We start from the raw sequence: 72,089 nt of genomic DNA, 5'->3' as shown, positions 1-72,089 counted from the left end.
GCTGGGAGGTAATGAACCCAATAGTTAAAGAGTGTCACATCTGTGAAACTGAAGCAGAGGCGCCACTATTGCACTACTTACTGGAATGTGAAGCTACTGAACCCCTGCGCATCAAACTCAACATTAATCCAACGACAGCAGCTGCATTAGATGCACATTCCACCGCGACTACAATGATTAGAAAAGCTGTTGAGGAATGGGACTCATTAGTGAGCATTCTGCATCTACATCCGCCACCAAGATAATGTTAATAAAAAAAGATTAAAACCAGTGCACTAAAACAGAAGCGATAATTAAGCAGGGGAAAAAGGAGAAGTCCACTCCTCCATTTTAAACTTAGACCCAAATATCACAGGAAAAAGGTTATTATGTATAACCAAACTCAATTACGGGCTCACCATAGCCCGTGCTACATGGACACTTCGTCCTGAGTAGCTAAATCTTTAACAACAACAACAACAACAAACTCTGTTCAGTTATAGTTGTGTGTGTAAACTAAAGTCTTTGAAAATGTAATAAGTTTTACGAAACGCGCTCAAGTGTCGCATCAGACTAGAAATAAAAATGAATTTTGGAGAATTGATTTTTCAGTTACCATCAACAGTGAAAAAAATATAAGAAACATTGAGAAAATTCGTGTTAGAATTATTAATCTTACTTTTTCGGCCATATTTAATAATATATATATATATAAATAAATAAATATATATATATATATATATATATATATATATATATATATATATATATATATATATATATATATATATATATATATATATATATATATGTAAATACATATATATATATATAAATATATATATATATATATATATATATATATATATATATATATAAATATATATATATATATATATATATATACATATATATATATATATATATATATATATATGCATATATATATATATATATATATATATATATATATATATATATATATATATATATATATAACTGAAAACTCACACCCCAGAAGTGACTCGAACCCATACTCCCAGGTGCAACGCAACTGGTATGTACAAGATGCCTTAATCCACTTGACCATCACGACCGGACTAATGAGGTGATAGCCGAGGCTATTTGAACCACCCCACCGCCGGCACTCGGATAGTAATCTTGGGCATAGCATTTTACCAAATCACCTCATTCTTTGGGGCACACGTGAGGAACACAAATGCGAACAAGCCTGAATGGTCCCCAGGACAATATGCAACTGAAAACTAACACCCCAGAAGTGACTCGAACCCATACTCCCAGGTGCAACGCAACTGGTATGTACAAGACGCCTTAATCCACTTGACCATCACGACCGGACTAATGAGGTGATAGCCGAGGCTATTTGAACCACCCCACCGCCGGCACTCGGATAGTAATCTTGGGCATAGCATTCAGGCTTGATCGCATATATATATAAATATATATATATATATATATATATATATATGTATTTATATATATATATATATATATATATATATATATATATATATTTATTTATTTATATATATATATAAATATAAATACATATATATATATATATATATATATATATATATATATATATATATATATATATATATATATATATTGTGACGATAATCTCCTTCAAGAGATTGAGCCTGCTCTTCCCTCCAAAAATACGTCGATAGATCTATATAAAACTATGTGCAGTAAGAAGAAGATGTAAGAAGATGTGCAGTTTGTTTGTTGTTATAATGAATGGACAGTGCTTAAACTATATATAAGTATTGTATTTTATATAGCTTGTGTTATTGCAGGATGTAACTGTACAGTAATTATTTGATCAATAAAGTCACATGTCTGGCAACGCTTCTCCTTTTCCTCAGGTACACTACTACAAACAGGATTGACTGTTCACAGTCTTCCAAAACCAACTGGGTTCACTACTGTCTGGAGAGTGGTTATGAGGTCAACTACCAACTGTTGAATTGGTAAGAGGTCCACTACCACCTGTAGGATGGGTATGGAGTCCATTTTCAACTGTAGGATTGGTAAGGGGCCATTACCACCTGTAGGATCGGTATAGGTTCTACTACCACCTTTAAAATGGGTTTGAGATCCACTCACACCTGTAGGATAGGTATGGGTTGCACTACCACTTGTACGATGGGTATTTACTCCACTACTAACTGTAGGATGGAAATGGGGCCCACTACCGCCAACAGGATGCGTATGTGGTCCACTGCCGTCCACAGGATGGGTATGGGGTTCATGACTACCCACATGATGTGTATGGGGTCTACATGGGGTAGATAACTGTGAACCGGCTCACTTGAACTACCATAAGCTTGTTTCAGGCATTGGCATGATCCTGGAGCCGTCGCCAGGTGAGAGGATCTGACGGGCCCAGGGGAAAGTAGACTGGTGTACTCTGTCTAGACATCTGAGAATTTTTTTTTTTTTTTTTTTTTTTTTTTTTTATAAAAGAAATATACAAAGTATAGCACAATATATACATGACATGAACCTAAGAACAGAACATAACAACAAAAACATAATCATAAACAGGCATAGAAGAGAACATTGCATAATAAGACCCCAGAAACTCCAGGGACACAAGTCCGAATACAAATTAACATAGAAACGGACACACAACAAACGGACGCATACGGACATGGAAAGACACAACTAACATATAAAGAATTATATAAACCAGACACACATATAAATACACAATGCACACAAGTACAGAAATAACATAAAGTAAAAGCACATCGCACACAAACCATATAAGTAACATAAAAACAAACCATGGCCAAGGCCCAGGCACTACTATATGACAACCCCAAGAAAGAATCTGGGGCGAACAATGAAACACAGAGATACATGTACCCTAAACAAACACACTTCCAGGAAGAACAGCAATCAAACCAACAAAATGAGTAACAAAGCAGCCGCATGCAACTCACTCAAGGTACAAGCAACGGACCACGCAGGAGCCAACATAGAAGCAAACCCACACTCACACACAACCCCACACACCAAACCGAACACACAACCACAGGAGCAACCACACACACACCCAGCACAACTCCCCCGAGGAAGCCCACCGGAGGGCCGGGGATCTAGGATGAAAACAAAATACCACTCGCCCAAAAGCAACCCCACGCACATACCCACCCGTGAACCAACCACGGAACTCGCTCGGAAACGCACGCTGCACACACCACCACGTGAACCGCAAAAGACCCCTCAAAAACCCCAAAAACCTAGCAACCCCATAACCCTCCCTTTGACCCACCCACACACAATACACAAAGTCAGCAACAAGAAGACAAAGCGTATTACGAACACGGCGCGACCTCCGCGGAAAGGACAAAAACAAAAATCTCAAAAGGGCACCCCGACACTCAGGTCCACAAACTCCAACCAACACGTCCCGAAACCAATCAAGCAAACCCCGCAACCACCCGCAAAAATAAAAGACATGCAACTGCGTCTCAGGGAGACCACAGTGCACACACGCATCAGAGGCACGCAAACCCAGCATGCACAACCGTGCATTAGTCGCCAACGACAAATGCAAGAGCCGAAACAACAATTCCCGCTGTTGCGGAGCCAGAAACCGAGCCCCCAGCGCCGCCCACACATCCCCCCAATCCCAACACGGGAATAAACCCTCCACCCGCGGTGGAACACGACGAAACAAAACCCGATACACCGCCTTGACCGACAAGGACAGGAACCCCGGACAACGGCATACCTCCCGAAGAATCGCCACCGCCCAAGAGTAAACCGGGGGGGGGTACAGACCGCCGCCTCCCGACAAACACCAAAATCCACCAAATAGCTAAACCTAACAGAGCAATAATAAACACACAAACCATTGAGCCCCCCACCCAACTCTAACCCCTGACACAACGAGACCCAAAAGAGCGCCCGAGCCCTCGTGAACACATCAGGAATGCCCACCCCACCCTCCCGCACAGCCAACACCAACGTCGACCGGCGAACTGGGTGGTAACGACCACACCACACATAACGATAAACCTGGCGTTCCAACCCGAAAGCCAGCTTACGATCCAGGGGAAAAACCCGAGCCATGAACCAGACCCGGGACAAAACTTTGCAATTCACAAGCAACGCCCGCTGATAAAGCGTCAACGGGCGCACAGCCAGCAACCCAATCGCAACACCGACACTCCGGGAAACCATATCCCAATTGCAAGCCAAGGACCTCTCATAGGAAGCGAACCAGGTAAGCCCCAAAACCCGCATAGAAGTGACCCCGGAAACCATAACCCCACCCACACAAGGCGAGAGGACCACCCACCAAGACCCATAAGACCGGATTTAGCACGATTTACCTGCGCCCCAGTGGCCAACTCAAACCTCTCAACCACAACCTGGACCGCCCCAACCGACCCCTCCGAGGCCAGGAACAGGACGGTATCATCTGCATAACCGCAGATAGGCAACCGAAGACCCGACGGCAAACGGGGGGGGGGGGGGGGGGGGACGATCAACGGGCATCCCTTGATCGCCCGAAAAAACGGCTCCTGAAAGACGATATACAGGAGCATCGCTAGCGGACAACCCTGCTGCACCGAGCGACGCACAGGGAAAGAATCACTCAAAAACCCATTTACACAGACCCGACTACAACATTGATCGTACAACATACGCACCCAACGAACAAACAAGGGCGGAAATCACAGCCTCCCCAACACACGAAACACAAAATCGAGCGACACACGGTCGAAAGCCTTCGAACAATCCAGACAAAGCATCGCTGCCGACAAGCGAGAGTCGGACGCGAACAAGAGCACATTTCGAAACAATGCATTGCAATGCAACAAGGAACGACCCGGAACACCACAAAACTGCTCCACAGAGACAACAGACGCAACAACACTGCGACACCGACCAGCCAAGACCTTAGACAGGATCTTGTAGTCGACATTCAACAAAGTAATGGGCCGCCAGTTTGAGAATAACCGTAGATCGCCCGACTTCAGGAGAAGCCGCACAATCCCAACGCACTGAGACATAGGAAGAACACACTCCCGAAGACAAGACTGGACCACCTCCAGCAGAACATCCCCCAGCACATCCCAAAAGGCGACATAGAACTCAATAGGAAGACCATCGGAACCCGGCACCTTCCCGGAACGAAACGACCGCACCACCACAAGCAGCTCCGCCAAGGAGACCTCTTTCACCAGTCCAGCACACTCCGCAACCGACAACCCAGGAAGGCACCGACCCAAGAAATCCTCCGCAAGTGCGGCGTCCCCAGCCACCTCCGCATACAGCGCAGCCAACTCCTGCCGAACATAGTGCAACACCCCACCATTGCCCGAAACAACCGTCCCATCTGGCCGTTGCAAGGCCGTAAAAAGAACAGAGTCCCGCGCGGCCCGTACCTTACTTAAAAGAAATGGAGAAATCCGTTCCCCGTCTACCCTCTCACTTACACGAGCCCTCACACGCACACCCTCCGCCCACTCACTCCGCAACCCGCATATACGCGCCTTGCAGTCCACAATCTTATCAAAACAATCAACACCAGCATCGAACCTTACATACAACCTCGACAGCTGCGCCTGCAACAACCGCAGCAACCCAAAGCGCCCAGCAGCCTCGCGCTTAGCAACCACGCGAAAAAACAAACGACACTGCACTTTACACCACTCCCACCACTCCAAGACAGACAGAAACTCACAACACTTGGCTCGAATCCCGACCTACCAACACCGAAACTGACGACAAACACGCGGAGAACGCAACAACCCACAGTTTAGCTTCCACCATCCCGCACTGACCCGCACCTGACTGGGTACCCCAACCCGGACCACCACCAAACTGTGGTCGGAGAATGCAACCGGGACAGTGCGAAAATCATACACCGTACATTCCCCACCATTGACATACACCCTATCGATGCGCGAACGCACCCCACGTGCAGCAAAAGTAAACGACAACCCTCCACCAAAGAGCACAGCAGCGTCTCGGAAACCACATGAATGCACCACCTCCAGCAGCGCACCCGAGACATTCTGCGGACGAGCGCTACAACAATCCCGTGCACTCGTCACACAATTGAAGTCCCCTCCAAAAATCATGCCCCGCATATCATGGCGCAAGAAAGGAAGAAGCCCCACCCGAAAAAACTACTCCCTCTCCCGACGACGCGCTGCACCCGAGGGGGCGTACACCGTCAAGAACGGAATCACGACCCCCAAAAACTCCACCCGCACAAACAACACCCGCCCATCCTCGTCCAACTCCGTGTGAAGCACGGAAGAAGGAGGCCTTACGAGAGAATAACATAAGGGTCCCCCCGAAAGGCGTCCTCGGCGAGTTGAGCACCACATGATAATGCACACTTAGACACTGCAACACAGACACATCATGCACATTATGCTCCTGTATGAGAGCCACATCCACACGTTGCTCCTGCAAAACATCCAACAGGCCCAACTGGACCCCAAGAGCATTCAAACCCCGAACATTCAAGGACGCACAAACTACAGAGGGCGCCATCGGGACAATCTCAGGACACCCCCAACCTGTCGCGACACACAGGCCGCACATCATCCTGGACCCCAGGGCGATCACAGTGAACACCGCCAGTCGCCGTACCCAACCCAACGGACGAGCCCTCTGCCAGATCCGCAGAGCCCCCACCAACCGGAACAACGGCCGAAGACCCCCGACAGTTACTCTTAGACAACACGACCACCAGGTCCCGGTCACCGTGATGAGCCACCCACCAAGAGGTGCCACCATCAGGAGGCGCAGCTGCCGTCACTGGAGGCATCACAGAAGAAACCTCCTCGATGTCCTCGCCCGCAACCACCATCGCAACACCGCCCTCCACCCATAACCGACGAGGCGATGTATCCTGAGCCGAACGACGGCGCTTCACATGAGGCTGCTGATCGTCGGTACAACGACCCCCAGCAAAGGGTGCTCCAGAAGAACCCGACGCGGGCGGGCCCAAAGCCGAAGCAGCACGGACACACACAGCAGCAACCTCTACAGCATGGGGCCACAGCTTACCACCACGCCCGGAGACCGGAGCAGAAGGAGCAGGCCCAGAAAGCGGGAGAGCACACTCCAGCTCACAGGGGGCATCCACCACGGACGCCGAGGCAATCGCAGCTGACGAACCACTGGACAAGGCGACCTTCGTAGACGACGAGGGAGGCGACGCAGAGTCAGAGGGCAGGGAGGAGGACACACACCCCACCACGCCAGCATCCCCGGGCAGCAGACAATCTTCAGCAGGGGAAACAGGCACCACACCAACAGCAGCAGCCGTGGACCGCACAGAAACCTCCGGCCGCGGATGCACCTCCGCCACCACCGAACGAGGAACCCCCGAGGTAGGAGCTCCCGTTCCCACAGAGCACACCGGGGAAGCAGACGTACTATGTCCCGACCAAACAGGGACAGAGGGAGCACTTGCTGAACCCGCTGCAGGAACCACCCCAGGCACCTCGCCAGGGCGAGAAGGCGATGAGGAAGCCCCCCGCGTCTCCAAAGGGGGGAAGTCACCCTCCAAGAAAACGAAGGGAGCCTCAGCCCGAGGAGCATCACAGCTCGCTGCCACATGGCCCTCAGCACCACACCGGAAACAAGTGCGAGTCTGTCCCTGATAAAATACTCTGAGCGAGAGCCCACGATACAGAAGACGAGACGGTACCGGTGACGTAATCTTCATACCTAGCGTACGAATGCCCGTACGCAGCCCGCTCAGCCGACCTGTACGCAGAGTTGAAACGATGAAACTGCACCTCTCCATACTTTCCAAACACAACCCGCAGCTCATCCTCAGAGAACGTCACCGGTACACCATGCACACTCACGTACTGCACGGCCCCCCAGGGATCCGAAACGGCCACAGACACAGCCGTGTCGGTGACTGGAACCGAGTGGCCGGCCCAACGCGCCACAAACTCCTTGTACAGCGAGCTCCTGCAGAAGGTCATCGCCACTCACGTAGGAGAAAGCTTTTCCAACCCTATCAAATCCTGGACATCCGCTTGAATCACATCGACGACAGCAACTTCCACAATCGCCCAGTCCACATCCCCTGAGAAGTCAAGGCACGCTGTGTCCACCCGCCGTACGCGGGACACACCACCAACCACCATACCACCAGCCGGGCCCTCCGGCCAGCGGGCGCACCACACCACAATCCACACCCGCCTCCACTCAGCACCAGGCGACAACTGGCAGGTCAAACGAGCACGTCCTGGCCCTCTGACGGCCAGTGAGCGAATCATGCCTGTGTAAAGGTTGCTGGAATGTTAACTTCTAGTTTAATTTCTATATATTCTAGCTTTAGTCAAGGGAGCCGGTCGGCCGAGCGGACAGCACGCTGGACTTGTGATGCTGTGGTCCTGGGTTCGATCCCAGGCGCCGGCGAAAAACAATGGGCAGAGTTTCTTTCACCCTATGCCCCTGTTACCTAGCCGTAAAATAGGTACCTGAGTGTTAATCAGCTGTCGCGGGCCGCTTACTGGGGGTGGAGGCCTGGTCGAGGACCGGGCTGCGGGGACATTTAAAAAAAGACCCGAAATCATCTCAAGATAACCTCAAGAAGATGTGCAGTTTGTTTGTTGTTATAATGAATGGACAGTGCTTAAACTATATATAAGTATTGTATTTTATATAGCTTGTGTTATTGCAGGATGTAACTGTACAGTAATTATTTGATCAATCAAGTCACATGTCTGGCAACGCTTCTCCTTTTCCTCAGGTACACTACTACAAACAGGATTGACTGTTCACAGTCTTCCAAAACCAACTGGGTTCACTACTGTCTGGAGAGTGGTTATGGGGTCAACTACCAACTGTTGAATTGGTAAGAGGTCCACTACCACCTGTAGGATGGGTATGGAGTCCATTTTCAACTGTAGGATTGGTAAGGGGCCATTACCACCTGTAGGATCGGTATAAGTTCTACTACCACCTTTAAAATGAGTTTGAGATCCACTCACACCTGTAGGATAGGTATGGGTTGCACTACCACTTGTACGATGGGTATTTACTCCACTACTAACTGTAGAATGGAAATGGGGTCCACTACCGCCCACAGAATGGGTATTGGGTCCACAACCACCCACAGGATGGGTATGGGGTTCCACTATCGCCCAAAAAATTGGCAAGGTATCCTTTGCTGCCCCAGAGGATGAATATGAGGTTCTCTACAGCCCAATAGATGTATATGGGGTCCATTACCGCACGCAAGATGGATACATGGTCCACTACCGCCCACACTTTGAATATGGAGTCTACTGCCGCCTAGAAGATAGGTTAAGGGGTCCACTACTGCCCACACGATGGATATTGATTACACTGGCACCCACAGGATGGATATATTGTCCACTACCGCCTACAAGATGGGTATGTGGTCTACTTCCGCCCACAGGATGAGTATGGGGTCTACTACTGCCTACAGGATGGGTATAGGGTTTACTACCATCCACAGGATATGTAATGGGTCCACAACCACCAACAGGATGAGTATGAGGTCCACTTCCATCAACAGGATGGGTATATTTATTTATTAATTTATTTTGTGATGGGAAAGATGGATGTTAACGCAGTCTCTCTAGGGCAGATGGAATGCCAGACATAAAACAAAAAAAAGTTAGACTGCAATATAACCTCACACTGAGATAACTGTAGGGTAAAGCATAGAGAGAACAAAAATTTAAATACTTAATAAAAATGATTTTATACAATCAACATGACAATAAAAATAGTATCCAGTCTTGGCTTTACATTAAGTATGCAAAATGAACAATACAAAAAGACAATCCAATTTACAGTACGTTAAAGTGCAAACAATAAAATGGTGCTGGAATACTGTGAGCAAGTCTGCATAAACCTGCTACCACACTGAGGTATGTCAACAGATCTTTGCCGTAGAGCACGCAGAAGTATTCTGGTGGGTAAGGCCGGGTAGCCTCTATATATATGGAACGACGGTCGTCCTGGTGGCGCTGATGTCGTAGATAACTGTGAACCGGCTCACTTGAACTACCATAAGCTTGTTTCAGGCATTGGCATGATCCTGGAGCCGTCGCCAGGTGAGAGGGTCTGACGGGCCCAGGGGAAAGTAGACTGGTGTACTCTGTTTAGATGTCTGAGAAGTAGTTGTTGACATTGTTGCTGCTGTACGTTCTTGGGTATGTAGACGTGATGTAGTAGAATTAGGTGATGAGGGAGCAGGCATAATCTCCTTTCCAGCGTGATTACCGTGACAGCTCTCTTCCCCCGAAGCCTGCTCCTATTGCTTATTAGACTGCAGCAGAGTGTAGAATAGTAGAAGTGGAATGTTCTACCTCGTGGACTCGGGAAAGTGCGTCGGCGACGAAGTTGTCCGAGCCTTTGATAAAGTAAATGGTAATGTTGAAGTTCTGCAGAGACAGTGCCCAGCGTAGCAGACGTTGGTTGGAGAACTGGGCCTGCTGCAGAAACCAGAGAGGATTGTAGTCCGAATAGATGGTGAGGAACCGATAACTTTGTAAATAAGCTTCGTAGTGTTGTATGTTGAGCATGATTGCCAGCAACTCATTTTCAATGGTGCTATAATTCATTTGGTGAGGTTTCAGCTTGTAGCTGTAGTAGCTGACAGGAAGGATCCCTTTGCTACGCTGTTGCATAATTATACCTCCAATGCCGGTGCTGCTGGCGTCGACATTGAGGACGACCGGCCTCGTAACATCTGGCGAGGCGAGAAAGGGATTAGTGCACAATAGAGACTTTAGCTGTTCAAAAGCAACCGACTGTGAAGTTGTCCAATGATATCGTTGCTTAGGACTGGTCAAGTCAAGTTAATGAGTTGTGTCGCTACTGTACTGAAGTTTCTCACGAATCTACGATAATACGACGCTAGACCTAGGACGCGCATGAGCGGCTTCATGGTGGTAGGTCGTGGGTAATGCTGAATGGCATATTGATGAACTTTTATGGGGGCTAGGCTCCCACTGCCTATCACATGACCAAGGTAGCGTACTTTACCTTTGGAGACGGTAGATGTGCCCAAGTTAATGGCAAGGCCCGTTTTCAGGAGCTTTGGGAACAACCGCTGTAGCTGGAGCAGATGTTCGTCCCAGGTGGTGGTTGCCATAACGATGTCATCCAAGTAGGCATAGGTGTTGTCAAGGACCTGGATGACTATGTTGACAGCTCTCTGAAAGGTAGTCGGGGCATTACACAGTCCAAAGGGAAGCCATTCATACCTAAACAGGCCAAAGGGAATGGTGAAGGCAGATATCTCCTAAGCCGTCTCCGTCAGGCTAATTTGGTAGTAGCCCTTCAAGAAGTCAATCTGCGAAAGATAAGTTGCATTACCGATAGCGTCAAGGATATCACCGATTCGTGGTAAAGGGTAGGAGTCTTTGACGGTGACAGCATTTAGTTTGCGAAAGTCAGTACAGAGTCGCACCTTACCGTGAGGTTTTGGCACCAAGATGCAGGGTGAGGCCCACTGGGACTCGCAAGGTGCGGCTAGTCCATGATCAAGGATGTACTGTATTTTAGCAAGCATAGCTTCCTTCTTCTGTTGGGTGATGCGATAAAAGGGTTGGCGGATCGGCATCGTACCAGGAAATAGCTTGATGTCGTGCTGAACTATCCTACACTCCTAGCGATCATAGTTGAACAACTCAAGGTGTTGGTTGAAGACGGATGAGAGGAGCACTCTGTGGGTCCTAAAAATAGTGTGGAAGATCTTTTAGGATTTCCGAGTTTGATTACTCAGAGTCAGTGCGTTGGGGGAAAAAGCAAGGAAGGTCTCACTGTGAAGGTAGGGATCCTTGAAGGTGGAGAGTGACATTAACACAGTGGGAGGTGTACCTTTATACTGCTTCAAGAGGTTGATGAGGCACAGCTGGGTCTTCCGGCGCCTATCTGGAGTCTCTAGAACTTAGTTGTAGTTTTTTCTGCATTTCTTGATGCGATAGGGACCTGTGAACTTGCTTTGGAATGGAGAACCTGGGATAGGAAAATATGCTAGGACGAAGTCTCCCACATTAAATTTTCTAATCATACTTTGCTTGTCAAAATGAATTTTCCTATTAGTTTGAGACTGTGATAAATTGCTACTCGTGAATTTGTGTACTCTTTTGAGAATGTGCCTCAAATTTTGAAGAAACTGGGCACATGAAGAGAATCACTGAAGGAGTTGGAGCGTAGCGAATCTTTAAAAGCTTTCAGGAGAGGGGGGGGGGGGGTTTACGGCACTTACGGCCGAAGAGCATCTCATAAGGAGGTACTCCAAGGGGCTCATTTGGAAGACTTCTGAAAATAGACATAATAAGGTCAAGTTGTTTATCCCAGTCCTTCTGTCTCAATGCAAAATTTCTTTAGGAAAGACTTTACAGTCTGATGACTAAGTTCCAGAGAACCCTGTGAAGCAGGATGACAGGGGCTAGATAGTACCTAAGTTATGTGGAATTCCTCCAGTGCCTTCTTGAAGAGATCACTGGTGAAGTTGGTACTGCAATCACTCTGTATCTCCTTCAGAAATCCATACTGGGCGAAGATCTTCAGGAGCTGTTTTACAACTATAGCAGCCATAATGTTCTTTACGGGAACTGCTATTGGGTCTATATATACGGTAGATTATTTGGTTCTCTACAAAGAACCCAGGGATACTCTCTGATTGTGTCTCAGCCTGAAAGAATAAGGATGTTAAGGAGGGATATTCTCTCTGCAACTTACGGAACTCCAGTACGGTAAGATTCGATGGGAGGCTCTGAGAATCTTGAGCAACAGCTGAAGCAGATGGAGCAGCTGGTTGCGGGAGTGCGGCTTGTGCATGCGTCGTCACCAAGACAGGAGGGGAGACGTCATCTGAATCATTTGTTGCTGGGACCTATTTTTAAACAAACTGCAAGATAGGATTTTCCACTGCTGAGTCACATACCTGGGGGTTTTCTGTGATGATTAGATTCGCAGGTTGTTGACCTTCTGCCAAGTCGTTGGCCAGGAGAAGTTGAACTCCAGACATGGGAAAAGGCTTTTCCTGGATGGCGACTTGGACTTCACCTTGTATAAATGGAAAATCCAGGCGGACTCTGGCAAATGGATAAGGAGTAGTGGCAGTTAGGTCCGTGATGAGGACAGTTTCTCTGGTGTAGGTGACGTTGGATACAGCTGACTTCAGAAAAATAGATTGTAGAGCAGCTGTGTCCCTCAACATCTTCACTTTGAACCTCTCCTTCGAATCTCCACTGCTGGCAGAGACAGTTCCGAGATACAGGTGTCTGTTGAAGAGAGAAAGATCATTGGATGTAACATGAATATTCATAACAGGCATACTGGGTTTAGGAGTAGTCGACTTGGGTTTAGGAGTTTCACTGGTGCCCTTGTTCCTAGTACACTTTTCTATGGTATGTCCATAGGGTCTGCAATATATGCAATACAACAAGCTCACATTGCTGGTACTCACTTGCAGGACTAGACCAGGCTGTCTTACTAGAAGGTGTGTCGTATGGTACTCTGTGAATAAGACTGTAGGAGTCAGCCAACTGTGCACATCTAGTTAGGTCGGTTTCTTCCTTGTCGGCTAGGTAGAGACGTATGGGATTAGGTACACGCCTAAGGAATTCTTGATAGAATTGATAGATAGATAGAATTGATAGATTTGACAGGCTTGATAGAATTCTATGATCAGGTGACAAAGATTAAGCAAGAAAGAGAAGGATGGGCGGACTGCATTTTTTTGGACTGTCGGAAAGCCTTTGACACAGTACCCCATAAAAGGTTGATGCATAAGCTGGAGAAACAGGCAGGGGTAACTGGTAGGGCGCTCCAGTGGATAAGGGAGTACCTAAGCAATAGGAAGCAGAGAGTTATAGTGAGGGGTGAGACCTCAGAATGGCGGGAAGTCACCAGTGGAGTCCCACAGGGCTCTGTGCTTGGACCTATCCTGTTTCTGATATACGTAAATGATCTCCCAGAGGGTATAGACTCATTCCTATCAATGTTTGCTGACGACGCCAAAATTATGAGAAGGATTAAGACAGAGGAGGACAGCTTGAGGCTTCAAGAAGACCTTGACAAGCTGCAGGAATGGTCGAACAAATGGATGTTAGAGTTTAACCCAAGCAAATGTAATGTAATGAAGATAGGAGTAGGAAACAGGAGACCAGATACAAGGTATCACTAGGGAGATGAAATACTTCAAGAGTCAGAGAGAGAGAAAGACCTGGGGGTTGATATCACGCCAGACCTGTCCCCTGAAGCTCATATCAAGAGGATAACATCAGCAGCATATGCCAGGTTGGCTAACATAAGAACGGCCTTTAAAAACTTGTGTAAGGAATCTTTCAGAACATTATATACCACATATGTCAGACCAATCCTGGAGTATGCGGCTCCAGCATGGAGTCCATATCTAGTCAAGCATAAGACTAAACTGGAAAAGGTTCAAAGGTTTGCCACCAGACTACTACCCGAGCTGAGAGGTATGAGCTACGAGGAGAGACTACGGGAATTGAACCTCACTTCGTTGGAAGAGAGAAGAATTAGGGGGGATATGATCACCACATTCAAGATTCTCAAGGGAATCGACAGGGTTGATAAAGATAGGCTATTTAACACAAGAGGCACACGCACTAGGGGACACAGGTGGAAACTGAGTGCCCAAATGAGCCACAGAGATATTAGAAAGAACTTTTTTAGTGTCAGAGTGGTTGACAAATGGAATGCATTAGGAAGCAATGTGGTGGAGGCTGACTTCATACACAGTTTCAAGTGTAGATATGATAGAGCCCAATAGGCGCAGGAACCTGTACACCTGTTGATTGACGGTTGAGAGGCGGGACCAAAGAGCCAGAGCTCAACCCCCGCAAGCACAACTAGGTGAGTACAACAAGGTGAGTACACACACACACACACACACACATACACACACATACACACACACACACACACACACACACACACACACATTACTCCACAGTCACATCAGAAGGAAAACAACAGTGAAAGAACAGGTATTGAAACTTAGAACAGGCGAGGACAGGTATACAGAGAATGACAGAGAGGTGTGTGAAGAACTCAACAAGAGGTTCCAGGAGGTCTTCACAATAGAACAGGGTGAGGTCACTGTGCTAGGAGAAAGGGAGGTAAACCAGGCGGCCTTGGAGGAGTTCGAAATTACGAGAGAGGAGGTCAAGAGACACCTGCTGGATCTGGATGTTAGAAAGGCTGTGGGTCCAGATGGGATCTCACCATGGGTACTGAAAGAGTGTGCAGAGGCACTTTGCTTGCCACTCTCCATAGTGTATAGTAAGTCACTAGAGACGGGAGACCTACCAGAAATATGGAAGACGGCGAATGTGGTTCCAATATACAAAAAGGGCGACAGACAAGAGGCACTGAACTACAGGCCAGTGTCCTTGACTTGTATACCATGCAAGGTGATGGAGAAGATCGTGAGAAAAAACCTGGTAACACATCTGGAGAGAAGGGACTTCGTGACAAATCGCCAACATGGATTCAGGGAGGGTAAATCTTGCCTTACAGGCTTGATAGAATTCTACGATCAGGTGACACAGATTAAGCAAGAAAGAGAGGGCTGGGCGGACTGCATATTCTTGGATTGTCGGAAAGCCTTTGACACAGTACCGCATAAGAGGCTGGTACATAAGCTGGAGAGACAGGCAGGTGTAGCTGGTAAGGTGCTCCAGTGGATAAGGGAGTATCTAAGCAATAGGAAGCAGAGAGTTACGGTGAGGGGTGAGACCTCCGATTGGCGTGAAGTCACCAGTGGAGTCCCACAGGGCTCTGTACTCGGTCCTATCTTGTTTCTGATATATGTAAATGATCTCCCGGAGGGTATCGATTCATTTCTCTCAATGTTTGCGGACGATGCTAAAATTATGAGAAGGATTGAAACAGAAGAGGACTGTTTGAGGCTTTAAGAAGACCTAGACAAGCTGAAGGAATGGTCGAACAAATGGTTGTTAGAGTTTAACCCAACCAAATGTAATGTAATGAAGATAGGTGTAGGGAGCAGGAGGCCAGATACAAGGTATCATCTGGGAGAGGAAATTCTTCAGGAGTCAGAGAAGGAAAAAGAATTGGGGGTTGATATCACGCCAGACCTGTCTCCTGCAGCACATATCAAGCGGATAACATCAGCGGCATATGCCAGGCTGGCCAACATACGAACGGCATTCAGAAACTTGTGTAAAGAATCATTCAGAACTTTGTATACTACATATGTCAGGCCAATCCTGGAGTATGCAGCCCCAGCATGGAGTCCATATCTAGTCAAGGATAAGACTAAACTAGAAAAGGTTCAAAGGTTTGCCACCAAACTAGTACCCGAGCTGAGAGGTATGAGCTACGAGGAGAGACTACGGGAATTAAACCTCACTTCGCTGGAAGACAGAAGAGTTAGGGGGGACATGATCACCACATTCAAGATTCTGAAGGGGATTGATAGGGTAGATAAAGACAGTCTATTTAACACAAGGGGAACACGCACAAGGGGACTCAGGTGGAAACTGAGTGCCCAAATGAGCCACAGAGATATTAGAAAGAACTTTTTTAGTGTCAGAGTGGTTGACAAATGGAATGCATTAGGAAGCAATGTGGTGGAGGCTGACTTCATACACAGTTTCAAGTGTAGATATGATAGAGCCCAATAGGCGCAGGAACCTGTACACCTGTTGATTGACGGTTGAGAGGCGGGACCAAAGAGCCAGAGCTCAACCCCCGCAAGCACAACTAGGTGAGTACAACAAGGTGAGTACACACACACACACACACACAACCACATACACACACATACACACACACACACACACACACACACACATTACTCCACAGTCACATCAGAAGGAAAACAATAGTGAAAGAACAGGTATTGAAACTTAGAACAGGCGAGGACAGGTATAAAGAGAATGACAGAGAGGTGTGTGAAGAACTCAACAAGAGGTTCCAGGAGGTCTTCACAATGGAACAGGGTGAGGTCACTGTGCTAGGAGAAAGGGAGGTAAACCAGGCGGCCTTGGAGGAGTTCGAAATTACGAGAGAGAAGATCAAGAGACACCTGCTGGATCTGGATGTTAGAAAGGCTGTTGGTCCAGATGGGATCTCACCATGGGTACTGAAAGAGTGTGCAGAGGCACTTTGCTTGCCACTCTCCATAGTGTATAGTAAGTCACTAGAGACGGGAGACCTACCAGAAATATGGAAGACGGCGAATGTGGTTCCAATATACAAAAAGGGCGACAGACAAGAGGCACTGAACTACAGGCCAGTGTCCTTGACTTGTATACCATGCAAGGTGATGGAGAAGATCGTGAGAATAAAGCTGGTAACACATCTGGAGAGAAGGGACTTCGTGACAAATCGCCAACATGGATTCAGGGAGGGTAAATCTTGCCTTACAGGCTTGATAGAATTCTACGATCAGCTGACACAGATTAAGCAAGAAAGAGAGGGCTGGGCGGACTGCATTTTCTTGGATTGTCGGAAAGCCTTTGACACAGTACCGCATAAGAGGCTGGTACATAAGCTGGAGAGACAGGCAGGTGTAGCTGGTAAGGTGCTCCAGTGGATAAGGGAGTATCTAAGCAATAGGAAGCAGAGAGTTACGGTGAGGGGTGAGACCTCCGATTGGCGTGAAGTCACCAGTGGAGTCCCACAGGGCTCTGTACTCGGTCCTATCTTGTTTCTGATATATGTAAAAGATCTCCCGGAGGGTATCGATTCATTTCTCTCAATGTTTGCGGACGATGCTAAAATTATGAGAAGGATTGAAACAGAAGAGGACTGTTTGATTCTTTAAGAAGACCTAGACAAGCTGAAGGAATGGTCGAACAAATGGTTGTTAGAGTTTAACCCAACCAAATGTAATGTAATGAAGATAGGTGTAGGGAGCAGGAGGCCAGATACAAGGTATCATCTGGGAGAGGAAATTCTTCAGGAGTCAGAGAAGGAAAAAGAATTGGGGGTTGATATCACGCCAGACCTGTCTCCTGCAGCACATATCAAGCGGATAACATCAGCGGCATATGCCAGGCTGGCCAACATACGAACGGCATTCAGAAACTTGTGTAAAGAATCATTCAGAACTTTGTATACCACATATGTCAGGCCAATCCTGGAGTATGCAGCCCCAGCATGGAGTCCATATCTAGTCAAGGATAAGACTAAACTGGAAAAGGTTCAAAGGTTTGCCACCAGACTAGTACCCGAGCTGAGAGGTATGAGCTACGAGGAGAGACTACGGGATTTAAACCTCACTTCGCTGGAAAACAGAAGAGTTAGGGGGGACATGATCACCACATTCAAGATTCTGAAGGGGATTGATAGGGTAGATAAAGACAGTCTATTTAACACAAGGGGAACACGCACAAGGGGACTCAGGTGGAAACTGAGTGCCCAAATGAGCCACAGAGATATTAGAAAGAACTTTTTTAGTGTCAGAGTGGTTGACAAATGGAATGCATTAGGAAGTGATGTGGTGGAGGCTGACTCCATACACAGTTTCAAGTGTAGATATGACAGAGCTCGATAGGCTCAGGAATCTGTACACCTGTTGATTGACGGTTGAGAGGCGGGACCAAAGAGCCAGAGCTCAACCCCCGCAAACACAACTAGGTGAGTAACTAGGTGAGTTCACACACACACACACACACACACACACACACACACACACACACACACACACACACACACACACACACACACACACACACACACACACACACACACACACACACACACACACACACACACACACACACACACACACACACACACACACACACACACATACACACATTTTGTATCTGTCTACATTTTGTATCAAATACATTTTGTATTTGGTGGTGGATTATATATGACTACGACTATAATTTTTTTTTCCCTCCATTTGTTACGGTACCTGCTATGTAGTCACTGAAACCTTCACAGCCCTGAATATCCATCTCCTCAAAATCCCATACACATACAAAATGTGTACTCAACTAGGTGAGTACACATTTTGTATGTGTATTGGATTTTGAGGAGATGGATATTCAGGGCTGTGAAGGTTTCAGTGACTATATAGCAGGTACCGTAACAAATGGAGGGAAAAAAATTATAGTCGTAGTCATATATAATCCACCACCAAATGACAGAAGACCTAGACAGGAATATGATAGAAATAACATGGCCACCATTAACATAATAGAAAGAACAGCTTCTGTTGCTAGCAGGAATGGATCTGGACTACTAATTATGGGAGACTTCAACCATGGGAAGATAGATTGAAAAAACAGAGACCCGCATGGAGGACCAGAAACATGGAGGGCTAAGCTGCTGGACGTGGCAACAAGAAACTTTCTAAGCCAGCACATCACAGAACCAACAAGAATGAGAGGAGAAGATGAACCAGCAATGCTTGATTTGTATTTACCCTAAATGAGTGGGATATAAGAGAAGTTATGATGGAAGTGCCCTTGGGAATGAGTGACCACAGTGTATTGAACTTTGAGTACCTGGTAGAGCTAGAACTTATCTCCCCCAAAAAAGAACTAGGAATCAAAAGTCTGGCATACTGAAAGGGAAATTATGAACAGATGAGAAGTTTCCTAAGTGAAATACCTTGGGACACAGACCTCAGAGATAAGTCTGTACAGGGTATGATGGACTATGTTACCCAAAATTGTCAGGAGGCAGTAAACAGGTTCATCCCGGCCCAATGGGAAAAATCCGAGAAGCAACAAAAGAATCCATGGTATAATAGGGCATGTATGGAAGCGAAGAAACTGAACAAAAGGGCGTGGAGGAACTTCCGGAATAACAGAACACCAGAAAGCAGAGAGAGATACCAGAGAACCAGGAATGAGTACGTAAGGGTGAGAAGAGAAGCAGAGAAAAGTTTTGAAAATGATATAGCAAACAAAGCCAAGACCGAACCAATGCTACTCCACAGTCACATCAGAAGGAAAACAACAGTGAAAGAACAGGTATTGAAACTTCAAACAGGCGAGGACAGGTATACAGAGAATGACAGAGAGGTGTGTGAAGAACTCAACAAGAGGTTCCAGGAGGTCTTCACAATAGAACAAGGTGAGGTCACTGTGCTAGGAGAATGGGAGGTAAACCAGGCGGCCTTGGAAGAGTTCAAAATTACGAGAGAGGAGGTCAAGAGACACCTGCTGGATCTGGATGTTAGAAAGGCTGTTGGTCCAGATGGGATCTCACCATGGATACTGAAAGAGTGTGCAGAGGCACTTTGCTTGCCACTCTCCATAGTGTATAGTAAGTCACTGGAGACGGGAGATCTACCAGAAATATGGAAGACGGCGAATGTGGTCCCAATATACAAAAAGGGCGACAGGCAAGAGGCATTTAACTACAGGCCAGTGTCCTTGACTTTTATACCATGCAAGGTGATGGAGAAGATCGTGAGAAAAAACCTGGTAACACATCTGGAGAGAAGGGACTTCGTGACAAATCGCCAACATGGGTTCAGGGAGGGTAAATCTTGCCTTACAGGCTTGATAGAATTCTACGATCAGGTGACAAAGATTAAGCAAGAAAGAGAGGGCTGGGCGGACTGCATTTTCTTGGATTGTCGGAAAGCCTTTGACACAGTACCGCATAAGAGGCTGGTACATAAGCTGGAGACACAGGCAGGTGTAGCTGGTAAGGTGCTCCAGTGGATAAGGGAGTATCTAAGCAATAGGAAGCAGAGAGTTATGGTGAGGGGTGAGACCTCCGATTGGCGTGAAGTCACCAGTGGAGTCCCACAGGGCTCTGTACTCGGTCCTATCTTGTTTCTGATATATGTAAATGATCTCCCAGAGGGTATTGGTTCATTTCTCTCAATGTTTGCATACGATGCTAAAATTATGAGAAGGATTAAAACAGAAGAGGACTGTTTAAGGCTTCAAGAAGACCTAGACAAGCTGAAGGAATGGTCGAACAAATGGTTGTTAGAGTTTAACCCAACGAAATGTAATGTAATGAAGATAGGTGTAGGGAGCAGGAGGCCAGATACAAGGTATTATCTGGGAGAGGAAATTCTTCAGGAGTCAGAGAAGGAAAAAGACTTGGGGGTTGACATCACGCCAGACCTGTCTCCTGCAGCACATATCAAGCGGATAACATCAGCGGCATATGCCAGGCTGGCCAACATACGAACGGCATTCAGGAACTTGTGTAAAGAATCATTCAGAACATTGTATACCACATATGTCAGGCCAATCCTGGAGTATGCAGCCCCAGCATGGAGTCCATATCTAGTCAAGGATAAGACTAAACTGGAAAAGGTTCAAAGGTTTGCCACCAGACTAGTACCTGAGCTGAGAGGTATGAGCTACAAGGAGATACTACGGGAATTAAACCTCACTTCGCTGTGTGGGAACCGACCTGTGAGATTTATATTTATTTAATTGATATGAATATATTTACGTTAATTTATATACTTCGATAGCAATTTGTATAATGATAAGTGGACTGTATTTTTGCGATAATCTCATAATCTCACAAATCGATCCTCTACACATTAGGGGTTTTTGTATTAATTTAATTTATATGTATGCAGCCAATCAAACTACAGTATTAGACTACATACATTGAAGAGGTTCCTTATCTTATAGTACAGCAGGCCTTAGTCCACCAGGTATAACCAGGATGTAGACACCACATTTTCCCTCTTTGAGGTAGCTTCCATCACCCTGCTAACTGATGCACAAAGCATGCTTCCTCGTCTTGACCTGTCAAAAGGGCGCTAGCTATAAAGCCAGAATCCTATATATATGACAGGTATATCAGAGAAACACTGTACATGGAACAATGAAGACCTGGCTTAATTACCTTTAGTATGAGGCTATATCGTGCTCTAACCGGGCACCCTATATCCACTGACATTAATGGCCATAAATGAAAGATAAATGGGTTTCGGAAGAACACTTAACTTGAATTTGTTGACAGCGTGTTGAAGATGGTACACCTTTGGTTTCCATGACACTACGTCCAAGTAAAATTAACAGGAGCCGTATTTGCTCCCGTGAGCCTCTGGTCTCAGTATAAACAATGGCTGCCCCTCCCTCACCCTGACGCCTGGCTTACATTGTCCAGATGACAGAAAGTGATAGAAGGGTCACATTTACTCTACTTTAATATTGATAATTAAGTTAATTTATATGAGATGTTTTTATGATGGTAAAGTTCAAAGACTAATGTATTTAAGAATAACTCCCAGCAGAATAGCTGGTGAATTTATAATAGTATGTGGTGATGATATCCTGTTTTCTTTAGACGGTAATTCCACTACAAGTACATTTTCTATGGTTAACTTGTTTATACAACACAGCTACTATTATCTGTCTGTATGATATATTAAATGGTGTCGGATTTTCCGACATAATTCCCCAGGGGCTGCTCACGGGTCGAAGTCCTATTTAGAACAGATGAACACCGATACTCCTCCTTCGAATTATTTGATTAATTTGCTGTTAGTAGTTAGTAATCACATTTGTGCGTCTGTTCGTACAGGACTGATGTCCCATACTAGAGTTGCAGGGGTAGAAGTCTAATGCGATTTCATTTCCCTGTCAACTCTTGAAAGGCTAATATTCAAGCCTAAATACATATTATTTAACCCAGAAGACTGGATGTGATCAAGTACTACAGTTAAGTATGATTCAGGGACTGCAGTGAAATCAGTGACATTAGATATAACTTGAAGTTTGTTCAGGTAACTGGTCACTGATATATAAACACTGAAGCCCATGGAATACATCTTGATTAAATAATAAATGTATCAAATCAGTCATCAGATTTACTGGGGTTTAATTTAGTTAATTGATTCAGAAGATTGAATAGCTCATCATTAAAGTAAAGTATGGTTCTGAGACTGCAGTGGGTTCAGTGACATTGGTCGCAGTGACTTGTAGCTGTTTAGGCTACTGTTCACTGATTTGCCACTGAGGCCTCATGAACTCGTCTTCAGCTTCAAATGATGATACTAACATCAACCTCTGTTGGTATAGTCAGCTGTAATCTACTTAGCATAATGCTACTGGAGAAATATAATCAGCTGACAAATTTAGATTTCTATTGGTATTGTTTATCTGCAGGCATAGGTCTCCTCAGGCTTGATACTGGGCCTGAGAGTAATTTACCTCCTGCAGAGTTTAACATGGTTATGCCCTGATATTTAGTAGGGCTACCGATGAATCGATGACAATAGTCTGTCCCTACAAGGAGACCGAAGTCAGTGAGGTGATCAGACTTAATATTATCTGCCAATTTTATTAATCTATTTCTCAGGAATTTGGCTGTTGCTCTCAGACCTTGAACTTGTAGGTCTACTGGTATTTTGTCCACCACAATGGCTTGTACTCGACAGACGTACCTGCCTAAACGTACTGATGGTTGTACCACCTAGTAGACTTGAGGTCCTGCATCTGTTACAAACCCTGAGATATTGAATGACATCTGGGCTACAGGCCTTAATTGTAGTTCATTTGCCAACTTTTTAGTGACAAATGTTCTCTGGGATCCTTGGCTAACAACCCACGGGTATGGACCTTGGCCCTCTTATTCAGGATGGTAATTTGGGCAGTAGGCAAAGTCGTATTACCTTTAGACTTTGCCGATTGGACACTCTTTGTTTGTTGCACCTTGCAGAACTGTACTGTGGTGGGAATGCTATCTTCCACCTTGGGGTTTGGAGACGTTGTTTTGGTGTCTCTGCACAATGCTGCATGGTGCTGACCTTTGTTACACCTATTACAGGTGTGTAATTGGGTCTCACAGTCCTTGATGTTATGTTTCCTGAGGCACCTCGTGCAATGTTGCAAATCTTTGAGTCGCTCAACACGGGCGTCACTATCAGGAAAATTAGGGCAGTGGTACATTGAATGTTTCTCATTGCAGAACAAACATGTTCCATAGCTTCCAGTACCCTTTGGTGTCACGTTCTTGGGTGACACAGTAACTATAGGCTTGGAGGGTCCCAGTGCATATATGCCCCCACTGCTACTGTTCCACTTTGGTGTTGAATTATATTGTCTAGATTGATTTGGAGTACCTTTGGTACTCTGTGGTTTACTATTATTGATTTCTGAGGGCTTACTTGGTGGTTTTAATTTGTCATGTGTTCGTAATTGATGAACTACTGACTTTAAACCTTCAGATATTTCATTCATAGATAAGATGCTTTTATTGTAATGAGCACTCATTTGTCTCAATATGTCCCTAGGTATTTTCTCCTGGACAATTATTTTCAAGACCCACTCAGCCCCGTTTGTATCTGCTGTCAGGCTGAGGGCATTGATCAATGATTCTACCTCCAGCTTGAAGACTTGGAGTGAATCAGCTGAAGCCTCCGGTGGGGGTAAATGCAACAGCTCATGAACTAAATGTGATGTTCTTACTTCTGGATCAGCATAATTATCCTTGAGGAGTTTTACTGCCAGATCATAGCCGTCATTAGTTAATCTCAGATGGGATACTACTGTTTTAGCCTCACCTGATAATTGGCCTTGCAAATAAGAGAATTTACTACTCTTTGGTAAAGATTGTTTTGAGTCTACAAGGTCAACGAATTTGTTCCAAAATTCGTCTCAATCTTCCTCATCTTTTCCTGAGAAAGTGGGTAAGTTAATTGGAGGGAGTCGAGCTTCTGCTTGACTCGTATTAGATGCAACTGTTGCTGTTGTTGTTGCCTTGTTCTGGGCAATTAATTTGACATAAGGCTGTAATGTGGCCTGAGTCTGATCTTCATAACTCGCTAGATCAACCATAATGTCGTCTATTTCTGTTTCTGATAAATTAGTGTTGGCAAGTTCAGCCACATATGTTGCTATTTGGCATTTGATTTGCTAAAATTTACCTGCAGCTGCTTGATAATAGCTTTCCAGGTCAGCATAATCAACTTGAGTTTGTTGTGACAAATCTTCACATTTCTTGATCTGTCTTGTTAAGTGGCCTTTAAGACCTGCAAGGGTTCTTTTCATTCTCCCTGCATTATCCATACTGGCTAGTTGGTGAAGCCTTGTGGGGCTTGTACTTGGGTCGCTCATAATACTGAACAAGCACTGATGGTAGCCTAGGGTAAAATTCTGCACTCACTAGGCTGTAATCCTACCTCTACTAGAGGTTAGCACTTAAAATTTATACACATTATATATATACAATCATACACACTAATGATTTGAGTGATAAACCAGTGTCACTGGAAATACCTTTAGGTTAGCTCTTCTATATCACCCTAGGATGGTAGAGACACTAATTAATCACTCAAAGGTGTAATGATCATAAGTAAATTATTATATATACAACTCAACTCGAGTTGATAAAAATTACACCCAAAATAGGGTCTGGACCATTCATTAATGGTGTTAAGTTGTTGAATATAGTACAACTGACTATGGTAATAATGGGACTAGGATGAACAATAATAGTTCAACTAGTCAATGTTAATATCCTTCCCTGTTGTGGGTTGGCAATTAGTAAATATTATATTGAGATCACTAGTGCAATATATATTAAATAATTCTCTATTTTGGAGAAATATTATACACAATTATTGATAATAGCCTCTTAATTAGCCTCTATGAAACTTCTAATATTATCTAGAAGTATTAAATATTATTAGTGACCTCGCGAAATAAACTCCACAAAATTCGTGGATAATCTCTCGTGAAATTTAACACCATGAAATCAGTGAACAATCTCGCGACACAGCCACTAATTTGGCTGGCTTCTATATTAGCGCTGTCATTTCACAGAATAGCACGCCACCAAATATCTGTGGGTGTGCATGAAACCGCTGACTAAGGCTGATCTGAACTGAGCGGGGCTCGTGAACTTGTTCGAGGCAACGCCGCCGTCTTGACTGCTGGCCTTTGTTTAAATCACACTGCACTAGTATATTTAATGAATCCACTGGTTAACTGGTTCATCCAGTACTAAGATGACCAAATGTGGGTTCATAGGACCAATAATCCGTCATCCGGTTCGAAGATGACCAAATAATGTGGGAACCGACCTGTGAGATTTATATTTATTTAATTTATATGAATATATTTACGTTAATTTATATACTTCGATAGCAATTTGTATAATGATAAGTGGACTGTATTTCTGCGATAATCTCATAATCTCACAAATCGATCCTCTACACATTAGGGGGTTTTATATTAATTTAATTTATATATATGCAGCCAATCAAACTACAGTATTAGACTACATACATTGAAGAGGTTCCTTATCTTATAGTACAGCAGGCCTAAGTCCACCAGGTATAACCAGGATGTAGACACCACATTTTCCCTCTTTGAGATAGCTTCCATCACCCTGGTAACTGATGCACAAAGCATGCTTCCTCGTCTTGACCTGTCAAAAGGGCGCTAGCTATAAAGCCAGAATCCTATATATGACAGGTATATCAGAGAAACACTGTACATGGAACAATGAAGACCTGGCTTAATTACCTTTAGTATGAGGCTATATCGTGCTCTAACCGGGCACCCTATATCCACTGACATTAATGGCCATAAATGAAAGATAAATGGGTTTTGGAAGAACACTTAACTTGAATTTGTTGACAGCGTGTTGAAGATGGTACACCTTTGGTTTCCATGACACTACGTCCAAGTAAAATTAACAGGAGCCGTATTTGCTCCCGTGAGCCTCTGGTCTCAGTATAAACAATGGCTGCCCCTCCCTCACCCTGACGCCTGGCTTACATTGACCAGATGACAGAAAGTGATAGAAGGGTCACATTTACTCTACTTTAATATTGATAATTAAGTTAATTTATATGAGATGTTTTTATGATGGTAAAGTTCAAAGACTAATGTATTTAAGAATAATTCCCAGCAGAATAGCTGGTGAATTTATAATAGTATGTGGTGATGATATCCCGTTTTCTTTAGACGGTAATTCCACTACAAGTACATTTTCTATGGTTAACTTGTTTATACAACACAGCTACTATTATCTGTCTGTATGATATATTAAATGGTGTCGGACATGGTTTCCGACACGCTGGAAGACAGAAGAGTTAGGGGGGACATGATCACCACATTCAAGATTCTGAAGGGAATTGATAGGGTAGATAAAGACAGTCTATTTAACACAAGCGGAACACGCACAAGGGGACACAGGTGGAAACTGAGTGCCCAAAGAGCCACAGAGATATTAGAAAGAACTTTTTTAGTGTCAGAGTGGTTGACAAATGGAATGCATTAGGAAGTGATGTGGTGGAGGCTAACTCCATACACAGTTTCAAGTGTAGATATGATAGAGCCCGATAGGCTCAGGAATCTGTACACCTGTTGATTGACGGTTGAGAGGCGGGACCAAAGAGCCAGAACTCAACCCCCGCAAACACAACTAGGTGAGTACAACTAGGTGAGTACACACATACACACACGTACGTGGTGGGGTGTGTGGTAGGCAGTGATGTGGTGGAGGCTGATTTCATGTACAGTTTCAAGTGTAGATATGATAGACCCCAGTAGGCTCAGGAACCTGTACACCAGTTGATTGACAGTTGAGAGGCGGGATCAAAGAGCCAGAGCTCAACCCCCGCAAGCATAACTAGGTGAGTACACACTATAGTAGAAGTCACATCTAACCCCCCCTCCCCCCCCCCCCCACCAAACGACAGAAGACACAGACAGGAATATGATAGAAACAACATGGCCACCATCAACATAATAGAGAGAGCAGCTTCTGTGGCTAGCAGGAACGGATCCTGACTACTAATCATGGGAGACTGCAACCATGGGTAAATAGATTGGGAGAACAGAGACCCACATGGAGGACCAGACACATGGAGAGCTAAGCTGCTGGACGTGGCAACGATAAACTTAATAAGTCAACACATCAAGGGACCGACAAGAATGAGAGGAGAGGATGAGCCAGCTTTGCTTGATTTACCCTAAAAGAGTCGGATATAAGAGAAGTTAAGTTGGAAGCCCCCTTGGGAATGAGTGATCTTAGTGTATTGAGCTTTGAGTACCTGGTTGAGTTAGGAATTATCTCCCCCAAAAAAGAACAGGGAAACAAAGGGCTGGCTTATCGTAAGGGAAACTATGAGGAGATGAGTAAATTCATAAGGGATATGCCATGGGACACAGAACTCAGAACTAAGTCCGTACAAGACATGATGGACTATGTCACCCAAAAGTGTCAAGAGGCGGTTAACAGATTTATCCCAGCCCGACAGGAAAAAAACGAGAAGCAAAAGAAGAATCCATGGTTTAATAAGGAATGTATGAAAACAAAGGAGCTGAACAAAAGGGAATGGAGGAACTTCTGTAATAACAGAACACCAGAAAGTAGAGAGAGATACTCGAGAACCAGGACCGAGTATGTTAGTGTGGGAAGAGAAGCTAAGAAAAAGTATGAAAATTATATTGCTAATAAAGTCAAGACCGAACCAAAGCTACTACACAGTCACATCAAGAGGGAAAACAACAGTGAAGGAACAGGTGATGAAACTTAGAACTGGTGAGGACAGGTACATAGAGAATGACAAAGAGGCATGTGAAGAACTCAACAAGACATTCCAGGAGGTCTTCACAATAGAACAAGACTGGTCACTGTGCTAGGAGAGGTGGCAGTAAACCATGCGGCCTTTGAAGGGTTCGAAATTACAAGAGATGAGGTCAAGAGGCACCTGTTGGATCTGGACGTGAGAAAGGCTGTTGGCCCAGACGGAATCTCACCATGGGTATTGAAAGAGTGTGCAGGAGTGCTTTGCTTGCCACTCTCCATAGTGTATAGTAGGTCACTGGAAACGAGAGACTTACCATAAATATGGAAGACGGCTAATGTAGTCCCAATATACAAAAAGGGTGACAGACAAGAGTCACTGAACTACAAGCCAGTGTCTTTAACTTGTATACCATGCAAGGTGATGGAGGAGATCGTGAGAAAAAACCTAATAACACATATAGAGAGAAGGGACTTGGTGACATCCCATCAACATGGGTTCAGGGAGGATAAATCTTGCCCTACTGACTTAATAGAATTCTACGATCAGGTGACAAAGATTAGGCAAGAAAGAGATGCACGGGCATACTGCATTTTTTTTTAACTGACAGAAAGCCTTTGACACAGTACACTATAAAACGCTGATGAATGAGCTGGAGAAACGAGCAAGAGTAACTGGTAGGGCGCTCTTGTGGATAAGGGAGTACTTGAGCAGTAGGAAGCAGAGAGTTACAGTAAGGGGTGAGACCTCAGATTGGCGTGAAGTCACCAGTGGAGTCCCACAGGGCTCTGTACTCGGACATATCTTGTTTCTGATATATGTAAATGATCTCCCAGAGGTTATAGACTCATTCCTCTCAATGTTGGCTAACGACGCCAAAATTATGAGAAGGATTAAGACAGGGAAGGACAGCCTGAAGCTTCAAGAAGACCTGGACAAGCTTCAGGAATGGTCGAACAAGTGGTTGTTGGAGTTTAACCCAAGCAAAGGCAATGTAATGAAGATAAGTGTAGGGAGCAGGAGGCCAGATACAAGGTATCATTTAGAAGATGAAATACTTCAAGAGTCAGAGAGAGAAAAAGACCTGGGGGTTGATATCACGCCAGACCTGTCCCCTGAAGCTCATATCAAGAGGATAACATCAGCGGCATATGCCAGGTTGGCTAACATAAGAAGGACCTATATAGGTAAGTACAATTAGGTAAGTACACACACACACACGCACACACACACACACACACACACACAAGTCACGAAGGGACTTCGTGACAAATCGCCAACATGGATTCAAGGAGGGTAAATCTTGCCTTACAGGCTTGATAGAATTCTACGATCAGGTGACACAGATTAAGCAAGAAAGAGAGGGCTGGGCGGACTGCATTTTCTTGGATTGTCGGAAAGCCTTTGACACAGTACCGCATAAGAGGCTGGTACATAAGCTGGAGAGACAGGCAGGTGTAGCTGGTAAGGTGCTCCAGTGGATAAGGGAGTATCTAAGCAATAGGAAGCAGAGAGTTACGGTGAGGGGTGAGACCTCCGATTGGCGTGAAGTCACCAGTGGAGTCCCACAGGGCTCTGTACTCGGTCCTATCTTGTTTCTGATATATGTAAATGATCTCCCGGAGGGTATCGATTCATTTCTCTCAATGTTTGCGGACGATGCTAAAATTATGAGAAGGATTAAAACAGAAGAGGACTGTTTGAGGCTTCAAGAAGACCTAGACAAGCTGAAGGAATGGTCGAACAAATGGTTGTTAGAGTTTAACCCAACCAAATGTAATGTAATGAAGATAGGTGTAGGGAGCAGGAGGCCAGATACAAGGTATCATCTGGGAGAGGAAATTCTTCAGGAGTCAGAGAAGGAAAAAGACTTGGGGGTTGATATCACGCCAGACCTGTCTCCTGCAGCACATATCAAGCGGATAACATCAGCGGCATATGCCAGGCTGGCCAAGGGAATCAACAGGGTTGATAAAGATAGGCTATTTAACACAAGAGGCACACGCACTAGGGGACACAGGTGGAAACTGAGTGCCCAAATGAGCCACAGAGATATTAGAAAGAACTTTTTTAGTGTCAGAGTGGTTGACAAATGGAATGCATTAGGGGGTGATGTGGTGGAGGCTCACTCCATACACAGTTTCAAGTGTAGATATGACAGAGCCCGATAGGCTCAGGAATCTGTACACCTGTTGATTGACGGTTGAGAGGCGGGACCAAAGAGCCAGAGCTCAACCCCCGCAAACACAACTAGGTGAGTACAACTAGGTGAGTACACACACACACACACACACACACACACACACACACACACACACACACACACACACACACACACACACACACACACACACACACACACACACACACTCACACAGGGGCCTTTAGGGGGCCTCGTAGCCTGGTGGATAGCGCGCAGGATTCGTAATTCTGTGGCGCGGGTTCAATTCCCCCCGCACGAGGCAGAAACAAATGGGCAAAGTTTCTTTCACCCTGAATGCCCCTGTTACCTAGCAGTAAATAGGTACCTGGGAGTTAGTCAGCTGTCACGGGCTGCTTCCTGGGGTGTGTGTGTGTGGTGTGGGAAGAAGAAGAAGAAGAAAAAAAAAAAAAAAAAAAAAAGTAGTTAGTAAACAGTTGATTGACAGTTGAGAGGCGGGCCGAAAGAGCAAAGCTCAACCCCCGTAAAAACACAACTAGTAAACACACACACACACACACACACACACACACACACACACACATACACACAGGAAGCAGCCCGTAACAGCTGCCAGTAACTCCCAGGTACCTATTTACTGCTAGGTAACAGGGGCAATAGGGTGAAAGAAAGAAAGGACATTTGTCTCTGCTGGCGCCGGGAATCGAACCCGGGCCACACGATTACGAGTCCCACGCGGTGTCCATTCAGCTACCAGACCCCGTGGACTCCATTTCATGATGGTGTCCGAATGCATGATAGAGCTAATGAGTTAGCTAATGCCTTTAAAGGAGAAATTTAGTATAACCTTGGATTGTCAATAAGCAGTCTGAGAGCAATAGTGTACCAAGAACTTCAACAAAATCTTGTAGCTCTGATGCAAAGTGAAATCGGCACCTGTAATTCCTTCTATCATCATACTATCATGCAAGAGGAGCCACACATCTATGGATCATCCAGTAAAATCAGCAGACTTCTAGATGTTTCTACTGCTCGGCTTAGACTCGGTTATAAGTATCTCTGGGAAATTCTCATTATTTGCTGATGTAGACCTGACCAAATGTAAACTGTGTCATTGAAATAATTCTCACACCCTCCGTCACTATGTGATGGGGTGCGAAAAGATACGTGAATTCAGAGACAATTCTATGACAAATGTTCCAGACATGTGTAAATATTTAATTCAAAATGATATGCTACCAGAAATTTTATATATCCCCCAAATATCCCCAGTATGCTAACTGTAGGTAGTAACTAAGTGATTGTAACCTATCCGTCTCTGCCCACTGGATGGGGGGCGGTGTGCAGGACAAACATATCAAGTGTGACACTAGCTCTCCACATATGTCAGTTGCTTAATTTAGAAACTGTATTAGTGGTCGATCTCGACTCCAATGATGATATGACGATGTGTATTGAATTTTGAAACTAGCTCATCAAGATTGTAACTTGCTTAGCTAAATGAATTGTGGGGTTCAGTCCCTGAGCCTATTATGTGACTCTGTAACCCTTTCCACTACGGCCCACATGATGGGTATGGGGTGTATAATAAATTAACTAAACTAAAAAACTAACTAAGCCAAATAGGTACTATGTTATAGCGAGAGCGGGTTGTACAGTGTATAGTGATTTTGTCATGGGTCCTGTAAACTGTTTATAGTGCTTGTGTCAGGGGCTCCTGAAAACTCTGTGTGATGCTTGCGTCAGGTCTCCTGTAAACTGGGTATAGGAATTTTGTCTGAGCTTCTGTGAACTGTTTGTAGTTACTGTGTCAGGACTCCTGTAAACTCAGTATGGTGCTTGTGTCAGGAGTCCTGTAAGCTCAGTGTATAATGCTTGTATCAGAGCTGTAAACTGTGTATAGTGATTGTGTCGGGGGGTCCTTTAAACTGTTTATGGCGATTGAATCATGGTTCCTGTAAACTGAATATGGCTTTTAGTAATAGGGCTCCTGCAAACAATCTTGGGTGCGTGAATCAAGGCTCCTGTGAACTGTAAATGGTGCTTGTTGCAGGGTTCGTGTAAACAATGAACGGTACTTGTGTCTGGGCTCCTGTAACCTCGATATTACTGGCGTCAGGGTTCTTGTATATTTCTGGCTATTACTTGAGTCAGGGCTCCTGTATATTCTGGACATTACTTGTGTCAGGGGCTCCTGTAAATTGCGTATAATAACTGTATCAAGGCTTATCTAAACCGCTCCGCAGAATTACCCAAAGCCTCCTATCATTACGTAAGTAATGAAGAAATATGATAAATATCTTCAATGTACATTATTATTTCTTCATTATTTTGCCAACTTTAATTATTGATTGTGTGGCATGTAGGACATGAAAAAATATATTTTAACTCTGAAATAATCTCATTTCATTACTAATTAAAGCGAAAATATGTGGCAGGTGACGCCGTAGGAAGTCGACTGTCCAAACCAAAATATTGTGGAGCGACTTATGCAAGATATAGTGTTACCTGGAGACGAATTGCTGGCATATCAGCCTCCTGTACACAGTTATCCAGTCGTCACACTTCTCTTATATAATCGCAAATTTAATTTGTAATATTAATTTATAGAATGCATGAATGCATATTTACAATAATATTGAGCATAAATTACCACAAAACATTTTGAATTTATGAAGAAAATATATTTGGAAGTTAAATTAACTCCATAAAAGAATTGTATGCGTTTGCTCCTTAAACTACTATGTACTTGAAAACGTCATGTACGTTTTCTGATATATTGCTTAATTAAAAGAGATTCACATATTAGACTTATATTTTTATATGTTAGCAGAAATACAGGGATAAAACCTTTTTTGCAAATCTATCAAAGGGATAATATCTTATGAGAGAAGAATGATATTCATATTTTAAAGAAGGTTTCTTTGCCAACGCTCTCCATATCGATGAGAACTACGACTTTTTGAAGATCAACGTTAATTTTATCTAGATATTGTAATAAACGCAAGTAATCTGTCATCAGAAAGACAGAAATATATACTACATCTTAAATCCCTTGCCATATATATAACTGAAGTGAAAGCGAAGATTTGTGCATTTTTATGGTTACTCGATGGCTGGCTCCGGGAGTGTGAAGCTCTACACACTAGCAATCAATTGAGTAATTAACTTGCATATATGCCACTTAAGCTTAAAGATCTATCTATATGTCTGAAGAAAGTATATAGTTGAATATTTCTGATTTTAATATATGAATTAAACGTTAATATAAAGTCATAATAACATAACGATAGCGTGTATATAACATTATATTCACGTCATACTGATGACATATTTATGTTATAATAACGTAAATTGATAGTTTACATAAATTAATCATAAAAACCAAAATGTTGACTGATTTTTTTTTAAATAAAAAGCATGAAAACATTATAATTGCATATTCCCTATAATTTTTAACTTTTTACATAATTCTTAAAAAATTGCGTCTCAAGAAGGTATGTTTTTAGTTATCTCTAATGGTTTTAATAACATCACAGAGACGTATATAAATCAATAGTTATAGTGCTACCTCTCTGCCACCATTTAAAAACGCTCACAAACGTTTTGTGTTTGCTGGGTGTTAGGTAAGCAATGTTATGTGAGCACTATTAGGTAAGCACTTTTTATGAGCATTGTTAGACAAACACTGCTATAAAAGCTCTGTTAAGTGCTGCTATATAAGCATTGTTAGGTAAGCACTACTATATAAGCGCTATTAGGTAAGCACTGTTATATAAACCCTGTTCGGCAAGCACTGCTATATAGGCACAGTTAGGTAAGCACTGCTATCTAAGGACTGCTAGGTAACCACTGCTATAGAAATAATGTTGGGTGAGCACTGTTATATAAGCCCTATTAAGTAAGCACTGCTATATAAGCACGCTTACATAATCATTGTTATTTAAACAATGCTGGGTAAGCACCGTAATATAAGCACTGTTAGGTGTGCGCTACTGTATAAACAATGTTAGGTAAGCACTGCTATATGCACTAATAGGTAAGCCCTACTGTATGAACATTGTTAGGTAATCACTGCTATATAAGCACTGTTAGGTAAGCATTGTTATATAAACACTGTTAGGTAAGCACTGCTATATAACAAATGTTAGGTAAGCACTGTTAGGTAAGCATTGTTACATAAACACTGTTAGGTAAGCACTGCTATATAATCACTGTTCGGCTAACACTGCTATATTAGCACTGTTCGGCTAACACTGCTATATTAGCACTGTTCGGCTAACACTGCTATATTAGCACTGTTCGGATAACACTACTATATTAGCACTGTTCGGCTAACACAGCTATATTAGCACTGTTCGGCTAACACTGAAATATTAGCACTGTTCAGCTAACACTGCTATAAGCACTGTCATACAAACACTGCTATCTAAGCACTATTAGGGTAACACTGCTATATAAGCACTGTTAGGCTAACACTATATAGCAATGCTATATACGCACTGTTATAAGCACTGTAATACAAACACTGCTATATAACCACTGTCATACAAGCACTGATATAATACTGTAAGGATAATACTGCTATATAAACAAAGTTGGGTAAGCAGTGTGAGGTAATCAGTGTTGTGGAAGCGGAACACGTTTAGGAGAGACTCAGCAGTGTTCCAGGAACCCAGAGGTTGCCAGGTCGACCAATGTGTTAAGAAAACGAGTCATATTATGCGTCGTCCTGGACTGGTTAGCTGCGGCTCCGGCTAGACAACACAGCTCCAGTTTTTACACAGCGCCGACCCAGTGAACTGTGAGAGGTGCCAGCGCTCTCCTTGGGGAACATCTCTCAATACATCCTTTAGCGCCCGGGGAACCCCACACCAGCCACACGTGTCCCGCCAGCAACACCTACTGAACCACTCACCTGCCACAGGTCTTGGTCAGTATCACCTCCTCTCAAGCAGTCGTCAACACCTTCACCTCTCCTGCAGAAGCCACGATGAAGTTCTTGCTGCTCTCAGCTCTGTTGTTGACGGTGAATCGAGCTTTTTAATACCTTGGTTCCAGAGGAATAAGATGAGTATTCAATCACAATCTTATTTAATATTGTTTGTATACTCATGCGTCCAATAGGTCATTTATTATGCTTCCCATACCCATCCTGTGAGTGGTTTTGAACTTTATACTCATCCTTTTAGTTATAAGAGACCCAAAACCCATTTTTCAGTAATAGTTGATCTATATCCTACTTGTCAATAGTAGTGGACTCAATAGGCACCCTGTGGTGGCATTGCATTTCATCATCATCCTGTTAGTGATCCTGCGAGCGGTAGTGAACCCCATACCCATTCTGTGAGTGGCAGTGGACTCCATACCACATCCTTTAGAGCGTTCCATACCCATTTTTTTTTAAGTGGTTATAGTTCCCCCTATCCTTCAAGTGGTTATATACCCCATATACCTCCTGTGAGTGGCAATGGACCCCATATACCTCCTGTGAGTGGTAATGGACCCTCATATACCTTCCTGTGAGTGGTAATGGACCCCCATATACTGCCTGTGAGGGGTAATGGACCCCCATATACCTCCTGTGAGAGGTAATGGACCCACATATACATCCTCTCAGTGGTAATGGACCCCCATATGTCTCCTGTCAGTGGTAATGGACTCCAATATACCTCCTGTCAGTGGTAATGGACCCCTATATACCTCCTGTGAGTGGTAATGAACCGCATACCCATCCTGGATGGTAGTACAGCCCATATTCTTTCTGTAAGTACAGAAAGAAAGAGTTGAATGGTACAACAGTCAACTGTGTGGTGTGGTGGTTTAATAGTACAGCAGCCAACATTGTGAACTGGTGGTTCAGTTGTTCAGCAGTTAACCATTGTGGTGTGATGATTCAGTTGTACAGAACATAACTTTGTGGTGAGGGAGTTCAGTGGTACAGCACTATAAAACTGAGAAAGCAAAAGAATTTGCAAGACATTGAGCCAGAGATTTTGCAAGAGATTGGCCAAGTGATTATTCAAAAGAGCAAGAGAAGAGGAGAGACGAGCAAGAAATTATAGTTCAAGAGATTGATTACCCGATTGAACAAGAAAATGGACAGGAGATTACACAAAAGAGCAAGAAATTGGTTGAGCGATAAATAAATTGATTAGCAAGAGATTGAGCAAGACACTGAGTATAAAAATTTGCAAGAGACTGAGCAAACAGACTGAGCAATAGAATGAGTAAAAGATTGGAATAGAATTAGCAATAAGTTGAGCCTGAGATTAGTCAAGAGATTATTCAAGAGATTTGGTTTGAGAACGGACAAGAGAGTGAAGGAAAAGATTGTGTAAAAGACCAAGCAAAAGGTTATACAAAAGATTGTGCAAAAGATTGGGCAAGTGATTGGTCAAGAGATTCAGCAAGAGACTAGGCCAGTGATTGGACAAGACATTGGATGAGAGACTGGACTAGAGGTTGAGCAAGACATTGGAGGAGAGACTGAGCTAGAAGTTGGGCAAGACATTGGGCAAGAGACTGGACTAGAGGTTGGGCAAGACATTGGGCAACAGACTGGACTAGAGGTTGGGCAAGACATTGGGCAACAGACTGGACTAGAGGTTGGGCAAGACATTGGGCAACAGACTGGACTAGAGGTTGGGCAAGACATTGGGCAACAGACTGGACTAGAGGTTGGGCAAGAAATGGGTAAGAGATTGGGCAAGACATTGGGCGAGAGATTGGACTAGACGTTGGGCAAGAAATTGGGCGAGAGACTGGACTAGAGGTTGGGCAAGACATTGGGCGAGAGACTGGACTAGACGTTGGGCAAGACATTGGGCGAGAGACTGGACTAGACGTTGGGCAAGACATTGGGCGAGAGACTGGACTAGAGGTTGGGCAAGACATTGGGCGAGAGACTGGACTAGAGGTTGGGCAAGACATTGGGCGAGAGACTGGACTAGACGTTGGGCAAGACATTGGGCGAGAGACTGGACTAGAGGTTGGGCAAGACATTGGGCGAGAGACTGGACTAGAGGTTGGGCAAGACATTGGGTGAGAGACTGGACTAGAGGTTGGGCAAGACATTGGGCGAGAGACTGGACTAGAGGTTGGGCAAGACATTGGGTGAGAGACTGGACTAGAAGTTGGGCAAGACATTGGGCGAGTGACTGGACTAGAGGTTGGGCAAGACATTGAGCAACAGACTGGGTAAGTATGACCAGATGAACTTTGCAAACCTTTACAAATATTAAAATTATCAAATCATCTGAAATTTCTTTCAGTTAGCTTAGACATATTAATTATTATTAAATTGTTTTGTTGTTTCATCAGATTGTTGTGGTGGGAACAACTTCTCAGCGCACACTCTATCCTGGGTAAGTACACTGTTTGTACGTTGTCCTTGTTAGTGATCGATGAGTGTCTAGTTGGTACGTTGTCCTTGGTAGTGATCATTGAGTGTCTGGTTGGTACGTTGTCCTTGTTAGTGTTCCTTCAGTGTCTGGTTGGTACGTTGTCCTTGTTAGTGATCGATGAGTGTCTTGTTGGTACGTTGTCCTTGTTAGTGATCATTGAGTGTCTGGTTGGTACGTTGTCTTTATAAGTGATCCTTGAGTGTCTGGTTGGAATGTAGTCCTTGTTAGTGTTTCTCAAGATTCTGTTGGTTACCAACCAGACACTCAAGGATCACTAACAAAAACAAGCCAACCAGACACTCAAGGATCACTAACAAGGACAAAGTACCAACCAGACACTCAAGGATCACTTACAAGGACAATGTACCAACCAGACAGTCAAGGATCATTAACAAGGACAAAGTACCTTATTTGGACCTAAAAAAACTTAGAGGGGGAGGAGCTTGTTCCCACTGAGAGAAATTTAGAAAATATTAGGTTTAGTGTGTCTTGGGGCTCCACTGGGGTACAGATCTACTGACCTAAAGGGTAAGCCATTCAACATCTTTGACAGATTGCAGGATTAAGGTAAAGTGTGCTTGAGTGTTCATGTACATCACTGAATCAGATTATTCCCTCCTAGGGCATTTACAGCTAGGATATATCTCAATTTGTTTTAAATATATGTGTCTTAAAATAATAATGTGTGTTAATGTATTTGTGTTTAGTTATCTGTTCCCCTTTGATTATTGTTAAGTCATTTTCATATGTGGTTCTTATGTGCTGTACTCAAAAGTTTCCTCTCCCCCTGTGTTCTCTTCCAGTTCTTGAGACCAACGTGACATGCGAGGGCACTTAGTTCTTTTCTAAAAAATATGAGTTAAAGCCCTGTGATCGGTATAAATGACAAAGTGACGTTGAAAAAGATACGGTTCAAAGTATCTGACACTTTCTAATACAGCCAAAGCCTCCTTATCTGTTGCAGAATAGCGGGCCTCCGGCCCCTTAACTTCCCTGCTAAAATACGCTATTGGTTGAGGAAGATTGTCATTATCGCGTTGCATTAAACATCCACCAATTGCTATGCCACTGACATCAGTGTGCACTTCCTACTCCTTAATAAAATCAAGTACTACCAATACTGGGGTGGTAATGAGTTGACTTTTTAATTTTGCATCAGCGTTATCATGCTTTGGTTTCCAAATTAATTTAATGTTTTTCTTAGTCAGCTCAGTTAAGGGCGCTGATGTACTTGCAAAACCCTCAATGTGGCGACGGAAATATCCGGATGCTCCCAGAAACCTGTGAACATCCCTTGCTGTCTTTGTAGTTGGCATGTCAGCAATGCCGCGACAGGAGTCGGGTTCAAATCGAAAACCGCCAGTGCTCACCTGGAATCCCAGAAACTTGAATTTCTGACATGCCAGAGTGCATTTCCCCCCACATTAATTTTGAACCCCACCTTATCTAATAATATCAACGTCTGTCAAATCTCGTAAGTGGTCATCAAACGTCCTGGAGTAGATGACCACATCATCCAGGGACACTAATGAGTGCCTTCCCAGGACTGGACTGAGAATATAATTAATTACCCCTCTGAAATGACGAAGAGGGGTGTCTTTAACCCAAAAGGCATATGCATGAATTGATAAATATGAACACCATCAGAGAAAGTAGTCTTCTCTCGATCCTTCTCAGATACGGGAATGGCCCAATACGTTAATTTAGCATCCAGAGTGGTGAAATACTTTGCTGTCCTAAACTGATCTATTATTTCCTGAATCCGTGGTAAAGGGTACACATCACCTGTAGTAATTTCACTGACCTTCTGGTAGTCCACACAAAACCTGGAACTACCTGTCATGTTCACAGAAAATGGTACCATCCGTTTTCTATGTGCGGCGGCTGAGACGCCAGAGAGAGAAGGTAAACAATAGAGCGTACAGGACGCCCGCCAAGCTTGGTAGCTACTAGTCATGTAATCATATTAAGTATTAAAGTCAGTAACCAAGTCATGACTTTACATCAACCCTACAACCAAGACTTCCTCAGCTACACACAAACACCACATTGGCGACGAGGATGAACTGTGAACGCAGGTATTTGTTCAGTTTCAAACACAAGGGAGAAGCATGCTGCCTGGAGGAGGAAGAGAAGCTGTGAGCGCCATACCCGATGCTGTATGCTAACCGATGCTGTGTGCTAACCAATGCTGTGTGCTAAACGATGCTGTGTGCTAACCAATGCTGTGTGCTACCCAAGCTGTGTGCTACCCAAGCTGTGCTGAGGAAACTGTGAACTGAGGAATCTGCCGACGTTGTGTACGAAACGACGCTTTGATGTGTATAAAACCTGATGTTTTGGTTACGAAACGACGCTTCGTGCTACAAAATTCATCACACTGAACTGACTGCTGTACCAACTGCTGCTGTACCAACTGCTGCTGTACCAACTGCTGTACCAACTGCTGTGCCAACTGCTGTGCTGCTGCTGTGAGTAGGAACAACACATGTACACAAGGGCTAGGTAAGAAGTCAGTTGCTGCTATATTGTGCACTGTTGTGAACTTTTGCATTAAAATGCTTGTGTGCTTTGCAAAATTAAAGTAATTACAGTGAATTCTTGACTAACATATTCAGTGCAGTAAGTGTTTAATATTCTGAGGAACATTTAAGTGATAAGTTACATTTATTCAGTAAAAATGGCAAATATACCTCAGTTTCCTGCACTTGATCCTGACTGTGACCAGACAAACCTGTCACAGAGGTGGGTCAAATGGCTTAAAAGGTTTGAAAATTTGTTGATAGTTTCTGACATCAAAAGTGCTGAAAGAAAGCGTGCCTTTCTACTTCATTATGCAGGTGATAGAGTTTGTGACATCTTTGGCACACTGAAAGACACTGGTGGTGCCAAAGATTATGACACTGCCAAAGCCAAACTAACAGAGCATTTCAAACCAAGGCAAAATACTGCGATGGAAATTATGCATTTCAGGAGAGCAAAACAACTCTCTAATGAAACTGTGGATCAATACCACACACGTCTGCAGGGTTTAGCAGCCCATTGTGAGTTTGCTGATGTTGACAAAGAAATCAAACAGCAAATAATTGAAACATGCACATCTACACGTCTCCGTCGAAGAGCTCTAGAACTTGTTGATGATGAAAGTTCTCTTACCAAAATACTGGATATTGCTCGTCGAATGGAAGATGCTGCACGTGATGCTCGTGTCATGGAGTGCAGTGCCAACAACGGTTCTGCCACTGTTACTAACAGTGATGAGGTATGTAAGGTTCAGGGAGGACATCGTAATCAAAGAAGATATGCCAAACCTAACAGTAAATTTAGCCGAGAACCACGTCACAATTGGGGTCAAGGAACAAGGCTCAAGCAGTCACAACGACCCACATCAGAGGGTGTCAACAATAAATGTTACAATTGTGGAGGAGACTACCCACACCAAGATAATGTTTGTCCTGCTCAAGGTAAGAAGTGCTATGAGTGTGGAAAACTAGGTCATTTTGGTGCTATGTGTCGTTCCGCACTAAAGAAACCACAGTCAATGAATAAAAGCACTGTACGAGGATCAGGTCATAGGGGTCGAGGTGGTAAACACAATATTGCACCTCATATCCAGAATGTTAATAATGTACAAGACAACATTTCATTACAACCAGTCTCAGATGACAGTGAATGTGATTATACTTATGGAGTACAAGCAATCACAGAATGGAATGATCTTCCAAACAACCCAGAGACATGTGTATACATTGCTGGTATTTGTCTCAAGGTTCTCATTGACACTGGATCAAACATTGATACCATTGCTGAGTGCCACTATGAGAAATTTAAAAAGCAGTTCCCAAAGCTTGAGAACTATAATGGCAAAGCCACTGCCTATGCTTCAAAGGTAGCCTTGCCAGTGATTGGAACTTTCACTGCAGAGATTAAGTCAAAGAATGCAATGCTCATTACTACAGTCCATGTTGTTAGGAATGCAAAGGAGTCTTTACTCAGTTACAAGACTTCAACCAAATTGGGGCTACTTCAGCTTTCTAATGCTGTAGCAGTGGAATCTGCAAACAATGTTGATGGTATTGTTGCTGAATTTTCTGATCGATTTAAATCCATAGGTTGTTATACTGATAGCAAAGTACATCTGCATATCAACCCAGATGTAATTCCAGTTGCCCAACCACATCGCCGACAACCATTCCATACTCGCAAGAAAGTCGATGCCGAACTGGATAGGCTGATAGAACTAGATATCATTGAACCAGTAACAGGCCCAACACCATGGGTAAGCCCAATTGTCACTCCACCAAAGCCGAAGAATCCAGATGAGATACGCATTTGTGTGGACATGCGTGTTCCCAACAAGGCAATAATGCGTGAACGCCATCCTACACCGACTGTAGATGATATGATCTACCGCTTGAATGGTGCAACTGTATTCAGCAAGTTAGATTTAAACAAGGGCTATCATCAGCTTGAACTTGATGATGAGAGTCGCTTCATCACAACGTTTACGACACATCGAGGTCTGTATAGGTACAAGCGCCTGAGTTTTGGTATTAACAGTGCTGCCGAGGTATTCCAGCACATCATCAGCCAGGTATTGCAAGATATACCTAATGCTGACAACATGTCTGATGACATCATTGTTTATGGCCGTACCCAAGCTGAACACGACAAAGCTCTTCGTGCAACATTGCAACGCTTACGAGAAAAGAATTTGACGCTAAGCCGAGCAAAGTGTGAGTTCAATCAACATAAAATTGAATTCTTTGGACATGTACTTAGTGACAAAGGTCTGTCTCCAGATCCTAAGAAAGTTGCAGATATCAAGAATGCTGCACCTCCTTCAACGTCCACTGAAGTACATAGTTTTCTGGGAATGGCAAACTACTGTTCTCGCTTCATTCCAGATTTTGCTACCATTACGAAGCCTCTACGTGAGCTCCTGAAGAAAAATGCATCATGGTGCTGGAGCGATATCGAGCAAAATGCATTTGATGCTGTGAAAGATGCACTAGTAGAGAATGCGACTGCTGCGTATTTTGATCCATCAATGGACACTGAGTTAACAGTGGATGCTAGTCCTGTTGGTTTAGGTGCTGTTTTAGCCCAACACAAACCTGGTCAACCAGATTCCCGAGTAGTAATTGCCTACGCCAGCCGTTCTCTCACAGATGTTGAGCAACGATACAGTCAGACAGAGAAGGAAGCTCTTGCTCTTGTATGGGGCTGTGAACACTTCAATGTGTATCTGCTTGGTGCGCCCTTCACCACGATAGTCACTGACCACAAACCGTTGGAGACCATCTTCAATAATCCAAAGTCCAAACCACCAGCTCGCATTGAGAGATGGGCTCTTCGTCTGCAACCATACAACTTTACGGTGAAATACAAGCCGGGTGCAGGCAATCCCGCTGATTACATCAGTCGACATCCTGCCAACAGTTTCACCATCACCAAGCATCAGCAAGTTGCCGAGGAATATGTACACTCTGTAACCTGTGATGCAGTCCCTAAGGCTCTTACTCTTGATGAAATCCGTACTGCAACCCTAGAGGACCCAACTCTGCAAGCAACAGTGGATGCATTGTCAAAGAAAAAGTTTCCACGCATCCCACCCTCAGGAGTTGACCAAGATGCATTCAAAGCACTTGAACGCATCCAGACAGAATTAAGTGTTACGCAACAACACGACACTGTGCTGCGAGGTACTCGTATCGTTATTCCAGCTGTTCTCCAGCAACGTGCTCTGAAGCTTGCACATCAAGGACACCAAGGTCTTGTTAGGACCAAACAGCTGCTACGAGAAAAGGTGTGGTTTCCTGGCATTGATCGTCAAGCAAAGGATATGCATGATGCCTGTGTCCCTTGCCAAGCTGCAGTGGATACTTCAAGACCAACACCTCTACAACCTTCACCACTACCTGCTGCACCATGGACGGAAGTATCGATGGACTTCTGCGGACCACTACCAACTGGAGAGTACTTGATGGTAGTCATTGATGATCACTCACGTTATCCAGAAGTAGAAATCATCAATTCCACATCTGCAAAGGCCGTCATCCCGAAACTTGACAAGATCTTTTCAAACTTTGGCATTCCTGAAGTTGTCAAGACAGACAATGGACCGCCATTCAATGGACAAGACTTCGTCAACTTTTCTGAGCATATTGGATTCAAACACCGCCGTGTGATGCCACTACATCCTCAAGCAAATGGAGAAGTTGAGAGATTCATGCAACCTCTCATGAAAGCGGTACGCTGTGCTCATGCCGAAGGACGATCCTGGAAACAAGCTATGTATGCTTTTCTCAGGAACTACCGTGCAACATCACATGGAACACTGGGCAAGTCGCCTGGCGAACTTTTATTTGGACGTCCTATGAGAATCGCACTACCCGTCATGCCAGCCGAGGTAACGGATAAACGTCTTGCTCAGAAGGATGCACTAGCCAAGGGCAAAATGAAAATTGCTCATGATCAACGTGCAAAGGAACAATTCATAAAGGTTGGAGATACTGTTCTCGTTAAAAAGAAAAAAGAGGGAAAGCTAGATATGCCGTATGATGCAAAACCATATAAAGTGATTAGTGTAAAAGGAACTATGGTAACAGCGAGTAATAGAGATCATAGTATAACACGTAATATGGCCTATTTCAAAGTGATTCCAACTAGTGTAGAAAATGATGAAGTGCAAAGTCGTGCAAAAGAAAAAGAGAAAAATAGTTATAACCCGACAAACAATTCATCAAGGGATGTTATTGCATTTAAGGACTCTCGTCCTAAACGTCATGTTAAACGCCCTCCACGATTTGATGATTAATTGTGTTCCTATGTAATGCAAAATATTTACTTGTCATGCTGAACTAAATTTAATATTGTTTGAATAATGCAGATATCTCATTCAATATTTTGTAACTTTGTATTACAGTTTCTTTCATGTTTAACATTGCATATGTATTTTTAACATTGAAATCCTTTGTGGAAAAGATTAAGTTGTTTAAATTCTTTGTGTGCTTAATTAATGTTAAATGTATGCAGTATCTCTTGATATGGTAATAACTTACTTTGTGTCAATAACTTTGCTTTGTGCTACAAGCATGGTAGACATCCTGTATTCATTCTTTTTAAAGAAAAGGAGGGATGTCATGTTCACAGAAAAAGGTACCATCCGTTTTCTATGTGCGGCGGCTGAGACGCCAGAGAGAGAAGGTAAACAATAGAGCGTACAGGACGCCCGCCAAGCTTGGTAGCTACTAGTCATGTAATCATATTAAGTATTAAAGTCAGTAACCAAGTCATGACTTTACATCAACCCTACAACCAAGACTTCCTCAGCTACACACAAACACCACACTACCATCTGGTTTACGTACCAACAATACTGGCGACAACTATGGTGATGTTATAGGCTCTATCAAATTCTGTCTCAGCATTTTTTGCCACTCATCCCTAATTACATCCTTTGCCCTTTCCGGAAGCCTCCATTGCCGAGTGTAAATAGGAGGATGATCACCTGTTGGTATAACATGTTCAATTCTATCCAGAAGACCGATCTGGTCATCTTCCGTTGCAAATAGTCTACGGAATTTACGTAATATCCCTCTCAAAAGTTTTCTATCTGACTGTTGCACATGTTGTAAGTCCAGTGCTGAGATTAACTTAACTACTTCTTGAGTATTACTATTTTTCTCTGTCTCGGTCTTGTACTTCCTCTGTTTAATGCCATCTGTAACATTCAGTGCACTACATTGTGCTGTGGTGGCTGGCATCTCCTCCTGGCTTTGATACTTAAAAATTCCCGTATTTTCAACAATCATAGCCTGAGACAACCTATCACCTGTCCTGAAACGATAGGTTTTATGCGAGAGATTGACAACTGGAATAAGGGCACCTTTATCAAGCACTGTGATTAAACGATGAGGGATTAATAACTTGTCACATCTCCCAGCCACCTGGAGGGTGGTACCTGGCGCAATATGACGTCCCACTGATATTTTAATAATCTTAGCCGAACGTGGTGAGTAACATTGTTTCATCAAGGCATGTAACCCACATGACTTCTTATCTGTGTCTGGAAGAGACTTAAACAGCAACCGAGTGTAGTGGATGTTGTACTTTTGTTTCTTACTAATGGAAGCAACCACTGGCGGATGGTCTACCATTCTAATGGGATAAACTACCTGACCCAACCTCAATGTGTACTTCCTTGCTCCCTCGTGAGCAGAGAAAAGTTAACCCTTCCCAAAAAGTCCATTCTCCCCCAAAAATGGCCAGGGAATGCAAGATTCTCGACAATCGTGCAATAGTGCAGGTAAGATTCTCCCTTACTCACTTCAAAATTGAGTGTAATCTAGCCCAAGATATTAATATGTTGACCATTAACTGCTGTTAAATGCTTCCCACAACGCTTAAGGCGTGTATCTTTTAATGTGCTGAAGGCTGACTTTTTAATGAGAGTTGCTTGACTTCCGGTGTCCACAAAAACTGTCAATCTGACACCTTCCACCTTCATCTCAAATGTAGGTCTACCAGCCAGAGTACTGACCTGTCCTGGGTCACCGTTGATCCGTGCAATTGTGCACACACTTACCTGTAATGGCCTCGGCCATGACAACTCCAACAAATTTAATCAAAAATTTTAAGTCTCCCAGAAGCCCGCTGGCTAGTTTCCTCAGCAACTTCTGGAGAGGCAATACTAGGAGTGGGGGGGGGACAGAGGGGAGGTGAGGAGCAAGGTGAAGGGTTAATGGTGGAAGTGGGGTGGATAGAAGTCGGAGCGGTTGGTTGGATGGGTTGGGGGAGTAAAGGGGAAGATGAGGGGAAAGCCGGGGGAGGGTTGTAACCAGGAGGGTTGTGAGGTTGGAGATTGTAGGGAGGGGGTTGCAAAGTTGCGGGTAATAGAAAGGGGGGTTGTAAGGTTGTGGATTGTAGGGAGGGAGGTTGTAAGGTTGAGGATTGTAGGGAAGGGGGTTGTAGACATGGGGGGGGGGGGGGGGTTGTAAGGTTGGGGGTTATAAGCAGGCAGGGGTGTTTGGATGAGGCGGGGGTTTTGAGGAGGGAGGGAGGGAGGGGTGCTTGGGGTAGGGAGGGAGGGGTGCTTGGGTGTGTGCTTTGTCCATACATGAAGGAGAAACATTTTCACTCCAAAACTTAACTTCAAGACCCGTCGTCGGACCAGGGTGAAATTTTAATGCCCTATTCGTATTCATATATTGTTACGGACTCGTCACCACCGTTTGAGTGTGGCCTGGTAATTAAAAGCGCCATCTATGAGTCTGCACAACCCCCCCCCCCCCTCCACCCCTGGAAATGCTACGTAGACTACGCCATCTATTGGTGGTGGTGTGATAGTGACAAATAACTCAAGTTTCATGCCTTGCTTAACGAGAGAGGTCGAAGTAGATGACCTCTGGTGAGGTGGCGGATCAAGATCAACACCACCTAGGTTGTGCTACGTGCATAATGTTAACTCCCCAATGAGTAAGTGTTACTTCCTGGTTTCGCCAGTACCGTCCAATTAATGGATGACGTGTTTGTGTCCACACAGGTGATGTGGGGCAGCAGTGATACTGAAGATGGCAGTTTACCTAGGGCAAGCCACGAACTCTCTGCTTGGTCCTGGAAGACGACCACGTAAGTCGCTACCGATCTAAGCAATGTATTGGCTGCTGGATTTACGCAGTATTGATAGAGGTCGGCATACCCAGGAATTGGCTTGAGAGAATACCGGACGACAGTGAGGTGCCTGTAAGGAAGTGCTGCTACCCTGTAGTTAAGAGACTTCTGCAAGGGGTTAGCTACCCCTATATCTGGTAATTGATGACCCCAATCAGCGTGTGGCTGAAGTCCTCTGCCAGCAAGTAGCTGGAGAGCGGTAGTGGGGTAGGCACCTCATGACACTATGTCTGTAGATTGACCCACTTACAAGGTGAACTCGCCAGGGTTTCTCGGTACATGTGGGCGAGGTACTGAGTGTTGGAAACTCTGGGACTGACGAATACTGCATTGTGTGCTTTTGGGTGTCCTGTGTGAAAGTGACACTTGTAAATTAGTATAGTAATATTCCATTTTTCATTTTTATCTATCTATTTATAGTGTTGGTAAATATATTGGTGAAGGGAACAGTGTTTTGTTCATCCCTCCCGTATTTATCCATTGCATTATGTAGGCAATTATTTGAAAGCCACTACCGACTCGGGGTTGGATACTAGAAACAAGGTTTATCCATCAAGAACCCGGTTATTGGTCATTTCGTGACCGTAACATATATGAACTACAGTGAAACCTCAAAACGTTTTCTGAGCTCAGTCCTCCATGTATCCAGACCGGAAGTCCCATTTATTGCCACCTTTCTTAATAGATTTCTCGAACCCCAGTGAGAGCCATAAATCACCTCGCCTGTTGACAAAGCGGTGACAGATGTCGGCAGCAGAATCTCGCTGACTATGCTCCACCAATGAATGAAATTCTCCCGTCTTATTATCTTCTCTAATTCGTAAATTAATACGCGGACAGATGGAAATACGTAACCGAAATTGACTACCATTTATCACTGTGAAACAAAAACACTGTAAACACCATTTGAATAAAAATATACGCACAAATATAAAAATAAAAGCATATGTTAAATTATTAGATGCTCGAAATTACTAGATTGAACTTGATAAAATGTAATTATATTACTATATTTCTATAACATTCGATGTTGACTGGTACCACAGTTTGAAAAAATAGTAAGAATTTCTAGTCTCTAAATAAGTCCAATATAAATCTGTACTAGCCAGGCACTCACGGGGACAAAGTACCAACCAGACACTCGAGGAACACTAACAAGAACATACCAATCAAACATTCAAGGAACGCTAACAAGGATAACTTGCCAACCAAATATGCAAGGATCAATTACAAGGACAATATACTAAACAGACACTCAAGGATCACTAACAAGGACAACGTACAACCTTGCTCTGGGGTTTCCAACTTCCTATACGCCAGTTCCAGCCTCCCAGTCACACGTGAACAAAGAATCGAGATCTTCAGGTTTGGGGATGACCCACCTGTCCGATAAGATCAGAGTCTGAGGCACGTTACATAAAGTCCTCCCCCTTGTACCCGGTAACTCGCCAATCGGTTATCCGGAAGGGGTGACTGGAGTACATTCACCCGGCCGACACCTCATGTCACTAACGAGGTTGTCCTGGTCCAGCATGCTGTTTTTATGGAGCAGAGTCCAGATTCAACCTCACATCACCGTGGGCAAGCTGTCTCAATGTCACCAACCAAGCCCACCAGCCGCGTGGTCAAGACTGCAGGAAAACAGGAAGTGGAAGACGACTGGTCTACAAAGAAGTACGCTAATTGCAACGACTTATCAGCTCTCTGCCCCTCGCGGTCACCTGTCCCTCGATAGAATTCTTGGTGACTCGGATACTTTTGATATCGTTCGCCTTATGCGTTTTTGTTCTCGTATTGGCATCCTTGGTGATATTTAGCGCCCTCTGATTATTTTGCGTATTTGATGGTGCTACATAGCCTTCCCGGTTTGGTGCCTTCTTTTGATAATTACTTACTTACTTATCAGCTCTCTCAAAACCTGCGGTTGCGTCGTCAATGGAAACCAAGATGCAACGCTGTGGTCCCGGGTATGAACAGCACTATCCCCTACAGCGTGCTGCTGAATCGCCTACCACTTCAATAGCTTATTTGCCAGCTTGTTAGTTTAATGTTAGACTTAAAAATATCAACCTCTTTAGGGTTATTAAGACTTCCATAATAGCTTGCTGATGAAGCAGTGAGTACTGTGCTGAGATTTAGGGTCTATCAACCTCCCGCGGGTTACTTGGCCCACCTCACTATTTTAATGACCATCCATCATGTTTCGTGTTGGGCTTATTCTTATCAATTTCTCCCCCTCCCCATCCGGCCCGTTGGCGCCGTGAGGAGGCTCAGTGGACGACTGCTGGAGTGTGATGCTCCGTAGGACAGTCCTCTGTCCTTTTGTGGCCTTGAACTCCTGCTGCTGTCTTCTCTAATTGTGCCGGATCGCTTTTCCTTTTCCTTATGTTTCGTTTTTCTCCCCCCTCTTCTACTATCTGCGGGCCACCGATCATGGCTTAAAGTTCTCTACTTCTAAGACTTGTGCCATGACTTTTACGCGGAAACGGGTCGTTCTTCGTCCATCTTTGTCACTTTATGGTCATCCCCTTGAATACAAAGATTCTGCGAAGCTTTTGGGGTTATTCCTTGACACTCGTTTGTCTTGGTCTCCCCATATCTCTTACCTCCGTGTTGAGTGCTCTAAGGCCCTTACCCTCTATCGGGTCTTGTCCCATACTTCTTGGGGGGCACATAGGCGCACTCTCCTTACTTTACATTCCTCTCTCGTCCTGTCTAAGCTCGATTATGGTTGCCCTGCTTACTCGTCTGCTTCTCCTTCTACTCTTCGCCGTCTTGATGCTTTGCACCATACTGGGTTGCGCCTCAGTTCTGGTGCCTTTCGTTCGACTCCCGTCCTTAGCTTGTATGTTGACACTGGCTTCCTGTCTCTCCAGGACCGCCGTGATCGCTACTGTCTTCGCTATCTTGCGCGGTCCTTGCAACATCCTTCCTCTCGCCTCTGTCGTGCTTTAACTTTTACCCCTCCTGCGGTTCCTGTTCCTCTTCACCACCTCCCTCTTTCTGTCCGGTTATCTCGCCTACAGGATTCTCTTTCCGTTCGTATTTCTGATGTTTCTCCTCGTGTTGTTCCTTCTTTGCCCCCATGGAGGGTCCCTCTTCCGCGGTTTTGTACATCCTTGACTCGTATCACTAAAGCTTTTACCCCTCCTACAGTTCTAAAACGCCTTTTCCTCGAGCACTTTTCTTCTCACTCCCGCTCCGTTTCTGTCTTCACCGATGGGTCTAAGTCAGCGGACGGTGTTGGCTACTGTTGTTTTTCCTGATCGCACTTATATGTGTCGCTTGCCTCCGGAGACTAGCATCTTTACAGCGGAACTTTATGCTATTCTCTATGCTCTTCGTCTCCTGCTTTCTCGTTGTCAGTCTTCCTTTGTGGTTGTTGTTGACTCTCGTAGTGCCCTCATGGCTCTCGGGTGCTTTAATCCAGTTCACCCGGTAGTTGTCGAGATCCAGCATTGGCTGTTTCTCGTTCACAGTAAATTTAAGTCGGTTGAGTTTTGTTGGGTTCCCAGCCATATTGGCGTGTCTTTAAATAAGCGTGCGGATGCTGCCGCTAAGGAAGCTGTCCGCTCTTGTCCCATCTCTCGTAAAGGCATTCCGTATTCCGACTTTTACCCGGTTATCCATTCCTCAGTCCTTACCCGTTGGCAGGCTTCTTGGTTGTCTGTTACTGGTAACAAGCTACGTACTCTTAAATGTTGTTTCCTCGTGGCCGTCCTCCTTCCACCGTAACCGGCGGTGGGAAACAGCTCTGGCGAGGTTGCGTATTGGCCATACTCGCTTAACCCATGGTCACTTGATGGAGCGCCGCCCTGCTCCTTATTGTCCTAGTTGCATTGTCCCTCTTACGGTCGTGCATGTCCTTCTTGAATGTCCTGACTTCCAGGACGAGCGTGTGTCTTGCTTTCCGACCGCCCCTCGCGGTCACCTGTCCCTCGATAGAATTCTTGGTGACTCGGATACTTTTGATATCGTTCGCCTTATGCGTTTTTGTTCTCGTATTGGCATCCTTGGTGATATTTAGCGCCCTCTGATTATTTTGCGTATTTGATGGTGCTACATAGCCTTCCCGGTTTGGTGCCTTCTTTTGATAATTACTTACTTACTTACTTTTACCCCTCCTGCGGTTCCTGTTCCTCTTCACCACCTCCCTCTTTCTGTCCGGTTATCTCGCCTACAGGATTCTCTTTCCGTTCGTATTTCTGATGTTTCTCCTCGTGTTGTTCCTTCTTTGCCCCCGTGGAGAGTCCCTCTTCCGCGGTTTTGTACATCCTTGACCCGTATCACTAAAGCTTTTACCCCTCCTACGGTTCTAAAACGCCTTTTCCTCGAGCACTTTTCTTCTCACTCCCGCTCCGTTTCTGTCTTCACTGATGGGTCTAAGTCTGCGAATGGTGTTGGCTACTCTGTTGTTTTTCCTGATCGCACTTATATGTGTCGCTTACCTCCGGAGACTAGCATCTTTACAGCAGAGCTTTATGCTATTCTCTATGCTCTTCGTCTCCTGCTTTCTCGTTGTCAGTCTTCCTTTGTAGTTGTTGTTGACTCTCGTAGTGCCCTCATGGCTCTCGGGTCCTTTAATCCGGTTCATCCAGTAGTTGTCGAGATCCAGCATTGGCTGTTTCTTGTTAACAGTATATTTAAGTCAGTTGAGTTTTGTTGGGTTCCCAGCCATATTGGTGTGTCTTTAAATGAGCGTGCGGATGCTGCCGCCAAGGAAGCTGTCCGCTCTTGTCCCATCTCTCGTAAAGGTATTCCATATTCCGACTTTTACCCGGTTATCCATTCCTCCGTCCTTACCCGTTGGCAGGCTTCTTAGTCGTCTGTTACTGGTAACAAACTACGTACTCTGAAATGTTGTGTTTCCTCTTGGCCGTCCTCCTTCCACCGTAACCGGCGGTGGGAAACAGCTCTGGCGAGGTTGCGTATTGGCCATACTCGCTTAACCCATGGTCACCTGATGGAGCACCGCCTTGCTCCTTATTGTCCTAGTTGCATTGTCCCTCTTACGGTCGTGCATGTCCTTCTTGAATGTCCTGACTTCCAGGACGAGCGTGTCTTGCTTTCCGACCGCCCCTCGCGGTCACCTGTCCCTCGATAGAATTCTTGGTGACTCGGATACTTTTGATATCGTTCGCCTTATGCGTTTTAGTTCTCGTATTGGCATCCTTGTTGATATTTAGCGCCCTCTGATTATTTTGCGCATTTGATGGTGCTACATAGCCTTCCCGGTTTGGTGCCTTCTTTTGATAATTACTTACTTACTTCTACTATCTGCTTGTTTCCTGCCGACCTTTTGCTTGTTTTGGTTATTCCTTTGGACTTCTTCTATTTTGACGCCTGGGTGCTTGGGTAGGCATACTCTTGCACCCGTAGAACTGTAGTACCCAACGTCTCGAGCGAGGTGAACCTTTTATTGTCAATCCCCCTTTCGTCGCTAAACCCGATCTCGACGGACTGACAGTTCTTAAGGTGGCGTTTGTGGAGCGTATACGCATGACGCACCCCTAGGGGGGCCCCGGCATGATCGGCTATAGCTTCTTGTTGGGTGTCCTGCCTCTAATTGTGGCTCCATGGTGGGTATGGGGGCACATTCGTGGATGAATTTATCACTCTTCGTTTGTATGTCATTGAATGTTTCTGTTATACCCTCTAGGGTTCGTGAGGTGGGCGATCAAGCCCCAGAGTCGGCCTGTCTTGGAAGACCGGGCTCTGTAGCCTCTGCTGTGTTGGGCCCCAACCTAGCTCCTCATTTGCCTATCCTGACTTCTTCCCCCAGCTCCCCTCCCTCCTCTGTGGTTGGGTCGAGCCTCAAGCCCCCAGTGGTGACCACTTCGTCCCCTGGTGCGACTAAGTCTCTCGTTGTGACTACTGCGCCTTTTGTCCCCTCATTCTCTGGGGGTTCTCAACGCCGTCCATGCCACGGCCGCACTCGCTCGATTCCTTCCCGTACTGAAGTGTATCAGGCCTTGTTTGGTCTTGCTTCATGGGCCAAATACTTTGATCTCCTTCCTCTTGATTCTGCGACTCCTGATGATTTCTCCCTCCATCGGCATCTTGTAGATTCCGTGGATGCGTGTGTTACTTTCAACCCCACTCGTCTCGGTACACGTGTCGTTGCTGCTCCTTCTCAGGATGCGGCTTCCCGCTTGGCTGCCTTATCTTGCCTTGGCGAGATCCCTGTTCGGGTCTCCAAGAACGTTCAGATGAATTCCAGTGTTGGCACTATTCTCCTCCCACCCCATGTTGCAACCGGTGTTCGGAATCTGCAGGATTGCCACGATGATATTCGGCATATCCTTGGTGCCCAAGGCCATTCTGTCCTCCAGGTTGACTCGTTTACTCGTCCCCCTCGTGGTCGTCGACGTCAACCCCTTCGCGTTGTGAAGATCACCTTTGATGGTAGGACCCTTCCATCCTCTGTCATTCTTGCTGGTGCTAGGGGCTCTGTCCAGGAGTATATTCCTTCTCCTCGACTTTGTAATAAGTGCTGGAGGTTTGGGCATGGTGCCCTCCGCTGCTCTGGGACTGTCTCTCTCTGTCCTTTGTGTGGGAGTGAAGGTCACTCTAAGTCGGAGTGCACTTCTCCCCAAGCTCGCTGCCTCAACTGCGGTGAGGCCCATCCTACGTTCTCCCGTGCCTGTGTCCATTACAAGCTTGAGGCGGCCGTCCTTAACCTGAAGCACCGGGAGCGTTTGTCTTTTCCTGAGGCGAGGCGCCAGGTTCGCCGGCTCCCGCCTTATACTAACATCTCTTATGCTTGCGTGTTGCGCTCTTCCTCTCCTCGTCCTTCCCCCCTTCCTCAGACTCTCAACCGTTTCCGGGCCTTGGACCCTGATACGCCCACTGCCCCCTCCTCTGTTCCTTTGAGTTCTTTCCCGAGGGGTCCCCCTCCTGGTCCTCTGTCTGGGGTTCCCCTTCTTTCCACCCGGTCTGTCATGTCTCCTGTGTCTTCTTCCTCGTCCCCCTCCGATCCTCCTTCCCATCCTCTTCCTCCATCTCTCGGCTCTCCCCGCCGCCTGTCGGTGCAGGCGGATGTCCATCGCTCTCCTAACGGCCGTCGTGTGTGCTCTCGTTCGGCTTCTCCTGTTGAGACGCTGGAATCCGTTGCCCGGTACGTAGTTGCTGGGACACCTGTCTCTTTAAGTCAGAAGCGTAAGCCTGGCTCCTCTCCTTCCTCTTCCCCGGCGGGTAAGAAGGCTTCGCTTTCTTCCTTGGCTCCTACTTCTGGCTCTGTTGCTCCTTCCCCTCCCGTTTCAGTGGTTGCACCCCCTGTTCCTGCTATGGAGGTTTCTTTGGCCCCTGCTTCCCTATCGGTTGCTGCTCTTGCTGGGGTGCGCTCCCCTCTTTCTACTCCCCCTCTTCCTACTGCTGTCCTTGACCGCTCCTCTTCCTCCTCCTCCTCCGGACCCCGCCCGCCCACCTCTGATCTGTTCTCCCGTTTCCTTCCCTCCGTCTTTGCTCAGTTTACCCATGCCCCCTAACCCTGACTTTGCTGACCCTGATCCCGACCCTGATATTCTTTAACGTGCTCTGTCGCTCTTTCGCCTTTGTTTCTTCCTTGTTCTCTGTTTTTGTCCTTTCTCTTCCCGTCGTTGTCCATTCTTCAATGGAACGTTCGAGGTTATTACGCCAATTTCCTCGAACTCCAACTTCTGATTTCGCGGTTTTCGCCCCTTTGTGTCTGTCTCCAGGAGCCAATGCTTGGTGCTCGTCCTGGTCGTTTTCGTGGCTATTCCTTTCTCTCCCCCCCCCCAGCCATTGCTGGGGCTTCTAATTCTTCTGCTCTCTTGATTCGTGCGGATGTTCCCTTTGTTCCTTTACTTTTTCCTTCGCCTCTCCATTGTTCTGCTGCTCGTATCTTTGTGGGGAAATGGTACACAGTTTGTTCCATTTATCTCCCCCCGAGTGTCCCGCTCTCTCTTCCTGATTTGAAACACCTCCTAGACTCCTTGCCGGAGCCTGTGCTCCTGCTGGGTGACTTCAATTGTCGTCATTCTCTTTGGGGTGACGTTCTGACGAATACCCGGGGTCGCCTCCTTGAGCCGTTTCTCCTATCTTCTTCCCTGTCTCTTCTGAATTCTGGTGAGCCCACTCATTTGGACTCTCGGACTCGCACCCTTTCTTGTCTTGATCTTTCTCTCTGCTCTTCTTCTCTTTACTTAGATTTCACGTGGCAGGTTCTTGATGACCTCCATGGAAGTGATCATTTCCCCATCCTTGTTTCCTTTTTCTCTTTTCGCCCTTCCCTCTCTTTCCCTAGGTGGCAGTTTGCTAAGGCAGACTGGACCCTATTTACCCTCAGTGCTGCTCTCTCTGACCTCTCCCTTCTGCCTCTCTCTCGCGCTCTCCTCCTTTTTCATGACACTGTCTTCAACGCTGCCCTCCGCTCTATTCCTCGCTCTTCCTCTCGGGGTCCGCGGAAGTGCGTTCCCTGGTGGAATGCGGACTGTGCTCGGGCTGTCCGCTGTAAGCGTGCAGCCTGGAAGAGGCACCGCCGTAGGCAGACGACCGATTCTTTTCTTTTCTTTCGGAAAGTGAGTGCGGTGGCCCGTAGGGCCATCCGTACGGCTAAACGTGAATGTTGGGCATCTTATGTCTCAACACTTACGTCCGAAACCCCTCTGGCCCAGATCTGGAAGCGTATCCGCAAGATAGCGGGTAAGTTCGTTCCCGATGTTTCACCGGTCCTTCACCTCCATGATACTCTTGTGGCGGACCCGTTGCAGGTCGCTTCCGAACTGGGTTCCCACTTTTCTTCTGTTAGCTCTGGTCTTCATCTTCCCCAATCTTTCCTTCTTCGTAAACCTGTCCTTGAGTCTCGTCCTTTAGATTTCTGCACTCATCTTCAGCTTCCCTATAATGATCCCTTCTCTCTCTCTGAACTTCGTTCTGCTCTGGCCCTCTGCGGTTCTACGGCGGCGGGCTCCGATGGTATTCATTATGAGATGCTTCGCCATCTCCCTCCGAGCACGTCTCAGTATTTACTGAGTCTGTATAATCGGATCTGGGAGTCGTCGTCAGTCCCTGAGGACTGGCTCGATGCCGTTGTCCTCCCTGTTCGCAAACCGGGGTCTCTGGGTACTTCCCCTAAGGACTTTCGCCCTATTGCTCTCACAAGTTGTGTCTGCAAACTTTTTGAACGTATGGTTAACGTTCGTCTGATGTGGTTCCTGGAACACCATCACCTCCTCTCCCCTTCTCAATTTGGTTTCCGCAAGTGCCGCAGCACGACAGATGTCCTGGTGAACTTGGAGGTCTATATTCGTACTGCTTTTGCTGCGAAGACCTCCGTTGTTGCCGTCCTTTTTGACCTGGAAAAGGCTTACGACACCACTTGGCGTTATCATATCCTATCTCAACTTCATTCTTTTGGCCTTCGTGGTCATCTCCCTCTCTTTCTCCGCAGCTTCCTCTCTCGTCGTTCCTTTCGGGTGCGCCTTGGTACCGCTCTCTCTCCCTCTTTTCAGCAATACGAAGGTGTGCCCCAGGGTAGTGTTCTGAGCACTACTCTTTTTCTGGTTGCCCTCAATGGTCTTCTTTCCTCTCTTCCTTCTGGTGTCTTCTCCGCTCTCTATGTCGATGATCTTACCCTTTGTTGTCAGGGTGATGATTCGCCTCTCCTTCAACGCCGGCTTCAACTTGCAATTGATGCCGTGTCGTCTTGGGCCACTGATCATGGCTTCAAGTTCTCTACTTCTAAGACTTGTGCCATGACATTTACGCGGAAACGGGTTGTTCTTCGTCCCTCTTTGTCACTTTATGGTCATCCCCTTGAATACAAAGATTCCGCGAAGCTTTTGGGGTTATTCCTTGACATTCGTTTGTCTTGGTCTCCCCATATCTCTTACCTCCGTGTTGAGTGCTCTAAGGCCCTTACCCTCCTTCGGGTCTTGTCCCATACTTCTTGGGGGGCAGATAGGCGCACTCTCCTTGCTTTACATTCTTCTCTCGTCCTGTCTAAGCTCGATTATGGTTGCCCTGCTTACTCGTCTGCTTCTCCTTCTACTCTTCGCCGTCTTGATGCTTTGCACCATACTGGGTTGCGCCTCAGTTCTGGTGCCTTTCGTTCGACTCCCGTCCTTAGCTTGTATGTTGACACTGGCTTCCTGTCTCTCCAGGACCGCCGTGATCGCTACTGTCTTCGCTATCTTGCGCGGTCCTTGCAACATCCTTCCTCTCGCCTCTGTCGTGCTTTAACTTTTACCCCTCCTGCGGTTCCTGTTCCTCTTCACCACCTCCCTCTTTCTGTCCGGTTATCTCGCCTGCAGGATTCTCTTTCCGTTCGTATTTCTGATGTTTCTCCTCGTGTTGTTCCTTCTTTGCCCCCGTGGAGGGTCCCTCTTCCGCGGTTTTGTACTTCCTTGACCCGTATCACTAAAGCTTTTACCCCTCCTACGGTTCTAAAACGCCTTTTCCTCGAGCACTTTTCTTCTCACTCCCGCTCCGTTTCTGTCTTCACCGATGGGTCTTAGTCAGCGGACGGTGTTGGCTACTCTGTTGTTTTTCCTGATCGCACTTATATGTGTCGCTTGCCTCCGGAGACTAGCATCTTTACAGCGGAACTTTATGCTATTCTCTATGCTCTTCGTCTCCTACTTTCTCGTTGTCAGTCTTCCTTTGTAGTTGTTGTTGACTCTCGTAGTGCCCTCATGGCTCTCGGGTCCTTTAATCCAGTTCATCCAGTGGTTGTCGAGATCCAGCATTGGCTGTTTCTCGTTCATAGTAAATTTAAGTCGGTTGAGTTTTGTTGGGTTCCCAGCCATATTGGTGTGTCTTTAAATGAGCGTGCGGATGCTGCCGCCAAGGAAGCTGTCCGCTCTTGTCCCATCTCTCGTAAGGGCATTCCGTATTCCGACTTTTACCCGGTTATCCATTCCTCAGTCCTTACCCGTTGGCAGGCTTCTTGGTTGTCTGTTACTGGTAACAAGCTACGTACTCTTAAATGTTGTGTTTCCTCGTGGCAGTCCTCCTTCCACCGTAACCGGCGGTGGGAAACAGCTCTGGCGAGGTTGCGTATTGGCCATACTCGCTTAACCCATGGTCACTTGATGGAGCGCCGCCCTGCTCCTTATTGTCCTAGTTGCATTGTCACTCTTACGGTCGTGCATGTCCTTCTTGAATGTCCTGACTTCCAGGACGAGCGTATGTTTTGCTTTCCGACCGCCCCTCGCGGTCACCTGTCCCTCGATAGAATTCTTGGTGACTCGGATACTTTTGATATCGTTCGCCTTATGCGTTTTTGTTCTCGTATTGGCATCCTTGGTGATATTTAGCGCCCTCTGATTATTTTGCGTATTTGATGGTGCTACATAGCCTTCCCGGTTTGGTGCCTTCTTTTGATAATTACTTACTTACTTGGCTGCCTTATCCTGCCTTGGCAAGACCCCTGTTTGGGTCTCAAAGAACGCTCGGTGTAATGCCAGTGTTGGCACTATTCTTCTCCCGCCCCATGTTGAGACCGGTGTTCGGAATCTGCAGGACTGCCACCATGACATTCGGCATATCCTTGATGCTAAAGGCCATTCTGTCCTCCAGGTAGACTCGTTTAATCGTCCCCCTTGTGGTCGTCGCCGTCAACCCCATCGGGTTATGACGATCACCTTTGATGGTAGGACCCTTCCATCCTCTATCATTCTTGCTGGTGCAAGGTGCTCAGTCCAGGAGTATATTCCTTCTCCTCAGCTTTGTAACAAGTGCTGGAGGTTTGGGCATGGTGCCCTCCGCTGCTCTGGGACTGTCTCTCTTTGTCCTTTGTGTGGGGGTGAAGGTCACTCTAAGTCGGAGTACACTTCTCCCCAGGCTCGCTGCCTCAACTGTGGTGAGGCCCATCCTACCTTCTCCCATGCCTGTATCCATTACAAGCTTGAGGCAGCTGTCCTCAAGTGAAGCACCAGGAGTTTTATCTTTTCCTGAGGCGAGGCGCCAGGTTGTCCGGCTCCCGCCTTATGCTAACGTCTCTTATGCTCGCGTGTTGCGCTCTTCCTCTCCTCGTCTTTCCCACCTTCTTCAGACTCGCAACAGTTTCCGGGCCTTGGACCCTGATACGCCCACTGCCCCCTCCTCTGTTCCTTTGAGTTCTGTCCCGAAGGGTCCCCCTCCTGGTCCTCTGTCTGGGGTTCCCCTTCTTTCTACCAAGTCTGTGATGTCTCCTGTGTCTTCTTCCTCGTCTCCCTCCGATCCTCCTTCCCATCCTTCTCCTCTGTCTGTTGAATCTCCCCGCCGCCTGTCGGTGCAGGCTGATGTCCATCGCTCTCCAAACGGCCGTCGTGTGTGCTCTCGTTCAGCTTCTCCTGTTGAGATGCTGGAATCCGTTGCACGGTACGTTGTTGCAAGGACACCGGTCTCTTTAAGTCAGAATAGTAAGCCTGGCTCCTCTCCTTCCTCCTCCCCGGCGGGTAAGAAGGCTTTGCTTTCTTCCTCGGCCCCTACTACTGGCTCTATTGCTCCTTTCCCTCCCATTTTAGTGGTTGCGCCCCCTGTTCCTGATATGGAGGTTTCTTTGCCCCTGCTTCCCTCTCGGTCGCTGCCCTTGCTGAGGTGTGCTCCCTTCTTTCTACTCCCCCCTCTTCCTGCTGCTGTCCTTGACTGCTTCTCTCGGTTGTCTCCTCCTCTTCCTCCCCCTCCTCCGGACCCCACCCGCCCACCTCTGGTCTGTTCTCCCGCTTCCTTCCCTCCGTCGTTGCTCAGTTTATCCATGCCCTCTAACCCTGACTTTGCTGACCCTGATCCCGACCCTGATATTCTTTAACGTGCTATGTTGCTCTTTCGCCTTTGTTTCTTCCTTGTTCTCTGTTGTTGTCCTTTCACTTCTCGTCGATGTCTATTCTTCAATGGAACGTTCGAGGTTATTATGCCAATTTCCTCGAACTCCAACTTCTGATTTCGCGGTTTTCGCCCCTTTGTGTCTGTCTCCAGGAGCCGATGCTTGGTGCTCGTCCTGGTCGTTTTCGTGGCTATTCCTTTCTCCCCCCCCCCCCACCCCTAGCTGTTGCTGGGGCTCCTAATTGCTCTGGTCTCTTGATTCGCTCTGATTTTCCCTTTGTCCCCTTACTTTTTCCTTCGCCTCTCCATTGTTCTGCTGCTCGTATCTTTGTGGGGAAATGGTACACAGTTTGTTCCATTTATCTCCCCCTTTGAGTGTCCTGCTTTCTCTTCCTGATCTGAAACACCTCCTGGACTCCTTGCCAGAGCCTGTGCTCCTGCTGGGTGATTTCAATTGTCGTCATTCTCTTTGGGGTGATGTTCTGACGAATACCCGAGGTCGCCTTCTTGAGCCATTTATCCTCTCTTCTTCCCTGTCTTTTCTGAATTCTGGTGAGCCCATTCATTTGGACTCTCGGACTTCCACCTTTTCCTGTCTTAATCTTTCTCTTTGCTCCTCTTCTCTTTACTTAGATTTCACGTGGCAGGTTCTTGATGACCTCCATGGCAGTGACCATTTCCCCATCCTTGCTTTCTTTTTATCTTTTTGCCCTTCCCTCTCCTTCCCTAGGTGTCAGTTTGCTAATGCGGACTGGAGCCTATTTACCCTCAGTGCTGCTCTCTCTGATCTCTCCCTTCAACCTCTCCATCGCACTTTCCTCCTTTTTCATGACACTGTCTTCGACGCTGCCCTCCGCTCTATTCCTTGCTCTTCCTCTCATGGTCCACGGAAGTGCGTTCCCTGGTGGAATGCAGACTGTGCTCGGGCTGTCCGCTGTAAGCGTGCAGCCTGGAAGAGGCACCGCCGTCGGCAGACGGCCGATTCTTTTCCTTTCTTTCGGAAAGCGAGTGCGGTGGCCCATAGGGCCATCCGTACGGCTAAACGTGAATGTTGGGCAACTTATGTCTCCACAATTACGTTCGAAACTCCTCTACCACAGATCTAGAAGCGTATCTGCAAGATAGCAGGTAAGTTCGTTCCCTATGTTTCACCGGTCCTTCGCCTCCGTGGTACTCTTGTGGCGGACCCGTTGCAAGTCGCTACCGAACTGGGTTCCCACTTTTCTTCTGTTAGCTCTGGTCTTCATCTTCTCCAATGTTTCCTTCTTCGTAAACCTGTCCTTGCGTCTCGTCCTTTAGATTTCTGCACTCGTCTTTGACTTCCCTATAACGATCCCTTCTCTCTGTCTGAACTTCATTCTGCCCTTGGCCCTCTGTGGTTCTACGGCGGCTGGCTCCGATGGTATTCATTATGAGATGCTTCGCCATCTCCCTCCGTGCACGTCTCAGTATTTTCTGAGTCTGTATAATCGGATCTGGGAGTCATCGTCAGTCCCTGAGGACTGGCTCGATGCCGTTGTCCTCCCTGTTCGCAAACCAGGGTCTCTGGGAACTTTCCCTAAGGACTGTAGCCCTATTGCCCTCACAAGTTGTGTCTGCAAACTCTTTGAACGAATGGTTAACATTCGTCTGATGTGGTTCCTGGAACACCAATACCTCCTCTCCCCTTCTCAATTTGGTTTCCGCAAGTGCCACAGCACGACAGATGTCCTGGTGAACTTGGCGGTCTATATTCGTACTGCTTTTGCTGCGAGGACCTCCGTTGTTGCCGTCCTTTTTGACCTGGAAAAGGCTTACGACACCACTTGGCGATATCATATTCTATCCCAGCTTCATTCTTTTGGCCTTCGTGGTCATCTCCCTCTCTTTCTCCGCAACTGTCTCTCTCGTCGTTCTTTTCGGGTGCGCCTTGGTACCGCTCTCTCTGCCTCCTTTCAGCAATACGAAGGTGTGTCCCAGGGTAGTGTTCTGAGCACTACTCTTTTTCTGGTTGCCCTCAATGGTCTTCTTTCCTCTCTTCCTTCAGGTGTCTTCTCCGCTCTCTATATCGGTGATCTTACCCTTTGCTGTCAGGCTGATGATTCGCCTCTCTTTCAGCGCCGGCTTCAACTTGCGATTGATGCCGTGTCGTCTTAGGCCTACGATCATGGCTTCAAGTTCTCTACTTCTAAGACTTGTGCCATGTCTTTTACTCGGAAACGGGTCGTTCTTCGTCCCTCTTTGTCACTTTATCGTCATCCCCTTGAGTGCAAAGTTTCTGCGAAGCTTTTGGGGTTATTCCTTGACACTCGTTTGTCTTGGTCTCCACATATGTCTTACCTCCGTGTTGAGTGCTCTAAGGCCCTTACCCTCCTTCGAGTATTGTCCCATACTTCTTGGGGAGCGGATAGACGCACTCTCCTTGCTTTACATTCCTCTTTCGTCCTGTCTAAGCTCGATTATGGTTGCCCTGCTTACTCATCTGCTTCTCCTTCTACTCTTCACCGTCTTGATGCTTTGCACCACACTGGGTTGCGCGTCAGTTCTGGTGCCTTTCGTTCGACACCCGTCCTTAGCTTGTATGTTGAGTCTAGCTTCTTGTTTCTCCAAGACCGCCGTGATCGCTACTGTCTTCGCTATCTTGAACGGTCCTTACAACATCCTTCCTCTCTCCTCTGTCGTGCCCTTTAACTTTTACCCCTCCTGCGGTTCCTGTTCCTCTTCACCACCTCCCTCTTTCTGTCCAGTTATCTCGCTTACAGGATTCTCTTTCCGCTCGTTTTTCTAATGTTTCTCCTCGTGTGGTTCCTTCTTTGCCCCCATGGAGAGTCCCCCTTCCGCAGTTTTGTACGTCCTTGACCCGCATCACTAAAGCTTTTACCCCTCCAACGGTTCTAAAACGATTTTTCCTTGAGCACCTTTCTTCTCACTCCCGCTTCGTTTCTGTCTTCACCGATGGGTCTAAGTCTGCGGACGATGTTGGCTACTCTGTTGTTTTTCCTGATTGCATTTATATGTGTCGCTTACCTCTGGAGAGTACCATCTTTACAGCGGAGCTTTATGCTATTCTCTCTGCTCTTCGTCTCCTGCTTTCTCGTTGTCAGTCTTCCTTTGTAGTTGTTGTTGACTCTCGTAGGGCCCTCATGGCTCTCGGGTCCTTTAATCTGGTTCATCCAGTAGTTGTCGAGATCCAGCATTGGCTGTTCCTTGTTCACAGTAAATTTAAGTCGGTTGAGTTTTGTTGGGTTCCCAGCCATATTGGTGTGTCTTTAAATGAGCGTGTGGATGCTGCCGCCAAGGAAGCTGTCCGCTCTTGTCCCATCTTTCGTAAAGGTATTCATATTCCGACTTTTACCTGGTTATCCATTCCTCCGTCCTTACCCGTTGGCAGGCTTCTTAGTTGTCTGTTACTGGTAACAAACTATGTACTCTTAAATGTTGTGTTTCCTCGTGGCTGTCCTCCTACCATCGTAAACGGCGATGGGAAACAGCTCTGGCGAGGTTGCGTATTGGCCATACTCGCTTAACCCATGGTCACTTGATGGAGCGCCGCCCTTCTCCTTATTGTCCTAATTGCATTGTCCCTCTTACGGTCGTGCATGTCCTTCTTGAATGTCCTGTCTTCCAGGACGAGCGTGTGTCTTGCTTTCCGACCGCCCCTCGCGGTCACCTGTCCCTCAATAGGTGATGTCACCTTGGTGACTCGGATACTTTTGATATCGTTCGCCTTATGCGTTTTTGTTCTCGTATTGGCATCCTTGGTGATATTTAGCGCCCTCTGATTATTTTGCGTATTTGATGGTGCTACATAGCCTTCCCGGTTTGGTGCCTTCTTTTGATAATTACTTACTTACTTACTTATAATTTACAGAGTATAGGGTTAGTATAAATTAACCAGTTATTAAGATCCCTACCGAATCAGCATTGTTGATCCACATTCGCCAAAGGATGAATGTGTTTTGTGCTTCGAATTACTAAATAACATGCAATTTTTTATCCTCCGCTGGAGGTGGGTAAATGTGGATGGCTCGATGCCATTGTTTATTGTTCATCGTAGTTCAAGGGGTTAACTGAAGCTTAAACTGTGGATGATTTTACACCATACCTATACCTCAGTTTGTTGGTTTACAGTCATTCTACACGTCCAGGACGGAAACAGTTCGTCTCCGACCCTCACTCAAACGTTAAGTCCCCTAGCTCATTTGGTTGTATATTATCTGGGCAGTTAGTACATCATGGGTGCAAGGGAAAGGTTCGGCTGGTTATAGTACATTAAAACAACACACCAATGTGTGTCAACACACTATTAAACACTATGTAATTCGTGTTACAACACTCGAGCAATCATACATTGATATTATGAGCATAATGTTACAACTAGTGGCAGGTGGATTCGTCTTTCGACCGTCACAGGGGGTGGACGTGTTTGCTGTGCTCTGGAGTCTTTACCAACCATGTGTTGTGAGCAGTCGTTGGTGGTGACGTTTGCGGGGACCCTGCGCAGGTGTGGTACGCCGGCTGGCGGTAATGACGTCGTTTGGGTCCTCAATCCGGCAGATTGACTCTGCAGAGCTGGAGTTTTCTGCACTTGCGGATTTGACAGTTGTGGAGGTGGTGCTACTGGACGTCCTTCAAGTTTAAGTTTGGGATCTTAATGGTCTGGAGAAGATGTCAGATCGCCAAGTGGTGATGAAGTTTGCTTCAACGCTTCGTACCAGAATTTCGTGCATAGCTTAGATGGTCGTTTTCTCTAGTTGCCTGATTCTGAAGATACTGTTACAGTTTCGGATTGGTGTGTGCTGTCAACGTTTGTGAATGTCCACTGGGTTCCCTTTGAGTTTCCTGAATCTGTGCTGAGTGCATGTTTTGCACGTTTTGGTACTGTTTTTTCTCATCGGGTTAATTGCTTACGCTCTGGGCGTTTGGCAGGTTTACATCTTAGCGTTCGGACCCTTGTCATGCATTTAACCCATGATACTCCTTCAAGAGTTCGCTTCCTCGGCTTCACCACGAGGGTCTCTTATTCAGCCCGACCACGTACATGCTTCAGGTGTGGTGAGGACAGCCACATCATGGCTGCGTGCCGTGCTGCTGCGGCTGAGGGGCCTTCTATCTTTCAGGAGAGTGATTTTCCCCCATTGGTGAGAGAGTGGGGTCGAGCCTGGGATCCTGCGGCCTGCTGATGTGCGCTGTGCCGTCCCTTAGTCGGCTGAGCCCGCTGTTTTGCCTGTTCCTGATCGGCCTGTCCTGCCGGTTGCGCCCGCGGACCCGGTGGTGCCCGTTGCAAGTGTTGGGGAGACAATTGTTGCAGAAGTGCATCCGGCTCCAAGTGATTCCGCCGATGTGGTGGGTGCTCCAGTTGCAGTGGTGCAAGGACCTGTGGTTGGGAGTGGTTTGGTTTCGCCTACTACGTGTGTTGGTGGTCCCGTATCTGATGTCGATGCGACAGGTGGGGCTCTTGCTGTCCATGATGTGTTGCGTACTTCTGAGGGACCTGGGAGGCCTTCCCCCCCCCCCCCCCCCCTTTGGCGACGCCGGCTTCCCCACCTCCCCGCCGGAAGAGGGCGCCGCGGGTGCGTTCTAGGAGCAGAGGTCCTCCCAGGGAATAGGGTGGAGGCTCTACAAGGGGTGGGTTTGATTGGTAGCCCTCCTATCCCCCTTCCCCCTGCTGTCGTCGTGGGACCTGATGGTGGCGTGGTGAGCAGTCAGGACGTGGTTTCCCTCCCTGGACGAGCAGTCAAATGCCAGCTGGGAGGTGGCGGCTGGGATATTGTTGGATGGTGAGGGTGTAGTTGCCCAGGTGCTGCTCCGGAAGACACATGGAACTTCCGTCCCTGAGGGGCTGTCCTCTATAGGGCGCCGGCACGATGGCCAGTGTATTGCTGCTACTGCTCCTGAGGTGGGTTCGTGTGTACCTCCGGTGGGGCCTGAGGGGTTAGAGGGGTCTTAATTGTTTCTCCCAATGGCGCCCTCACTTGCCGTGTATGTTATGACTTGCTCTGTTACTGTGTATGTTCTGTTATTACTTTGTATTTCTTTTTATTTTTGTATTTATAAGCCTATTGTTTTAATGGTGTGTGGCTTTCATTGTTTTCGTTTTCTTTCTTGTTTTATGTTTATTCATGTTCCTCCTTGTTCATGTTTGTATCTTTCCGGTTCTTGCGCGTTCCGGTTGTGTGTGTGTTTGTGCGTGCCGGGTTTGTTTTTGTGTGTTTCTGTATGTGACTGAGTTTTCTCATCCCCGGTTCCTGCATGTGCCAGGTTTCGTTCCCACTGTGTTTACATATGTGTGCAATCAGGTCTGGTTTGTATTACCCAGTCTGTGTGTGTGTGTGTGTTTAAGGGAATTATGTACTTTCACTGAGCCCTGTATGGCTTGTCCTGGTACGTGTTTTGTGTGTTCGTTCTGTACTTATTGTGTTATTCCCATTTGTGTTTCTGTTCTGTATGCTGTACAAGGTTCTGGGTTCCTAGTGCTATGTGTTTTTCTACTTCATGTCCTCATTTGTACATATTGTGTTTAATTTATAAATAATGTGAGGTTTCCATATTCATTGCTTCTTTCTGTTCTTATTGTTTTATTTCCATTTGTATTATGTGGTTTTCGAATTCCTGTCTGTTTCAATGTTTGCTATACTTTGTTTTCCTGTCTCTTTTGTACTATATTGTGTTAATTTTATAAATAAAAAAAACAGCGGCAGGTGGTGTCCGAGGTTATTGGCACGTCCCAGAGTGCCCACCAGCTGACAGTAGACATTGTGGGTGACTCGCTTCACCACCACGGGGTCGTCACACACCTGTAGGTCAGATAGTCTCGTTTTAAATATTTAGGAATTTAGATAAACTAAACCATAATTAAGTAATTATTAATTAACACAATATTTTATTTAACCCCTTCAGTGACAATCATATATACAGTATGTAGAGTCAATGGCAAAATGCTGGTCCTTCGAAAGTTTAATAACTTAAGAGTTATCTTCGGTGAACATAGCTGACAAAATACTTAAGTTTAGGTTCAATTAAACAATTCTGTACTGAATGGACTAATTCTAAATTAATTATATATGACACTAATATATTAAAACCCTGTGGAGGTGAGTGGAACACATAACAAGCCCATTATACAGTCCACCGAAGGTAAGATAAATTATCGAATTATTAACTTAACCTCACATAATCCCGCAAGGCCACCACAATAGCTTCCTGATGAACCAGCGAGTTTAGTTATGGTCTTATAGCCTATCATCCTCAGGAGGGGTATAAAGTCTACCACAGTAAAAGTCCAAGTGAGGACTATTTCCAGGCATCTCCTATTTATATCCACCCAAATACATTCATATATATATATATATATATATATATATATATATATATATATATATATATATATATATATATATATATATATATATATATATATATATTATAATATATATATATATATATAACATAAACTTAAAAGAATTCAACACTCACAGGTCTTTGTAATAACTTGATTTCCTTGCCAAATCATCCAGCAGTGAATGTTCTATATAGGAGATGGCAACGTTTGAAAAACAAAATTATACTCGTGTCACATCCTCGCTCGATTTAAGTATCAATTTAATGTAACCAAATTATCAGTGTTTCCATAACCCATTTTCTTCCATTTCCATCTTCTAATTACAAACTTCCCACAGGAGAGGCTGTCCGGATCCCAATTCGTACGGAAGGGTCTGCAAGGCGTACATTGACCAGTGTAATTCTGACCAGGAGTGTCGGATGATTGGCAAAGGCAACAAGTGTTGTCTTGTTGCTGGTTGTGGCAGGTCGTGCGTGAACTAAGGTCAGGAGGAACAAAGGGTACGTCGGAAGAGGGGCAGATGGGCAGGCTGCAGGAGGGCACTCTGCAGGAGGGGCAATAGGAGCATGTTGTAGGTGCGTTTTCATATTATCTATGAAATGATTTCAGCCAGTGGAATTAGGGAGTTATCAGGTAAAAGCGCCAAGCCATTACGACTATATAGCACTTGGAAGGAGTAAAGATAAGGATTTGGGATGGGAGGGAGGGAAAGGAGTGGTGCCCAACCACACGGACGGTCGGAGATCGAACGCCGACCTGCATGAAGCCAGACCGTCGCAAATATCGTCCAGCCCATGTGGTTGGATCAGCCAGTGGAGGCGCTGTGTAACATTCCTTAACAAAACAAGCAGTACACGTTCAGAATATTTTCATCTATCACGAGTACTTGGAACCTGTCCGGGAAAAAACACCATAAAATGCACCAGCTCACTTGGACGAGTTGACACCTTGACTCCACAGTTGTCTCCCAGCAACTATCAACCTCAAGATAGCACAACTGACATGAACGTATCAAGATATGCAAAACAACGCACAATAAATGGAGAACAGCCCACAATAAATGGAGAACAGCACACAATAAAGGTAGAACAGAACACCACCATAAGATAATCTTTTAAAAATTTGTGGAGTTTTTAGTTTGTGTATCCAAACCTTTAATTTTGTATAAAGATTAAGCTTGACATTTTCCTAGTAGTACTATCACTTACATTATATACGTATTAAGAGAGAGCTTGGCATATTCCTAGTGGTATTACACTTGCATTATACTTTTATCAATGTTAGGCTTGACATTCTCATAACGATATATTGTCAATTTAGGTTATACCTCAGCTTCGATCATAACATCTTAGCTTGTAATATTTATAGATTTCTATTTAATTTAAACTCGAAGATTAGTAACTATAAATAGATTTATAAGATGCTATATTGTCAATCCTGTTAACCAATATGTTGAAGTTCTGCATATATAGTTATCATGACCCGCGTCCTTTTCTGATTGTATCTTTCCAAGACCATTTTATTAAATAAAGCCAATTGCTCAATGACAGTGGCTGAATTAACAAGTTAAATTTAAGATTCTCTTTGTTTTCTTCTAGCTTTTTATTCATTGATATTCTGGCAAAAAAAAATTAATTTATAGAATTTAGTGAAAAAACATGTCAGATTTAAGCACTTGTGTGTATGCCTAATAATTCCCAAGCCAGTTTGATTTCGAAGATCTGCTAGGCCTAAGTAAGGGATACTAAGCCTATTATGACCATACGCACACAACAAAAAAACGACGAAACAACAACGTTTCTGTCCGTTCAGGACCATTATCAAGCTGATCACAAGACTTGATAAACGTCCAAACGAACCGACACGTCGTTGTTTCTTTGTTTTCTGATGTGTTGTTTGGACATCATATCTTCAGCCACGTTATTGTGACTCATCGTCTGAACATATTTATATATTTTTAATATTTTCAATATATTACCGGTACCCGCCGATGTCTCTCATCTATCTACCTATCCATCTACCAGTCCATCTGACTAACCACCTATCAACCCAGGTGTCCATACATCTATCAATCCACTCCATCTATATACCTATCCTTCCATCTATATACCTATCCCTCTTTCTTTCCATCTATATACCTATCCCTCTATCCTTCAATCTATATACATCATCTATCCATCAATCTATCACCTATCTATCCATCCACCTCTCTCTCTATCAATCGATATTTTCATGTATCTATCCATCCCTTCGAGTTAAATGGAAATGACTGACTGGAGGAATGTAGTGAGTGGGGCGCCACAATGCTATTGGGGCGGACCCTTTTTGTCATATACATGAGTCATATAGACGAGAATATTACAAGCTACTTTATGATAATTGCAGATGACTCTTAAAATGTATGTAACCCATCTTCCTGTTTAGGATAGTACTTAGAGTAACGACGAGGATTATTGTACATATTTTGACGTACTGGACAATTAGCAAGTAAAATTTGGAACTATTGAATTGGGACACACCGGAAAAAGTTTTGTATTTATGCTGCAAACAAAACTTTGCCTAACCTAACCATCCTAGGCCTAATACACGCTGTATGAGACCTGATAAAGTATATGTGTGATATACTAGGCCCAGGAATATTTCAGTTTGGATTATGGTTTTATTTTTCTGGACTCTATAAAGTGAATTGTACCAAATTCTTTTATGTAATTGTCCAATATGTCAATACAGTATATATACGATGGCCCAAATAATTAGTAAAAATACTATTTAAAGAGGGATTATGGGTTGGATTTATGGCAAAGTAGGAACTTAAAATGATATTGAGGTCTTACAAAGAGATCTAAGTGAACTCCACAAATGATCGGAAGACAGGAAAATGCTTTTTAATGTGGAATAGCACAAGGGCCTGCATTTGGGACATAAAAATGCACCCCTTCCAAAATCTACTAGATCAACAACAGTACCTTACAGCAGATTTATTAAGATATGAACCTTGGAGTCAGAATCAACTAACCACTAAAGGTTGCACAACAAGTGGGAGCAGCAGGGAAAAAAAGCCAACCAAACCCTTGGAATAATCAAGAGAACCTTTGACATAAAGAAAACGTAGGTAGTTACATAACTGTTTTAATCTCTGGTGCTCATTTCAACTATTGTATCCTAACACAGAGACCTCATTTTCAGTAGGCCGTATCTCTTTAGAGAAAGTTCAGCACCGGAAACAAGAACAATTCCAGAGCTAGTTCGACTCTCAGGAGTTGCACGCTAGCTGTCGTGAGACGCAGACATGTCGCCTGGCCTCTAGTAGTTGGGGTGTTTGCCGCTTTCGTCGCCAGGGGGTGTGGGCGCCTCTGCCCCCCCCTGCTGTTGCTCCCTGACTGCTTGTTGATGTGGCGAGCTTGACATGGGAGGCCATCTTCCCCCTTTTGTGCGAGTGAACTCCGTAGGCCTGGAATTCACTGGTTGTGCTGGATAAACGGAAATCGAGATGGTTATGTGTGATACGCTCTATATCCCAGTGATGGCCATCTACAGTGTTGAGTTTGTAACTGCCCATCAAATTGTTCTCAAGTTCGTGAGGGAGGAGGATTACTGTTACTTCCTCCAACGTTACGAGGGGTGTTCGTTGCCGTTGCCGGGTGGTGCCGGCTCTGTGTCCATCTCGGACCGTAGTGGTGCCCTGACTTATGTCAGTGTGTATGGGGTGTGGGACATTTGGGGCTTGACTCTATTTATTTAAATACCCATGGTAAACGAAAATCCGATGAAAAATGGAATATTTACGAAAAATTACGAAAAATACTACAACGTTCTGGCAACACTGTGGTCCAAACCGTTTAATGATATCTTGAAAAATAACGTAATTAGAGTCAAATTTCCCGCTGCAACTTTCGTGAATCTGGTCCTCGCGCCGTGAGTACGCCGCGGGGTATTGTATCTTACGTTGTAGATGTCTTATTTTTCGTAATAGCGTTGAAAATAACATGTTATGCATAAAATGAATATAAACTAACACAAATGGCAACACTCTATTGTCTGACACGAGGGTGGTGCAGTCAGTGACTGCGTGTCTCTCATGGAGAGAGGATGTATGCTGACGCGCTCACACAATATCTCCCAGAACATGCTATTTTTGCTATTTTTAGCTATTTGTACTGCAATATGACTTACCAAACGAACAAGAGAAAAGCATTGACAGCTAGATGCATGCGAGCTCTCCATACGAGCTGGCCGCAATGCGTAAATCACCAGTCACGAGTGACCGCAGGTTGAATAAAC

At 45.4% G+C, this 72,089-nt stretch overlaps 1 long non-coding RNA gene across 1 annotated transcript; it reads left to right on the top strand.

The window, feature by feature from the left end:
- Window positions 1–35,389: 35,389 nt before the first annotated feature.
- Window positions 35,390–69,387, top strand: LOC138355584 (uncharacterized). Its single transcript, XR_011223978.1, has 3 exons — window positions 35,390–35,667; window positions 37,962–38,005; window positions 68,146–69,387. It is a non-coding gene; the product is annotated as an uncharacterized lncRNA (long non-coding RNA).
- The last annotated feature ends 2,702 nt before the right edge of the window (window positions 69,388–72,089 follow it).

Source organism: Procambarus clarkii, chromosome 68, assembly GCF_040958095.1.
Source record: "Procambarus clarkii isolate CNS0578487 chromosome 68, FALCON_Pclarkii_2.0, whole genome shotgun sequence".
In the NCBI taxonomy this organism is placed as follows: domain Eukaryota; kingdom Metazoa; phylum Arthropoda; class Malacostraca; order Decapoda; family Cambaridae; genus Procambarus; species Procambarus clarkii.
The sequence above is the reverse complement of the archived record's forward strand: the minus strand, read 5'-3'. Positions and strand labels throughout refer to the sequence as shown.